The 61,251-nt window shown below is 50.8% G+C and overlaps 3 protein-coding genes across 3 annotated transcripts; 1 reads left to right on the top strand and 2 right to left on the bottom strand.

The window, feature by feature from the left end:
- Nucleotides 1–9,822: 9,822 nt before the first annotated feature.
- TMEM221 (transmembrane protein 221) lies at nt 9,823–15,759 on the bottom strand (the record flags this gene model as incomplete). The annotated part of the gene is made up of 3 exons (XM_079703017.1): nt 9,823–10,292; nt 13,096–13,181; nt 15,440–15,759. The coding sequence occupies 3 exons, from the start codon at nt 15,757–15,759 to the stop codon at nt 9,823–9,825; spliced, it is 876 nt and encodes a 291-aa protein (XP_079559143.1).
- Nucleotides 15,760–20,385: 4,626 nt separating this feature from the next.
- Nucleotides 20,386–24,862, bottom strand: NXNL1 (nucleoredoxin like 1; the record flags this gene model as incomplete). Its single annotated transcript, XM_079701516.1, has 4 exons — nt 24,169–24,862; nt 21,058–21,369; nt 20,669–20,772; nt 20,386–20,447 (listed from the first exon to the last, which is right to left on the bottom strand). The coding sequence occupies exons 1-4, from the start codon at nt 24,492–24,494 to the stop codon at nt 20,386–20,388; spliced, it is 804 nt and encodes a 267-aa protein (XP_079557642.1). The 5' UTR covers nt 24,495–24,862.
- Nucleotides 24,863–33,600: 8,738 nt separating this feature from the next.
- SLC27A1 (solute carrier family 27 member 1) lies at nt 33,601–61,006 on the top strand (the record flags this gene model as incomplete). Its single annotated transcript, XM_079701515.1, has 12 exons — nt 33,601–33,767; nt 48,300–48,694; nt 48,821–48,982; nt 49,078–49,147; nt 49,912–50,003; nt 50,081–50,190; nt 57,096–57,305; nt 58,460–58,586; nt 58,676–58,813; nt 58,886–59,050; nt 59,454–59,600; nt 60,849–61,006. The coding sequence occupies 12 exons, from the start codon at nt 33,601–33,603 to the stop codon at nt 61,004–61,006; spliced, it is 1,941 nt and encodes a 646-aa protein (XP_079557641.1).
- Nucleotides 61,007–61,251: the final 245 nt, after the last annotated feature.

Here is a 61,251-nt window from a genome sequence, read left to right as displayed (position 1 = left end):
CATTTCAAGACACCTTGTTTAATATACATGCTGCCAATTTGTTAACGGTGAACTCACGGCCACCAGCCCTAGAACTCACGTCTGAACAAAGCTCATCGGAGAGTATTTGCTCCCGGAGGCACATCCCAGCCTTCTTGCACCTGGGGACACTAGATAGCTCTTCAGCACTACACTTGGGGGCCTTTGCAAACAGCAAAAATCACCAATGAAAAAGCACAAAAATGCAAAATGGGCCACTGGCTAGACCTCACGAAGGATGCCTGTTTATAGTCAGAGCTGGAACAGGAAGGCAGAATATCGCCTTGTCCTACCACAGCTGGGAACATGCACCTCTGAGGACTCAGATTTTTTCCGGCACTGTGCGTGTCTACCAATAGCCACAAAAGCACTGTGAGTATCGATTTGGGGGTCACAGATTTGAGCCAGTAGGAGAATTGGCGAATACAGACTACACAAACTGTATTTGTGAAATGAACCACCCCAGGCTCACACTGTCTCTCCCGCGCATGTGCTTCCTTTTCTGCTTTCTCTTCCCCAGGTACGCATAGCGTCAGGGTGGCCCAGGTCAGGAACATTCCCCAGATCTCTGTAGCATAGGAAGGCTAAGGCTTATTTCTCATCCACATCACGTGCCCCTGGCAGGGCGGCAACAGGCTGCTGGTCGTAGTTGCAAGGAAACGCAGCCGAAGGGGTGGCCAGCATCCCTTCAAGACAGTGGGGATGGACTCAGAAGGGTCTCACGCTGTCACTTAAGTGCTGTGGCCTGGAAGTGCCTTGTCAAAGTTCTGCTCACAGCTCATTGGCCAGAAGGGGTCACACGGGGTCCCAAGGGGATGTGCCACCCACCCAGGCACTTGTGTCTAACGACACTGGCCTGGGGACCTGAAGGGGGAGATACTGCCCTGCACAGGGATCTGAGGGAAAAGAATCCCCTGCCTTGGGAGTCTGAGGGTGGAGACAGTGAACTATCCTGGAGGGGAGGGTAAGGGGAGACGGTACCCCCTCCCCCCACCGACTTCAGCTGCCTCGGAAAAACTAGGCCTCTGATGCTAAGATATCTCCCCGAATCTCTCCACTCTGGGCGCAGCCAGCACCTGCCAGGTCCCACCCAGGTTGCTCTGGCGCCGGCCATGGAATCCGATCCAGCTGGGAAGCAAAGACTATTTGTTCTCTCTGGTTGTGATCTTGGCCACCCTGAAACCAGCCCCAGATCACTTTCCAGGGCATCTGTGTGTGACCAGGGGCCCCCGGACGACCCATACTTGGGTCCGACTGGATCAACCATCATTGCCAGGTCACTGACTCTGCAAAATCCCAATCCTCTTGAGTGCAACAGGGCCTGGGAACAGCCTCACAAAGGGGCTGGAAAGTCCTGATGGAGCCTGTCCCCTTAGACCCCAACTCCTTTTTTTTTTTTTTTTAAACCCCACATTTGTTTATTTATTTTTTTGGCTGTCTTGGGTCTTCGTTTCTGTGCGAGGGCTTTCTCTAGTTGTGGCAAGCGGGGGCCACTCTTCATCGCGGTGCGCGGGCCTCTCACTGTCGTGGCCTCTCTTGTTGCGGAGCGCAGGCTCCAGATGCGTAGGCTCAGTAGTTGTGGCTCACGGGCCTAGTTGCTCCGCGGCATGTGGGATCTTCTCAGACCAGGGCTTGAACCCGTGTCCCCTGCATTAGCAGGCAGATTCTCAACCACTGCGCCACCAGGGAATCCCAGCCCCCAACCCCTGACTTGGGCCACATCAATCCTCACAGCTCCAACTAAGCTTACATCCTCTTGGGCTACAGGGAAGGGAGCCTTTAGCTGGCTCTGAGGCGCAGAGACCCGGGCATCACAGGGGCCTGGGGACTGAGAGGGACATTTCTGGGGAGACGTGGTCCCAGCTCCAATGCTCACTAGCTGGTGACCCTGAGCAGTGGCTTAACCTCTCTATTCCTCAGTTTGTCCATCTTTACAATGGGAATCTCAATGGTCCTCACCTCATTTGGTAGTTCTGAGGGAGAACGCTTGTGGGGCTGTGTCTCTCCGCTGCCTCTGCTGACTTGCAAAAACTCTTCCTGGCTCTCAAAGTTCTTCTCAGCTGGAAGGCTTCTGCAGCCCAAAGTTCATGCAGAGTGAACGGAAGATGCAAGTCCTAGTGGCTTCTACTAGTGGAATACCCCACACTTCTTGTATTCAAGTGTTCCAGAGCCCAGCTGTGGCCCCTACTGCTCTCTCCAGATCAGAGCAATGATCTGTGCCAGCCTTGAGCATCACCTTGGGCACCCTCCCACCCAAACCCCCAAAGCTGCTGGCTTCTACCCCATCATTCATTCTGCCTATTTTTTTGTTTGTTTGTTTTGGTTTTGTTTTTTTGCCATGCTGCTTGACTTGCGGGATCTTAGTTCCCCAACCAGAGATTGAACTTGGGCCACTGGCAGTGAAAGTGCTGAGTCCTAACCCCTGAACCACCAGGGAATTCCATTCTGCCTGTTCTTGAACTTGATCTAAGTGCAATGCCCAAACGAGTCCTCTTCTCTTCTGAGCCTGGCTAATTATTCACTATTGGGTCTGAGACATTCATCTGTGTTGCCTGAATCAGTAATTCCCTCTTGTTAATTGCTGAGTAGTATTCCATTGTATGGATGTACCACAGTCTGTTCATCTGTTGATGGACATTTGGATTGTCCCTAGTTCTTGGCCAGTGAAAGAAATTGCTCTGAGTACTCTTGTACATGTCTTTTGATGACTACACACTCTTTTTTTTGGATTCTTACTAGTTGTATATATTCTTTTTTAGAAACATCTTTATTGGAGTATAATTGCTTTACAATGGTGTGTTAGTTTCTGCTTTATAACAAAGTGAATCAGTTATACATATACATATATCCCCAAATCTCTTCCCTCTTGCATCTCCCTCCCTCCCACCCTCCCTATCCCACCCCTCTAGGTGGTCACAAAGCACCAAGCTGATCTCCCTGTGCTATGTGGCTGCTTCCCACTAGCTAGCTATTTTACATTTGGTAGCGTATATATGTCCATGCCACTCTCTCACTTTGCCCCAGCTTACCTTTCCCCTCCCCATATCCTCAAGTCCATTCTCTAGTAGGTCTGTGTATTTATTCCCATCTTGCCCCTAGGTTCTTCATGATCATTTTTTTTTAGATTCCATATATATGTGTTAGCATATGTTATTTGTTTTTCTCTTTCTGACTTAACTTCACTCTGTATGACAGACTCTAGGTCCATCCACCTCACTACAAATAACTCAGTTTCGTTTCTTTTTATGGCTGAGTAATATTCCATTATATATATGTGCCACATCTTCTTTATCCATTCATCTGTTGATGGACACTTAGGTTGTTTCCATGTCCTGGCTATTGTAAATAGAGCTGCAATGAACATTTTGGTACATGACTCTTTTTGAATTATGGTTTTCTCAAGGTGTATGCCCAGTAGTGGGATTGCTGGGTCGTATGGTAGTTCTATTTTTAGTTTTTTAAGGAACCTCCATACTGTTCTCCATAATGGCTGTACCAATTTACATTCCCACGAACAGTGCAAGAGGGTTCCCTTTTCTCCACACCCTCTCCAGCATTTATTGTTTGTAGATTTTTTGATGGTGGCCGTTCTGACCGGTGTGAGATGATATCTCATTGTAGTTTTGATTTGCATTTCTCTAATGATTAATGATGTTGAGCATTCTTTCATGTGTTTGTTGGCAATCTGTATATCTTCTTTGGAGAAATGTCTATTTAGGTCTTCTGCCCATTTTTGGATTGAGTTGTTTGTTTTTTTGATATTGAGCTGCATGAGCTGCTTATAAATTTTGGAGATTAATCCTTTGTCATTTGCTTCATTTGCAAATATTTTCTCCCATTCTGAGGGTTGTCTTTTCGTCTTGTTTATGGTTTCCTTTGCTGTGCAAAGGCTTTTAGGTTTCATTAGGTCCCATTTGTTTATTTTTGTTTTATTTCCATTTCTCTAGGAAGTGGGTCAAAAAGGATCTAGCCGTGATTTATGTCATAGAGTGTTCTGCCTATGTTTTCCTCCAAGAATTTGATAGTGTCTGGCCTTACATTTAGGTCTCTAATCCATTTTGAGTTTATTTTTGTGTATGGTGTTAGGGAGTGTTCTAATTTCATTCTTTTACATGTAGCTGCCCAGTTTTCCCAGCACCACTTATTGAAGAGTCTGTCTTTTCTCCACTGTATATTCTTGCCTCCTTTATCAAAGATAAGGTGACCATATGTGCGTGGGTTTATCTCTGGGCTTTCTATCCTGTTCCATTAATCTATATTTCTGTTTTTGTTCCAATACCATACTTTCTTGATTACTGTAGCTTTGTAGTATAGTCTGAAGTCAGGGAGCCTGATTGATGAATACACACTCATTCTTGTTGGGTAAATACACTGAGTGGAAATTCTAAGTGGTAAGGGAGGCCTATCTTCAGCTTAAGCAGATACAGCCAAGCAGACTTCTAAGACTGTTGCACCAATTTACCCTCCCACCCACAACAAATGAGAGTTCCAGTGGCTCCATGTCTTCACCAACACTTGGCATTGTCAGTTTTGTTAATTTTGGCCATTTGTCTCACCAGTTTGAATTTCTTATCTATCATGTACACTCTTGCCAGCTTAGAAATCTGAACTGAAAAAGCTGACCCATGCTGTATAGAAAACACCCCTTTCTCATCTTCCTTATCCACCTGCCCTTTTTATTTGTCATTGGGAAGAGCCCACAGAGAATTTACAAGACATTAAATAGTTTGTGAGATGGTTCCCTTTAGAACCTTTTGTCTTGGTATCCTGGTGTTCAGGCCTGTGTAATCCTCCACTTGAGGCCAGGCTGGATCTAGTGTAGACTCACCTCTAACCAATGGAGTACAGTAAGGGTGATGGGACTTCACTTCTGTGAGTAGGTTTAAAATACAAGACTTCCATCTTGTTGCAGACTCTCTTTTGTTGGCTACAATGATGCACACTGCCCTATAAAGAGGCCCACATGTCACGGAACTGAGGGCAGCCTCTGGCCAACAGCCAGCAAGGAACCAAGTACTTAAGTTCCACAGCTCATAGGGAATTGAATCCTGCCAACAACCACAAAGTGAACTTGAAAGCAGATCCTACCCTGGTTGAATCATTATTTTTTTTAATAAATTTATTTATTTATATTTGGCTGCATCGGGTCTTCATTGCTGCACGTGGGCTTTCTCTAGTTGTGGCGAGTGGGGGCTACTCTTCATTGCAGTGCGCAGGCTTCTCATTGCAGTGACTTCTCTTTGTTGTGGAGCACAGGCCCTAGAGCAGGCGGGCTTCAGTAGTTGTGGCACGCGGGCTCAGTAGTTGTGGCTCACAGGCTCTAGAGCACAGGTTCAGTGGTCGTGGGGCATGGGCTTAGTTGCTCCGCGGCATGTGGAACCTTCCCGGACCAGGGCTTGAACCCGTGTCCCCTGTACAGGCAGGTGGATTCTTAACCACTGCACCACCAGGGAAGCCCTTAAAGTGTTTTTAATAAAGTGTTCTCTGGGGGAAACGGGCCCCTTGTTTGCTCTGAGCAATCTCCCTCAAGGTGGCATCTGACCTTCTGTTCTAAATGTCACCAGCACAGAGGACCCCAACTCCATCTGCCACTTTCAAAAGATTTTACCTGCAGAAGTAAAGGAGGGAGACCAGTGGGTGTGATGAGGGGGCAACAGTGGTGACCCTTGTGTGAGTTAGGCAGGGTGTTTGCTCATGGTGGGCATTCAAAAACCAACAGCTCGGGCTTCCCTGGTGGCGCAGTGGTTGGGAGTCCGCCTGCTGGTGCGGGGGGCGTGGGTTCGTGCCCCGGTCCGGGAGGATCCCACATGCCGCGGAGCAGCTGGGCCCGTGAGCCATGGCCGCTGCGCCTGCGCGTCCGGAGCCTGTGCTCCACGGCAGGAGAGGCCACAGCAGTGAGAGGCCCGTGTACGGCAAAAAAACCAAACCAAAACAAACAAACAAAAACCAACAGCTCTTCTCAACCACAAATAGCACAGTTAAGTGCTTTCAATATCCCATTTATGCCTGCTGTTGCAAAAATGCCATGAAGCTGGAGCAGATGCTATCTGTGCCTCCCTCCCCTCCACAGCAAGTACCTGTGACCCTGCCTGGGGCCTCCTGTGACCAGAGGAGCGTGTCTAGCTGGTGCACAGGGAGGGCTAGAAGTGTGAGGGGTCAGTCCCTCTGGGAACAGCTCTCAGCTAATGCCTGATGGAAATAGGAGGATACATATCCCAGCCCCCTCGCCCCTGAGATGGGACCAACTGCCATGTGTGCTCTATGGTGTCTCCCTGGGGTGCCCAGGGGGATCGAGCCCCCGTTGCCCCTAGCGCCATCTGCTCATTGGCGCCCCCTGCAGCGTTCCGGGGCTTCTTGGGATCACTTCCCAGGTAAACCACATCTTGGCAATCATCTCAGCCTTTGATTCTGATGACCCCAAACCAAGGCAACATCTTTTTTATAATTAATTAATTAATTAGGTTGTGTCGGGTCTTAGTTGTGGCATGCGGGATCTTCATTGTGGTATACGGGATCTTTCGTTGCAGTGCACGGGCTCTTCGTTGCAACATGCGGGCTCAGTAGTTGTGGCACATGGGCTTAGCTGCCCCACGGCATATGGGATCTTAGTTCCCCGACCAGGGATCAAACCTGGGTCCCCTGCATTGGAAAGCACATTCTTAACCACTGGACCACGAGGGAAGTCCTCAAGGCAACATCTTTAACAGATGTGTCTACACCTCCAAATGTACCAGGATGCCGACAGCTACTTGTGTCGGTGAGGCCCATGGAGCTAACGGAGTCATTGATACTCTTTCCGATTTGGTCCTCACAGCTGTACTATGATGGGGTTGGGGGATTAGCCCTATTTTATAAAGAAAGAAGCTGAAGTTCAGGTCGCATGACTGCTCCCTGAGCCAGGTCTGTCCAAGCTGGCTCTTGGAACACAAAACCCTCATCAGGTGCCCAGGACAGGGAGCAACCAGAGCGTTTGGCTCCAGCCCTAGGACCAGCCTCTTCCCTGCTCGCCAGATTCTGATCAGAATACGAAGGTGCTCAGCACCCCATCCAGGGTGGTGTTGACAACAGGGCCAGGTTTCAGCAGGGACTGTGGGCAGCGCTTCCAGCCAGCCTCCCACGTAACCTTGCAGACTTTCCAGGGCTCCAGTTCTTGGTCCCAGGAGGATGCGCAGAGATCAGACTGGGATGAGGCTAGTGAGCACGTAGGGCCCACATTTAAGGAGGTGCTCACTTCAAACTTGGGGCCCACCTGCACGTAAAGGAACCTGAGAGTGAGTGCCTCCTTAAAGTTTCTTTTTTTTTTTAAGTTGAGGTGAAATTCACATAACATGAAATTCACCAGTAAAAAGTGTACAGTTCAGTGGCATTTAGTGCATGGATGATGTGCAACCATCACCTCTATCTAGTTCCAGAACATTTCCGTCACCCCAAAGGAAACCTCATCCCTATTAGCCATTACTCCCCATTCCCCCTCCCCCAGCCCCTGGCAACCACTAATCTACTTTATATCTCTATAGATTTGCCTGTTCTGGACATTTCATATAAATGGGATCATACACTATGTGGCCTTTGTGTCTGGCTTCTTTCAATCAGCATCATGTTTTCAGGGTTCATCCACGCTGTAGCATGCGTCAGAGCTTCCTTCCTTTTTATGGCTGAGTAATATTCTACTGTATGGATGGATCACTTTTTGTTTATTCATTCATCTATTGATGGACATTTGGGTTGTTTCCACCTTGTGGTGATTGTGACTAGCGCTGCTATGAATGCACGTGTACTATGAACGCACGTGTACAAGGATTTGTCTGAACCCTTGTTTTCAATTCTTTTGAGCCTCCTTAAATTTTGTATCCGCACCCTAGTCCTGGCCTTGAAAATTAGGCCTAGAGGTCTAGCTTCTAATTCTCCTGACCGGTCCACCAGGTACTCCTCGCACACAGCCAGCTTGGGTCCTTCCTCCTCAACTCTCTTGCCCACCCTCAGAGTCCCCAGGGCCTCCCCCGTTCCAGAGAGTTCTCAGAAACTGGAGTCTCCAGTGTTTCCCGGGCACTAGCTATGTCCTGGTGCCCTGCGTGACAGGGTTATAGGGTGCCAGCCATCACCACCACCGTGTGTTCTCACATAAGTGGCCTTGCTTTTCTGGCCTCAGTTTGCCCATCTGTGAGTGGGGTTGTCCTAAGGATTAACTAAAGCCGGAAGTGCCTGGTGTGTGTCTGCAGTACTAGGCATGGGACACGACATTCATTCTGACTTGATCCTCTTCAGATATTTTCATGCTCACCGAGAGCCTATGCTTCCTGGGCACCCCCTGTGACAGGTGCCATATGGGAGGAGGAGGTCTGTGCAGCCTCCCAGGGACTCAGGAAGGAGGTGATCCAAGCCAATGGGGCACCCAACTCTGTACCTGATCATCAGAATCCTTACCCAAGGTCAGGTTTGGGGACCAGCTTCCCTGCTGGGTGCTGCCACCTCTCTGCCCGTGGAGATGGGTCCTGGGGGACTTCAAGCCACTGTGTGGTTGAGCTTCCTCCACCCCTGAGTCCCTGTGTGGCCCAGGAAGGGACGGGTTGGGAGACTTCTGGGGACATCTGTCCATTTGGGGTTGGGGCAGGGACCAGGCCATCCCCACACCCTGTGAAATGTATATGCATGAAGATTTGTGGGGCATGGGCCCCAGACTTGGCTCTACAAGGGGCACACTCTCTGTCCCCTGACTCCTGCCCTTTCTAGCCCCACTCCTTTCACTCCATCCCTCATCCTGGGTCTGCACTTGGCCACGCAACATGTTTGGATATGGCTCAGATGACATGGAAATAGTGACATGGAGTTTATTTTCAGATTGTGCAGGACAGGGGTGGGGCCAGGGCCTCTGGAGACCCCCTGAGGCTCTGAGTTATCCACTCCAAGCCCTGTCAGTTCCAAGAGTCCCAGAAACTGGCCATCAACCCACCTTTTCCTGCTACCAGGCACCCCGAGTGACAGAAGCACAGGTTGACACGCCTTGAGGACCTGCTATGCACAGGCCCCAGGAATGGCTCACACGGAGTCTCACGAGAGCCTTAGGAAGAGGGACCGCTTCCATTCCCATTTTACAGACCAGGAAACTGAGACACAGAGCGGTGAAGCCCTCAGCCACAGGCCCACAGCCAGGAGTCTGGGTCCAGGCCTCCAGGTGCGTCCATGGCCCTGGGCTGCTCTGAGCTCCGCACACACAGGTTTCAAACGCTCACAGCCCGGAAGGAGTCGCAGAGTCTGAGACTTGCACTATCAGCAGCATGGGGGTTACAGGACCTGGGTTCGAATCCTGGCTCTGATGCTCAATACTGGCCGTGGGACCCTTGGTGAGTCACTGCCCCTCTCTGGGCCTCGGTTTCCTCATCTGTAAAATGGACGGAGATGTTTAGAGAAACGCTGCCTGAGCTCTCCCCTCCCCTCCTGCCTATACCAGAATCTTATTCATTCTGGGCAGCTACATTTCCTTGTCTCATCTGTATTGAAGTGTGGCCACATGACTCTGTTCTGGCCAATAGGGTATAAGCAGAAGTGTCCCAAGGCATCCCAGGAAAACTTCCAAAATCTCCTGAGAAGTCCTGGCCTCTGCCTTTCTCTCTGCGTGAGGAGGTAAAGGTTGGAGCCCTGGCAGCCATTTTGTGCCATGAGGCAACCTTGAGGTCACAAGTCAGGGATGCTGTGAACTGAGAGAGAAATCAAATTATACTGTTACCGTGGTTGAGCCTGGAGCTATCTCTACAAGAGTCCTCTTCCTGCTGCCTGACACTAGGTCTCTATCCTTGATCTTTGGGCTCACACCAGAGTGGAGTCCTTCCCCGAACCCCCTGGCCTGTGGCTCAGGATGCTGCGCATCTCATGCGTGACCTCTTCCCAGTGCCCCTCACTGGCAGACAGTGTCCGGTGCATGCGGAATGCAGGCAGGCTGCCCTCCCGGCCTCCCCCTATGGCTGCAGGTGCTGTGGCAGTAACCATGGATCTGAGGGAGTCCCCAGGTTTGGGGCAGGATGAGTAGGGGGTCCAGTGATGGGTACCCTGCTGGGGCTGAGCCCTGGGGCTGGCCTTGGAGACTTCAGCAGGGCAGACAGGGTCGTCTTCAAAGTGCGGTGGGGACAGCTCATGGAGGCCACGGCGGGTGGCCCGGGCAGCCCGGAGTAGAGTGTGGGTCAGCACCGCCACCAGGACCAGAGCACCCAAGCCAAGGATGGAGGCAGCTGTTGCACCCGTCTCGATCTCGAAGAGAAGCAGGGCGTAGATGGACAGTGCTGGGGAAGGAAACGACTCTTATTCAATGTTTGTTCTCCAACCCCTGGGAGAGCTCCCCCAAATGGAGAGCAGTTATAGAAAATTGTACATTATGATAGGCACATAGACTAACTCATCTAACCCTTTCACACCCGACAAATACATCATCATCACATCTGTTTTACTATAAAATGGTAAATTGTGTGTTATGTGTACTTTACCACGATTGAAACAGCTCAGATCTCAGGCTTTCTGAATCTCTGTGATTGACCTTGAGTGAATCACAGTCCCTCTCTGGCCTCAGTTTGCTGATCTGAACAACAAGACAGTTGGCGGAGACTTCCCTGGTGGTCCAGTGGGTAAGACTCCGCCCTCCCAATGCAGAGGACCTGGGTTGCACCCCTGGTCAGGGAACTAGATCCCACACGCATGCCACAACTAAGGAGCAGCAACTAAAAATCCCTCATGCCACAACTAAAAAGATCCCACATGCTGCAACTAAGACCTGGCGCAGCCAAAATAAATTAATTAATTTAAAAAAATCTTAAAAAACAAAAAAGACAGTTGGCGACCTGACCTTGAGGACCTGTACTGGTTCTCTGTTGCCCTGTCCGATGTCCAGTTGGCACCACCATTCTTTTTGGTGGGGACTGTCCTGTGCATTGTAGGACATTTAGCAGCTTCTATCCACCAGATACCAGTAGTATCCTCCCCCTGCCCTATCATGACAACCAAAAATGTCTCCAGATGTTGATTGCCAAATGTTCCCTCAGGGGCAGAATCAGCCCCCATTGAGAAGTGCTGGTCCAGTCCCTACCCCTACCCTGGTCACTGGTCTAGAAGGACTGACCCACTACTCTGGCATCAGTGACATGTATGGTCCTAGGCCAATCAGAGCACTGCTTCCCCTGATTATAGTGATTGGTGCATGGCTATCACATGACCCAAGCTCAGCCAGTCAGAGTCAGCCCTGGGACCTTTGCTTGGCCTATGAGGACAGGGTTATTTTCTAACTGCAGCCGTTAGGGAATTGGTAGGAGAGAAGCCCAGAGCTGATGGAGGACTTCTTGGCACTTTGTGGGCTGTTTTAATGCTTTCTCCAGCTCTGTACTCTTGCTTTTGAAGATGCCACAATGCATCATGTCTGATATATTAAGGCGAGGCCAAGGACTTTTTTTGCTTTAAACATTTTTAAAAAAATATTTTTATTTATGTATTTATTTGGCTGTGCTGGGTCTTAGTTGCAGCATGTGGGATCTAGTTCCCTGACCAGGGATTGAACCCAGGTCCCCTGCATTGGGAGCACAAAATCTTAGCCACTGGACCACCAGGGAAGTTCCTGCTCTAAACACTTTTGAAAGATCTTTATAACTATTATTTTGGCTCTGGTTAGCAATGAATGAATGATTGGCTGGACATGCTCAGGAATTCTTGCTGAGTGAGGTCACCTATCCTCAAAAAGAATCTAAATGGGAGCTGAACAAATCTTAATTTAATGCTTAATGAGGCTGACATAGTTACCTTTTTTTGCCCTTTGTGAGTTTTCTTGTATTTTAGAATAAGAATATTTTATTCTCCAAGTCTCCAACATTTTTGTTGGCTTATGTAAAGGCTTGAGGTCATAGGTATTGTGTTGAAAGCGCTTACAGAGACAGGCATCTTTCTCAGGGCATGGCAGGTGATGAGATGAAGTGAGAAGCATTTCTGAAGACCTCATGTGAGTGCCTGGGTCCAGCCACACCTGAGGCCAATAACCCCTGATCTTTTCAGATACACGAGTCACTCCATCCACTCTCCTTTTTAAAAAACCCACATCCCGAGCATTTTTGTTTGTTTGTTTGTTTTGTTTGTTTTTGGCCACGTGACACGTGGGATCTTAGTTCTTAGTTCCCTGACCAGGGATGAACCCACGCCCGCTGCAGTGGAAGCGCAGAGTCTTAACCATTGGATCGCCAGGGAAGTTCCACACTTAATAAAATCCAGAGCATTTTATGAAGTCAAACAAGAGTTATGCAGGGTTCACTGCACTGTACATACAAATTCCCACAATGAACCCTAGGCTCATATCTCATAAATATATCTTTTAAATATATCTTGTAAACTTCGGTTTCTCTATTGTGGTACTAAGGAAAATCAGTAATAGCAAATCCCTTGTTTTTCGTCAGCTGATTTTTTTTTCTTCCAGTGAAACAGGTTGCTTATAGGGCTGCCAAGGATCTATGTATGATTCAGCGCTGAGTCTCCAGAACCAGCAACATATTTTTCAAGATTAGAACAAAATACAAGATGTCAGGAGTCTCTTTAAGAAAGGTGATGATTTGATTCCTTTACCAGCATGTGTGGGTGAGAGAATGTTGATCAAAGAAAAGTTATAAGTCGGGGAAGGAAAGACAGTGCAGTGTGTCCTTCTGGCACTCAGGTTATTAGTTTTTACTCTGCTTCATGTTTTGGGATTTAAAATTGCATTTCTGGTTTATGAAGTGTATTTTTTTTCTTAAGCCCTTCTTGAGCTGCATTCAGATACTTGTGAGCAAAACAGCTTTTGCTAAGGCCAACCTGTGAAACACTATCTCCAGAAACCACCAAGGACTTGGAAACTTTTATTCAAAGCAAATGTAGAAAACTGATGAATCAGAAGTGTTCTGAAGACAACTGCCATTTATGGAATCCCCACTGGGATCAGATGCCAGCCATGGGCTAAAGTGTAAGAGCCAAGAGTGAAACAGGCAGGCTGCCTCTGGAGCTGACCCCAGTTGTGGGGCTATTACCCCTGGTCACCCCAACCCAGGGCCCTACACCCCATGTTCTATCCTGAGCACGTACCTGCTAAGTAGACGGAGACCCCACAACAGAAGAGGCCGAGGGCCACGTGTCTGAGGAGGCGGCAGTCATAGAGAAACCAGTCAGACCTGGCAGGGAGGGGGGCAGGAAGAAAATGGGCTCAGGAGGCAGAGCTGGTGGAATAAGGCTGGGGAGGAGAGGTAGGGAGAGTGGTCCAGTTTTGGGGAACTGGAGATCTATGTGAGGAACTAGCCATCCACTCATCTATCCCCCAACTCATTCATCCTTTACCATCCATCCATCCCCATCAATTATTCAACCATACAGCCATCCATCCATTTAACCATGCTTTGTTCATCCATCCACCCATTTATTCAAACATCCATCATTATCCATGCATCCATTTGTCATCTGCCATCCATCCATCCATCCATCTCCCACCCACCCATCCATCCATCGTCTATCTCCCAGTCACCATCCACCAACCATCTGTCCATTCATCCATCCAGTCACTATCCATTCCATTCCCCTCCCCCAAAACCCATCCATATACATCAGTCCATTCGAACATCCAACACTAATGAAGCAGCTATTGTGTACAGACACTTGCTAAACATCTGACCTCCATTATTTTACAGACCATAAGCTTATTTGGGGGTGAGAAAACTGAGGCTAACTTGTTATCAGTGACAACAGAAACAGATTCCCAAAAGCTGACATGGATTGAGGACTTAGTTTTGAGCCCAGCCCCTTGCTAAGTGCTTCCGCTGTGTGCATGCCCTTCTCCAGTCCTGTGAGATCAGGAAAAGGAAGCTCTGAGAGCTTCCATCATCACTCACCTCCCACCAATACCACGGAAATGGCCTCCTCCCTGGACTGCCTTCCAACTCCCCTCCTGACCCCTTTTCTGCACAGTGGCCACAGTGGGTTCTTTCAAACTTAAGTGGGTTCTTTCAAACTTAAGTCAGATCACATCCCTCCTGGCTCACAACTCTCTCAGTCAGAGTAAACCCAAGGTCTTCACCACAGCACAGGAAGCGCTATATAATCCAGTACCTCTTGGACTTCCTTGGTTGTCCAGTGATTAAGACTCCGTGCTTCCACTGCAGGGGGGGCAAGTTCAATCCCTGGTTGGGGAACTAAGAGCACACATGCCACAGGATGCAGAAAAAAAAAAAAAATCCAGTACCACTCACTTCCTGGCCCTCATCTTCCATATCTACCCTTCAGCCACACCAATCACCTCTATCACCTTCTAACACCCTAAACTCATTCCTGCTCCAGGGCCTTTGCACATGCTGTTCCCTCTGCCTGGATCACAGTCCCCCAGATCTTCTGCCTCCTTTCCTCCCTCAAGTCTCAACACAGACCTCCCCTGATGGTCCCATCTCATCCCCCACCCTGTCCTCCTGCACCACATCACCCCATTTTCATCCATTTCCGGCATTCATCACCATTTGACATTACTGATATGTTTTGTATCTTCATTATCTGTGTCCCCATGAAAGTGGGTCCAGGTCCACCTGGTTCCTGCTGGGTCACCAATACCCAATGCTCGGCTCAGCCCCCGGCAGGTGCCCAACACATATTTGTCAACTGACAGAACGCATGCTTTTCAGCACCCCTTGAACTCTTAGATGGAGGGTGCACAGTTCGGATGGGATCAAATGGTGGAATTTCCCGTCCGCTCAAATCCATGGAATCTTGGACAAGGATCCCAGCTCCCCTCCCCCAGCATCCTGGAAGGAAACACTCAGATATGGGACAGCCAAGTCCTTGGCTCAAGAAAGGTTCCTCACTCCACATGCACCCGCCGGCCGCCCTGTCCAGTGCCCATATCCCCGAGCTCAGGTGCCTGACAAGGAACCCCACCCAGGGCCAGGGCACATGTTCTGGCTCTACCAGATTCAAGTTCAAATCCAGCCCACCCCCTTCCAATCCTGGCAGCATAGAGAGAGCAAACTCTTTTTAACACACTGTTAAAAAGGGAGATAATAACAGCACCAGCCACCCAGGGGGGCTTCACTGTGCTAATCCACATTAAGTGGGGGGTACCTAGAGCTTAGGGTTCCATAAACGACAAACGCTATCAACACTGGGGCTAACTGACCCCAGGCCCTCTCTGAGCCTGTTTCCACATCTTTGAAAAGGGGGTCCCAGCTGTAGTTGTACCTGCTGTAAATTTTCAACAAATATAGGATGGAGCGAGGGATGGATGGAGAGAAGGAGAAAGAGATGGAGGGAGGGATGGAAGAAAGGAGGAAGGGAAAGATGGATGGAGGGAGTGAGGAAGGAAAGCTCTCCCCCAACCTGAGGCCCAGAGAAGGGCAGCGGCTCCCAAGGGCTTGTCCAGCCCCCAGCCGGGCAGAGGGGCCGGTCCTCCTACCTGCCGGGGCCCGGTCCCCGCGCCATCTCGGCGCCCAGGTGGCCGCAGAGCGCGGCGAGAAGCAGGCAGGTGAGACCCAGCACCAGGGCGAGCGCGGCGAGCGCGGCTGCCAGCGGCAGCAGCGCCCCGGCCGCGTCCTCCGGCAGCCCAGGGCCGGCGCCCAGCTCCGGGCCCACCCCGTCGATTCGCGGTCCTCGAAGTTCCGCGCGGCCCGCCTGCAGCTGGAACAGCAGCTGCGCGCCCAGCGCCGCCAGCACGGCCGCGGGGATGCCCAAAAGGATCATCGCGGCCAGCACCCGGCCGCCGTACGACCTGGCCATGGAGGGGTCCTGCGGGCCTATGGGACAATTGAGGAATCAAAGAGATTTTAGGGGGCAGGGGAGTTGAGGGGCGTCCGAGGGCCCTCGGCGGTCCAGAGGGGGCGGGGCAGCAGGGGGGGGTTCTGAATATTGTCGGGGCCGCAGAGGGCTCAGGATGCCAGTCGCGGTGAGGACGAGAAAGCTCTGGGAAAACTTGAGACAAAGTCTTTTCTTTCTCTGTGAGCGACAGCTCCTGGCCTCAGAGTTCTGGAGGGGCGTGGCCGGAGAGGGGAGGGGCGAAGAAGGGGCGGAGGCGGTCCCACGTGGGATAAGGGCGCAGTGGCGGGATCCAGAGAGCCTCACAGATCCATAAACTCATTCAAGTGCCCCATTTTCCCCTCCCGCTGCGCCAAGCACCTGTTTCATTGCTGTCTTTTAAGAAAGAAAAGAAACTTGAACGAATTTTTAAATAATTCGCTCTGATATGTGGTCTCTCCCCGCGGATTCGGCAATTGGCTGGAATGTCCCCTCTGCTCACCTTCTTTCAAGCCTTTTCAGAAACGTCAGCCACCTCAGAGAGGCCCTCCTGCACCCCCTCCCCAAGCAGCACACCTGTCCTTCGCTGCTAGCCTTTGTTCTTCCCACGGCACATTTTGGGGGATATTATTTATTTATTTTTAAGTTTTAAAAATTGAGGTGAAATTTACATGACATAAAATTAACCATTAGAGGGGCTTCCCTGGTGGCGCAGTGGTTGAGAGTCCACCTGCCGATGCAGGGGACACGGGTTCGTGCCCCGGTCCGGGAGGATCCCACATGCCGCGGAGCGGCTGGGCCCGTGAGTCATGGCCGCTGAGCCTGCGCGTCCGGAGCCTGTGCTCCGCAACGGGAGAGGCCACAACAGTGAGAGGCCCGCGTACCGCAAAAAAAAAAAAAAAAAAATTAACCATTAGAAGGTGGACAATTCAGTGGTATTTAGTACATACACAACATTGTGCAACCATCACCTCTATCTAGTTCTGGAATTTCCATTACCCCCCCTCCCCCATTAGCAGTCACTTCCCATTCCCCCCTCTCAGCCCATGGTAACCACAAATCAATCTACTTTCTGTCTCTATGGATTTGTCTTTTCTGGACATTTCATATAAAGAAAACCAGACAATATGTGGCCTTTTGTGTCTGGCTTCTTTCCCTGAGCATAAGGGTTTTAAGGCCCATCCATGTTGTAGCACGTGTCAGTGCTTCATTCCTTTTTTTTTTTTAACATCTTTATTAGAGTACAATTGCTTTACAGTGGTGTGTCAGTTTCTGCTTTATAACAAAGTGAATCAGTTATACATATACAAATGTCCCCTTCCCTCTTGCATCTCCCTCCCTCCCACCATCCCTATCCCACCCCTCTAGGTGGTCACAAAGCACCGAGCTGATCTCCCTGTGCTATGTGGCTGCTTCCCACTAGCTATCTATTTTATGTTTGGTAGTGTATATATGCCCATGCCTCATTCCTTTTTTATGGCTGAATAACATTCCATTGTATGGGTGGACCACATTTACTTTACTCATTCATCTGTTGATGGACATTTGGGTTGTTTCCACCTTTTGTCGATTGTGAATACTGCTGCTCTGAACATGCACATACAACGATTTGTTTGAGTCCTGTTTTCATTTCTTTTGGGTCTATACCTAGAGTGGAATGGCTGGGTTATATGGTAACTCTCTATTTAACTTATTGGAGAACTGCCTGTTTTCCACAGCGGTTGCACCATTTTACATTCCCACCAGTAGTGCACCAGGCTTCCAATTTCTTCATTTCCCTTCCAACACTTGTTATTTTCTGTTTTTTTTTTTAAATAACCATTCTACAGGGTGTGAATGGGTATCTCATTGCAATTTCGATTTGCATTTCCATAATAACCACTGAAGTAGGGTGTCTTTTCATGCCCTTGTTGACTATTTGTGTATCTTCTTTGGAGAAATGTCTCTTCATATCCTTCACTCATTTGGATTGTTTTCCTTCTTGCTTTCCTGTAGCACTTTACATCTCTGGCAGCGCACAATTTTCCCACTATGTGTGGCCCGGTAGTGGGGGAGGGGTGGCTGCTCCAGACCGCAGAATGTCTGCTTCAAGTGTCCACTGCTGTGTCCCCTTTGTGTCTGGGTCTGCACCTCGCACACAGTAGGCCCTTAATAAATGCTTGTTGCATGCATGAGTGAACGGATCGCTTTGTACTCCTGCTCTGTAATTCTTGCAAAGTTTGAAATATCAAAACTGAAAATGGTTTCAAAGTTAACACATTCCTGATAGATCCAGAATATAAGAGTGAATGAGGTCGACATGGCCTCCTGCAAGCAGGGCTCTGTCTTAATGCATTTGGGCCTGAAAGACAGCATAGTCATCACCTAGGCTTTACAGATGAGGAAACTGAGACACAGAGAGGTTAAGTAACTCCCTAGGTCACACAGCAAACACAGACAGCCTGGCTCCCACCCACTGCTTTATATTGCTTCACAGAAATGTTATAGATCCCACTGGTTTTGAATTTCCAGGTCTCTTCTCTAATTTGGGGAGCCATTTTTTTTCAGGTTTCAAAATTTTGGGGTCTTCTGGGAAAAGTCTGTGGGCCTTGAGCCCTCAGCCCAGTGCCTGATGGGTAAAATGACCCTAGGGGAGAGAACAGGGTGACCCTTCAGCAACAGATGGCCTCTTCCTTTTCCGTGTGGCTTTCGGTAAATCCCTTAACCTCTCTGGGCCTCCTCATCTATAACAGGAATCAGTTTATTCATTCATTTATTCACCAGGCTTTGGCCCAACACACCCAGCCTTTTTCATCATCGCCAAAGTTGAGTGAATTTTCCATGTTTTACAGGTAAGAAAAAGTCTCACATTGGGATAGCTGGGGCTCAGTGATTTGTTTGGAACAGAGTCCTTGCTCTGTTCTGGTTGTTGGGGATATACAGATGTAAGATAGTGGCATTTATTCATTCGACAAACATTGATGGGGACCCGTGCCCCCCTGGCTCTGGGGACCCAGTGGTGACAAAGGCAGGTCCAGCTTGCCCTTCTGGGGAGGAAGTGAAAACACACACTAAACCAGCCAAATAAAGGGACAATTCCATGCAATGGCCAAAGGTCATTACAGCCCTCTCTTAGACTTCACAATTATTTGATGGAGGCTGGGGGGGTAGTGTCACAGATACCACGACCTGACACCCCCTTTGAATATGGGGGTGATTCTCTGGTTTGGGGGTGTCTGGCTTCAGTTTGGAAATTTAACCTGTAAGTTGGCAACACTCTGTAGGTGACACTCTGAGAGTGATCTTGTCTGCCTTGGCCAGACGCCAAGCTGTCCCTTCCTCACCTTAGCTGTGACAAGCAGGAGTAGAGATGGGGATGGGAGGTTTGATCCCTATCTACCAGGAGGGAGACTCAGAGACGGCCAGTGACCTGCCCACATCACACAGCCCGACAGGACAGGGAGCGGACTTCCCTACCTCACTGCCCAGGGGGCAAAACCTGGCCACTCTCATTCCGTGTTGGCTGAAATAATAGTAAAGATATTGATGGGTTGTGTGTCCTGTGGTTTGCTCTCGGGAAGGATGTTTTTTAACTTCTTTTAAAGGCTGTCGGTGAGCCAGCGACCTAAGAATTTAAGAGCCATTATCACACAGGGTTTAACACAACCATTTCACAGACAGGCCTAATTAAGGTCCATGAAGGGCAAGATGTGTCTGGAACCAGAGCAGGTGGCATCACCGACCTGAGCCTCAATTTCCTCACCTGGAGATTGCGGGTTAGGGGTGAGCAAGAAATGAGGCACTTGTCCAGTCCCTAGGCCTCTAGGGCTTCCCAAATCCCGGAGTCGCACCGCCCTCCTAGCACACCCTTTCCGGAGACTGGGAACAGGTGTGGACTGCACCTCATTTGCATGTTTGGCCCCGCCCCGAGGACGCGCCTCCCCATCTCGCCGCCAGGCGGCGCCAGAGGCAAAATGAAGAGGTTCGTGCGCGGAGCGAGCTCCGGCTCTGGGTCCTTGGCTGACCTGCCAGGTAGGACCTTGCCTTATTGTCATTTTCCAGAGGAAAGAAAGGAGGCTTAGAAAGGGGAGGTGACTGTCCTACAGCCGGGAAAGGGCTCCAGACTAGAGTTTTTGATTTCTATATTCTGCTGTCTCCCTCGTGAATCCTCAGGGTTCACCAGGGACAGGGAGTCTCTGAGCCCTCGCTGAAGGTCCTGGACCCAGCGCACACGGCACCAAATATTGAACTGCATCCCGTGCAAATCTGTTGTTAAAGGGTTGCTGTCGTTTTGCGCATGAAGCATGTGAACAACGCCATTTAGTGCACGGTGGGCCGAGCGTTCTCAGCACCATCATTTGATTTTAGTTTGCATTTTCCCATTTTGGAACTTGTAACCACCCCTCGTCCCCAAGCCTTAAAAATATTTCTAGAGGCCCTTGAAAAGCTCTCCCTGCTTCACCACCCCGGCCGGAAGGCTCAGACATGCCGCTGGAGAACCAAGACAGGTCCTGGGTCTGCCAGGTCCTGGGGGGGGGGGGGTAGGGAGGCCTCACACAGAAACCTCCGTCATCGGCCCTGCGCTAGGTCTCACCCTCCACCTGTGGCGGGGGTGGGGGCGTCCGAACTACCTCAGGTCCCGCGCTGCTTCTCCCCCGCCATCTCATTACACAGCCCCTCGCCCTCGATCAATCCTGAGGGTGTGGAGAGTGGGCCGCAAAAAGACCCTTCCTGCTCCCCACTTCTCGGCCTTTACTCTGCATCCGGGGAGCTCAGAGCAGCTCCACCCTCACCGCCCCTCTGCTCTTCGGGCTGGGCTCAGAATACAGGCCGCCTCCCCAGCCCGCGGCTCCGGCCTGACGCTACGTCCCCTCCCTCCTCCTGGCCTGAACTCTGAATGGTCCCCTCACCTCACCCCGCCCCCACTTCCCGACCCGCTGGGGCTCATCAGAGATTCTGCTTGCTCTAACCGTCAGCCTTCCACCATGGGGCCTCAGAACAGCCCCCCGGTCCCGCCCACTACCGGGAGGTGGTGGGGGTGGGATGAGGGCTTATCACAGACTCGCCCCTGCCTGTCTGTTCTCTCCTACCGGAGGGTTCAGAGCAGACCCCACCCCCTAGCCCCACCCACCCCGGGAGGGGGGAAGGACTCCTCATAGACCCGCCCCTGTCTGTTCTCTCCCACCAAAGGGATCAGAACAGCTCGCTTCCGCCCCGGCCCCGCCCCCGCCCTCCTCTTGGGGGTTTCATCATGGAACCCCCAGTCCGGTCCACCCCTCCAGGGGTCAGAACAGCCCCACTGACCCGCCCTCGGCCCCGCCCTCCTGCCCGGGGCCGCCCCCTCTACCCAGGCCTCGTAAGCCCCGCGCAGCCGGGTCCACTCGGTACTTGCGGCGGCGCAGTGGTTCGGTGAGGCTCCGTGGCGCGGGGTCTTCCAGGTCCTCTGGCAGTAGGAAGCTGCGGTCCAGCACCTCAGCCGCCTCTTGCCAGTTGGCGAAGCAGGCAGGGCCCAGGCGCCGGATCTCGTCGGCCGCGTCGAGCGTGAGCACATCTCCATTCGGCTTGAGCACCACGACCGCCGGCAGGCGCTCCACGGAGAACCGGCGCCCGAGGTCCCTGCGGGGCGGGCAGGTCAGTCCGGTCGGACCCTCATCCTTGACCCTATGCGGAGGAGCCCCACATCCCTTCTCCCAGTACTTACTGAGCGCCTTCTGTGTGCACTGTCCCATGCCGGCCTCTGGGGATGCCCTGGAACCAGAACAGGCCAGGCCACACTGGCCTCCGGGCTTTGGCTCCAACACCCCAGACATGCTCCCACCACAGGGCCTTTGCACTGGCCATGTCCTCTGCCTGGAGCACTCTCCCCAGACATCTGCGGATTAAGACCCTGTATGCTGCAGACACCTAAGCTTAAATCTCAACGCCTCTCTTTCTCTCTGCTGATGTGCGGCTCTCAGCATCCAACACACTGCATAGTTTATTTCTCCTGTTTGTCATTTTCTCCCACAATAGAAAGTAGCTTCACTAGGACACGGATTTCTGTCCTATTCACGAGTGTCCCCAGTGCCTGAAACAGTGCCGGGCACAGAGTAGATGCTCAGGAAATGTGTGTGGGATGAATGAATAAACACTGACAGATTTCATAAAGAGATACTAAACTGAGTAAAGGACTTATGGTCAGAGAGGAGCTCTCTAAGGAGGTGACCCTGGAGCTGAAATCTGCAGGAAGAGGAAGGGGAGAACTGGGGAAAGTTTTCCCATGCAGAGTGCACAGCTGGTGCAAAAGCCTGAAGGTCAGAGGGAGATTGGAGTGCAGCATTGATCATAAAGGCCCTGCAGGGCCATGGTAAGGAGTTTTTGATTTTGTTTTCTGTATGAGAGACAGCCAGTGAAAAGCCATCCACAGGAGACCCCTAGACCAAATCTCCCATCTAGGCTAAAACCCCACACAGTCATCATGAAGTCAAGTAGGCTACCAGACTGGGCCCATCACCCATGATTCTTAACTTCCACCCACGGGGTTCTTGGGTGGCCCTTTTCCAGGCCTCCTTACAGAGACACATAGTACTGATACTTGCAAAATCCCACAGGAGTAAGTTGCCAGACTTAGCAACTAGAAATACAGGACACCCTGTGTGAATGAATTTGAACTTCATGTAAACAACAAATAATTTTTTATAAGTATGTTCCTGCATTACGTGGGACATAGTTATACTCAAAAATTCTTCATTGTTACATGAAATTTATATTCAACTGGGTGTCCTGTATCTTATCTGGCGACCCTGTGTGTGGGAGGGGTAGGGGGTGGGGACTCGCTCACTCTGTCTGGATACTTGCCTGGGTGAAGGTTTTGTTGAGAGGACCCTGCCTCAAACAAGGTCAGTGTTTGGCTATGATGCCCTTACAGCTGGCATTTCTTCCCCCAGGGGAGGGAAATGTTCACCATTTGGGGAAAAGACCCTCCTCAGCTGCAGAAGGCTGTGGGAGTGAGCAAGTGTGCCAACTCTGATAATGTTGGGTGGGGATGAAGGTCTCCATGACCAGAAACTTCTAAGTTTTGTAACAAAATTGATGACATCAGTAAAATGTCACAAAGTCTGCAACTCACTTTGAAATGGTTCAGCACAAACTCCACGTGCATGGAGATAAAGCAAATGGCAAAAATGCCCAAGGGTTTCATTGTGTGCTCCTTCCAACTTTTTGGTATCTTTGAAATTTTTCTTTTTTTTTTCCTTTGGCCATGTCACACGGCTTGCAGGAAACTTTTCATAGTAAAAACATTGGGGCTTAAAAAGAATGAGGGACTTCCCTGGTGGCGCAGTGGTTAAGAATCCGCCTACCAATGCAGGGGACACGGGTTCAAGCCCTGGTCTGAGGAGATCCCATATGCCGCAGAGCAACAAAGCCCGTGTGCCACGACTACTGAGCCTGCGCTCTAGAGCCCGTGAGCCACAACTACTGAGCCTGCATGCCACAACTACTGAAGCCCACACACCTAGAGCCCGTGCTCCAACACAAGAGAAGCCACCGCAATGAGAAGCCCGGGCACTAAAACGAAGAGTAGCCCCCTGCTCGCCGCAGCTAGAGAAAACCTGCGCACAGCCACAAAAACCCAACACAGCCAAAAATAAGGAAATAAAATATAAATAAATTTATAAAATAAATAAATAAAAAGAATGAAAGTCTCACTGTTGAAAAGGGGAAAGTTTGCAAATAGCCACAAACGATCACACAGTTTATTGGGCAGCTCCTTGGACAGCTTGAGCTCAACCATCTCTCTCTCTCAGCTCCAGTGCCCTCCATGGCTCCCAGCTACTCTGAGGATCACATCCACACTCATTAGGTGGCATTTGGGGCGCTGCTCCACAAGCTGCCTTCTTACTCCTGGTATTACTGTTCCCTGAATTGGCTGTTCTTTCTCTAAAATCCTCCGAGCCTTTGTCTGGGTTATGTCCTCTGCCTGGAAACCCTTCCCTTTCCTCACTCTTTACCCTCCTATCCTCCTTGTCCTTGGTGTGTGTGGGGGGGTGTCTCTCTTTAAAGCCATTTCCTCTGGGAAGCATCCCCTGACCCCCAAATCTCAGCAAGGTCTCCCCATGATATTTTCACATGACATCCTCCCTTTGTCCTTGGGAACTACTGCAGTTCTTTATTATGTATTTATCTGAGTGTTTGAGTCTTTGTTTCACGTTTGTGCTCCCCCCTTCCCAGGTTGTAAACTCCCCAGGGAGCTGGATGGAAATGGGCATATGTACCCTTCCCCTGCCCCTCCCCCCAGTTCTCTGTTCTGATTGGCCCACAGAGGGTGCTCATCAACTTCAGATGGAACAGATAGGTCAGTAAACAAATACTTCACTTTCAGCAGAAAGAGCCCCTCCTCCAGGAAGCCCTCCCTGACCTCTCCTCTCACCTCACCTCCTCAGGTCATCCTCGAAGGGCAAGAAGAGCCACTTCTTGGGCATGTCCCTGAGGAACAGGTCCTGCTGCTCCTCTGTCGAGTCCTGGGACACGTACACCAGGGCCAGCTGGGCTGCCCGCAACACGTAGAACTCATCCGTGAGCCGCACAAAGAAGTCCCTGAGGATGGGTGCAAAGGCCTGGCACTTCGGGCACGAGCCTGCACCAAAGAACAGCAGCACCAGTCGGTTTTCCAGCCGGCGGCTGAGCTCAGCCTCCGTGTCCAGCTCATCCTGGTCACTGTTGTTTCGGATCAGGACACGGCCAGAGAACAGGCAGGCCATGGCAACCCTGTCTGGGTGCTGGAGACAGGGCGCAAGGACCTTGTGTGACCCCGAGCCTGCTGGCTGGCTGCTGTCCCAGGATTAGGAATTTTTAGGAGGCCAGTTTAGAACCTCACTAATCTGCCTAACCTCGACCTGATTCTTTGCTGCCTCTGAGGGCAGGGGGCCAGCTGCTCATGGGCCTGTCTCAGCAGACAGCTGCTAAGGCATTAAAAACACAGACTGACATACTGGTGTGAAAATATTTTGTTAAATTGTGATGTAAAAAGATACGTGCTTCTTCATGAATGTATTCGGTAATCCTAAGTCACAGGGCCCGACTAATTAATAGCTGTGATTTCTAAGTCGAGATGAGCATAAATGATATTTCAAGGTGTCTGCCTGCCATGGCCAGGATGTCCTGTGAAATTATCTTTGATTTACACTGGTGACAAAGTCACAGAGCTGGCCAATATCTGCCCTTTTTTTTTTTTTTTTTTTTTTGCGGTACGCAGGCCTCTCACTGTTGTGACCTCTCCCGTTGCGGAGCACAGGCTCCGGACGCGCAGGCTCAGCGGCCATGGCTCACGGGCCCAGCCGCTCCGCGGCATGTGGGATCCTCCCTGACCGGGGCACGAACCCGTGTCCCCTGCATCGGCAGGCGGACTCTCAACCACTGCGCCACCAGGGAAGCCCCCAATATCTGCTTTGATAGGACATGAGAAAACATGCTAAATTCCAGTTAGAAATTAATAAGAATAAACTTTTTTTTCTTCCCTTTGCCCTCCTGAATTCTGTCTGAACAGCCCACCTTAAGATTCCATGGTGAGTAAGGGTGAAAATCATGGTCACAATATTTTACAGCCCTCTCCCACCAAGCGCTGGGAACTAGTTCTCCTCTCCTTGAAGCCAGGTCGGCTCCTAACTTGCTTTGACTGATAGAATGTGGTGGAAGGTGTGAGTTCACAGGATAAGCCTTATTCTCACCTCCCACTTTCACTTTTTTGGAATGTGGCCTCCAGACGCCCCATGTAAGGAAGCTGATCTAGCCCAGAGGTTGGCAAACTTTTTATGTAAAGGGCCAGGGAGTAAATATTTTTGATATTTTAGGCCATAGAGTCTCTGCTACAACTTTGAATTCTCTTATTGTGCAAAAGCATCTCTAGACAATATGTAAATTAATTTATGTGTCTGGGCTCCAATAAAACTCTGTGTACAGACACTGAAATTGGAATTTCATAGGATTTTCATATGTCGTGAGACATCAATCTTTCGATTTTGTTTTCAACCGTTTAAAAATGTAAAAACCATTCTTAGCCCACAGTGTGCAGGATTTGGCCTGCGACCTGTTCTAGCCTATTGGTTGAGAGGCCACATGGAAGAGAGCTAGATGCCCAGCCAACAGCTAGCACCAACTGCCACACGTGTGATCTTCCAGCCCAGCCACTGACAGAATGTAGCACAGTGACTGTGCCAGGTGAGACCAGCAGAGGGACCGCCCAGGTGTTACTGACCAGGGTTCTTGGCCTCCTTAATCAACAGAAATTGATCAGAGGCCAGACAAGAAGTTCAGGCAAGGCTTTACTGGGGCCCTGCTGCAGGCCCCTACTTGCAGAACAAGTAACAGTTTCCCTGGCTGGCTTGCTTGCTGAAGTGGGGGCGAGCTGGTTCCTTATACGGGGTGAGGGGAGGGGTGTGTCCAGGGGTTGGGCCGGAGGGGCGGCTTTGGTGGTATGCCCACCCCTCTGGTGGTGGTGTGTGCAGGGGGCATGCTCAGTACCCTGCTTTTGCTCCCAGGTCTTCAGAAGTGGCAGTTGGGGTTTTTTGGTCTTTTTGTATCTTGTCCATAGTTTGCCCCAACTGTGCGTGCAAGCAGTTCTTTTTAGTCCCTTATAGTTTCTTTGTACTAATATTTTGTTGCTTGAGGAGACTTTTGTCCAGGTGCAAGCACTGCAGCAAAGCGTCCCAGGTCCCAGGTCCCAGCCTGTCTCACAGGCAACCCATGGGATCCTGAGAAATAGTTGATTAGCCTTGTATGAAGCCACTCAGTTTGGGGTGATTTGTTATACAGCAATAGGTAACCAGAACACCAGGTCTTGAGGACTTTTCTGGACCTAGGGAGATGTGAGAGACGGAAAGAAACTTAGTATTAGCTTTAAACAATAAAAAAGAAAACCACAAAATCCTCATTCTCAGGAGTTTAACCTACCTTGTCAAGGCTTTGTGAGTGGGCCCATCCCTGATGGGTCCACCTTTCATTCTGATAGGGAGAGAGTAAGATACTTACACAGCTAGAAATCCCACTAGGGGAAGATAGATAGAGAGGGACTTCAGGAGATCACTGTAAACCAGACACCAACCAGGAAATGCCCAGGTCATCTGTCAGCTAAACAATCAGAACATTTTGAAACTAAACACTTACTTAGGCCACTACCACAGAAAAAATGGATACAAGACCTGCATTTGGCTTTGTGAGGTCTGTAAGATAACCTGCCCTGTAAAACTGCATTCCTGCACGTAGCTTACAGAGGAATATGGGGGAAAGGTGAAAGAAACTGGGGGAAAGGTGAAAGAAACTAGGGGAAAGGTGACATTATACTGAAACCTGAGATGAACTAGCATATCTTAGTATATGTTACCACCTTTTTACTAATATATTGGGTTGGCCAAAAAGTTCGTTCTGGTTTTTCTGTAAGAGGCTATGGAAAGATCCGAACGAAATTTTTGGCCAACCCAATACATATGATTTAAGTAGCGCCATGACAGTCCCAGTTAGACCATACAAGCTTAAAGAAGGAGCTAATGAGGTAAGCCTTGACATCTACCCAAGAATGAGGAAGAAGGGGATCTTCTTCCCTACCTACTTTTTCTTTGATTATGAAAATGTAGCCACTTTTGTTCTCAGGACAGCAGAGCTCTCTTGCCTGCCTGCTTGTATCCTTCACAAGAGTCCTATACTATTAAATCCACTTCTTGGCACCTCCCTGGTGGTACGGAGTGTAAGACTCCGCACTCCCAATGCAGGGGGCCTGGGTTCGATCCCTGGTCGGGGAACTAGATCCCACATGGATGCCGCAACTAAGAAGTCCGCGTGCTGCAACTAAGAAGCCGGCATGCCGCGCAACTAAGAAGTTCTCATGCCGCAGCTAAGACTGGCGCAGCCCCCCAGAAAACCACCCCACTTCTTACCTATCATTTTGCCTCTCGTTGAATTCTCTCTGCACCAAGACACAAGAACTTCAGTAAGCCCTGAGGCCAGGCGTGAAGTTTCAGCTGGGAGATTGTGGGTTCAAGTCCCATCTGCCAGAGACTGTGGGTTGGAGTCCCATCTGAGGTGTGCGGTTTCAATTCCGTTTAATATTTCCTGGTTAGATTTTCCTCTCTCTGCCAGAACCATGGGAAGTCCCAACTTACTGTGAATTCAAGAGATTACTGAAAGCAAAATTATCTCAACAATGGAGAACTCTTCTAAGATGTTTACAAGGTACGAAAATAAAAGGAAACCTCACAAAAATGGAGTTGGGAGGCCAGAGGGGGAGCTCTCATGTAGTATTACTTAAGGTCAATTATAGGAAGAACTGTCAATTACAGGCTCCAACAGAAGAATCATCAATAGTAAGGAATCACCAATTACAGGCACCAGAAGAAAGGATGTACATCGCATCTCCTACAGAAAATCAACTACCCCAGGAACTCAGCCAATGAGAAACTCTCATCACCCTGAACACTCACTTTTCTCCAGTGGATTTTCCTTCCAAACAATGCCTCTCAGCTTCCTCCTTTTTCCTTTTAAGTAATTTTTTTTATTTTAATTTTTATTTATTTTTGGCTGCGTTGGGTCTTCGTTGCTGTGTGCGGGCTTTATCTAGTTGCGGCGAGTGGGGGCTACTCTTCATTGCGTTGGGTGGGCTTCTCTTGTTGTGGAGCACAGGCTCTAGGCACACGGGCTCAGTAGCTGTGGCTCGTGGGCTCTAGAGCGCAGGCTCAGTAGTTGTGGCACATGGGCTTCGTTGCTCCATGGCATGTGGGATATTCCCGGACCAGGGCTCGAACCCATGTCCCCTGCATTGGCAGGTGGATTCTTAACCACTGCGCCACCAGGGAAGCCCCCCTCCTTTTTCTTTATAAAATAATGTTCCTCTCCTTTTTGTTGTCATTGTTGTTGTTGGACTTGTCTATGGGTTTCGCTGTAGGTTGCTTGTCCTGAATTGTAATTCCATGCTGTTTCCCCATAAACCCATCTTTGCTGGTAAAATAACTTTTATTTTTCAGGTCAACATAGGTGCCAGGCTTGTGTGCTCAGAACAGCCCTACAAGGCCTGTATGGTTTTACTCCCTTTTGCAGGTGAAGCACAGAGCCTGGGAGAAATCACCCAGCAAATGACGTCTGTCAGGCTGCAGAGTCCATTCCAACTTAACTGGGCCTTTCAACTATCCCAGAATTTCCAAACTGTAGCCCCCTTGCAGTTGGAGCCAGGTCATTCTCTGTGGTGTGGGGCTGTCCTGGACATTGCAGGACGTTTAGCAGCATCCCTAGCCTCTACTCACTAGATGCCATAACACCCCTATCCCCACCACACCCAGTCTCACGTTGTAACAATTAAAAATGTCTCCAGGTGTCACCAAGTGTCCAAAGGAGCAGGATTGCCCCCTAGTTGAGAATCACCGCTCTAACTGGTTACCCTGCTTATATTGGGTTGACTGGTGGCCCCTAAAGAGATATATCCAAGCCCTAACCCCCAGAACCTGTGACTGTGACCTTATTTGGAAAAGAGTCTTTGCAGATGTAATTAAATTAAGGATCTCAAGATGAGATCATCCTGGATTATCTAGGTAGGTCCTAAATCCAATGACAAGTGTCCTTATAAGAGGCAGAAGAGGAGAGGACACAGACACACAGGGAGAAGGCCATGTGAAGATAGAGGCAGAGATAGGAGTGATATGGCCAGAAGTCAAGGAATGCCTGGAGCCACCAGAAGTTGGAAGAGGCAGGGAAGGGTCCCTGGAACTTTTAGAGGGTATGAGGCTGTTGACACTTTGATTTCTGACTCCTGGCTTCAGGAAGAACTGGGAGACAATACATTTCTGTTGTTTTAAGCTACTCAGTTTGTGGTACTTTGTTATGGCAGCCCCAATAAACTAATACCCCTACTGTAGTGGGCACTTGAATTTGGCGCAGAGAAACGGCTCCCTCCCACACGGTGCTCATGTTCTTCTGATAGTGCAATTCCCATGCTTTGATCTTCCGGTTATTTTATTTCAACGTGTGCTTCATTTCTCTTGCTCTTCCAGAAAGTTCCAAGAACTCCCTTTGCTGTGGCCTGCAGACCCATGTGGTCAGCCGGGGAAGGGAGATACCCATCATTCTGTGCCCCCCACCTACTGTGTGCCTGCTTACCCTACAGACCAGAAGCCCCTTGTGAGCCTTTTTGCACAGCGCGAGCGCGGGGGAGGTGGGTGTTACCACCCAGAGGGCGACCAGTGTGCTGAGGGGAGAGGTGACCTGCCCAAGGCCACCCAACTGGAGAGACTCAGAGCCTGCTTTGGCCCTGAAAGCTGAGTTCTGTCCCCCTGTCCAGGCCTCAGTTTCCCCTCCTGTGAAACAGGGATAGGACCGTTCCTTAACCAGTCATCTGGAATCCCTGGGGACAGTTACGTTTTTGGAATTGGGAATTTTTCAGATCTTAGGAAGGTAACAGGGCGAAAGCTGCCATGTGTTGTGTGATGTCCCTGGGGGGTATGGGGAAGCCCCTATGTAAAGGGATAAATAAAGGATAAACAGGGGTAAAAAGGGATCATTGATCACTGAAAACAGCCAAGGTCAGTGCCGGGGAAGTGGTCCCTCCGCTGGAGTACTGGCACTACCTTAAGAAAGAGTTGGGTTTGCAGAGCCTTTTTGGGGATTTGGGGATTGCTAACTGAGGAGAAGAGTATCTCTGTGCGCGGCATTTGGGATCTTAGTTCCCCGACCAGGGATGGAACCAGTGCCCCCTACAGTGGAAACACAGAGTCTTAACCACTGGACCACCAGGGAAGTCCCACGTGTACTTTTTTTTTTTGCATTACGCGGGCCTCTCACTGCTGTGGCCTCTCCCGTTGCGGAGCACAGGCTCCGGACGCCCAGGCTCAGCAGCCATGGCTCACGGGCTCAGCCACTCCGCGGCATGTGGGATCTTCCCGGAGCGGGGCACGAACCCGCGTCTCCTGCATCGGCAGGCGGACTCTCAACCACTGCGCCACCAGGGAAGACCCCACGTGTACTATTTCGTCAGGGCTCAGTAAACTTGGTCAGATGGAGGGAGGAAGAGAGAGAAGAAAGGGGGAAGGGGAGGAAGGGAGGGGAAGAAGAAAGAGGAAGAAGGGAGGAGGAGGGAAGGCAGGAGAATGGAGGAAGAAGGGGAAGAGGAGTAGTGGGGAGGAGGAAAGGGGGGAAGGGGAAGGAGGAGTGGGTGGAGGAGGGGAAGAAGGTGAGCAAAGGGGAAGTGGAGGAAGGCTAAGGGGGGGCCTTGAAGAGGGGAAGGAGAAGGGGGAGGGGGAGAGAGGGAGGAAGGGGGGAAGTAGGGGGAATCAGGGCAAGATGGAGAAGAGGAAGGAGAAGTTTAAGGAAGAGTGAAAGGGGAGGAAGAGGGTGAGGAAGGGGAGCAAGCTCTCTGCCCACATTTGTGAATGAATGAATCTCCAGCTAGAGTGACAGTTCCAGGCCTCAGTTTCTTTACCTGTAAAATGGGGTGATCACAATAGTGCTACCTGGCAGGATAAGAGTGCTACTGTAGTTACTGGGCATTCCTGACTCCACTGACCCCCGGTTGAGAAAGTAGGGGACCAGTGACTGGCTCTGGGCCTGTCCTCCGGATCTGCCTCCTCGTCTCCATTTTACCCACCCTAGGTGGCCCGCAGGGACCAATGGCAGCATGCGTGTGGGATGTGTGTGTGTGTGTGTGTGTGTGTGTGTGTGTGTGTGTGTGTAGGGGAGCGCCTGCCCGGTCCTGTCCTCTAAATGGTGCTGGAAGCAGGCCCTGGCCGCCTCCCAAGGAGAGTGCTGAGAAGGTCGGCCAAGCTGTGCAGAAAACAAGCAGGGTGGGGTGCGCAGAGGGGCAGAGGAAAGGGGAGCTTGGAGAGAAGGAGCCAAAGCAGAAGCCCACATGGGCACAACGCAGTCAGAGCAGGTCCCAGGAGTCTGCAGAAGCAGAAGCCCCGGAGGGGAGTCCTCTGTCTTGTACTCACTGTCGCTGCCCACCTACTGCCTGAGCTCTGGTAACCCTCGACAGAGCAGCCAAAGCCTGAGGGTCTGTGAGCGGCTCCAGGTCAGCCAGGGAACAGGGTGGTGGGCAGCGAGGCCAGCACTGGCCCGCACCTGATCAAGGGGAGGGCTTTAGGGTCTCTAGGTGAGTATTTAGGACCTTGGGATGCAAATAAGGGACTCTGTGGAGTTCCTGTGGAAGGGTAGGGAACTGGTGTGTGAATTTTGCCCTCCCTGGGCTGCTGCGGTGAGACTTAACTGACAAGATTTCGGGATATGGATTTGCGATTAGTTGGGTCCTTGGAATGTATCTTTTTTTAAAAAATTTTATTTATTTATATTTTTTATTTTTGGCTGCGTTCGGTCTCCGTTGCTAAGCGCGGGCTTTCCCTAGTTGCTGGGAGCCACTCCTTGCTGTGGTGCGTGGGCTTCTCATTGCGGTGGCTTCTCTTGCTGAGGAGCACGGGCTCTAGGCACACAGGCCTCAGTAGTTTTGTCACGTGGGCTCAGCAGCCGTGGCTCGCGGGCTCCAAAGCGCAGGCTCAGTAGTTGTGGCGCAGGAGCTCAGCAGCTCCGCGGCATGTGGGATCTTCCCGGACCAGGGCTCGAACCCGTGTCGACTGAACTGGCAGGCAGATACTTAACCACTGTGCCACCAGGGAAGTCCATTGGAATATATCTTTAAGACTGAGGTAGGGGTTGGATATTCTGGGGCCCCTAGGCTGTGAGTTTAGTACTCCCCAGGTCCCTGGAGGCCGAAGAGGCTTTGGGGATTGGATTTAGAATAAGCTGGGGCAAGAACCCAGTACAGGTAGGCCCTGAATGTGAACTGAGAGTTGCTAGTCCCCCGGGGTAGGAATTCTGGTTTCCATCTAGGGCTTGAGCCGGGAGCGCCCGTGAGCCAAGCCTCTTGGCTGAGGGACGCACGTGTTTCCTAATCGCCGGCAGGGATAGGACTGGGGAGCTGGGAGGCTAGCGAAGTTTGGTTGTCATGGAGACAGCCGCCTTCCTCGCCAGGCGTTCTAGCCCCTGGGTCTCGTTGGCCGTCGTCACTCTGGCCAGGGTGGCCTCTCTATGGTCGTGGCCTCCGAAAGTGGGCGGGCGTCGGTTCTGCGGCTGTGCGGCAGAGCGGTTCTAAGCCAGACAGGTCGGAAGAGAGCCGGCCTGGGAGGGCAGGTGGGGCGGGGCCTAGGGTGCTAGGAGTGAGGCGGAGGGTGGTGACTGGGCCAAAGCCTGAGGGCGGGGCCGGTGAACGGGGTGGAACTTGGGCCTGGGAATACGGGCTAGGCCCAGGACTGGGGGCGGGGCTTGAGCTACTCTGGGCCCGGCCCAGAGTGGGTGCGGCGTGTGTTTGTGTACGGGGCCATAGGCCTAACCTAGGGGCAGAACCTGGTCCAGGGCGGGCGGGGCTGCGGAATGGGGCTTGTGCTTACGGGCGGGGCCGGAGACCTAACCTGGGGGCGGGGTCAATCGAGTGGAGGTGGGGCGGATAGAGGTGGGACCTGGAGGAAAGCCCAGGACCTTGGTGGGGCCAAGGTGGACTCTAGGCTTGGGGGCCAAGTCGTTAGGATGGAGCTTGGGTCCAGCGAACAGCTGCGAAGTCGAGGCATGGGGGTGGGGCTTGCCAGTGACTGACGGAATGGAAGAGCTGTGTCTGGGGGCGTGGAGATACACTAATGATTGGCAGAAAAGCCTGGGCCGGGCTAGGAGCAAGGAGGCCTGTGCCCACTTTGGGATGGGGCGGAGCCTGTCTGAGACGTGCCCAATCCCAGGTATGGGGGGGGCCGGCTCCAAGCGGGAGCGGAGCGCGACATCTGGGCGGGGTTGGGTTGGCCGTGGGGCGGGGCCCGGGCGGGCCGTGGCATCAGAACTCTCCGCCTCCTCAGGATGCGGGCTCCAGGTGCGGGTTCGGCCTCCGTGGCCTCACTGATGCTGCTGTGGTTGTTCGGACTGCCGTGGACCTGGAGCACAGCGGTGGCGCTCGGCGTGTACGTAGGCGGTGGCGGCTGGCGTTTCCTGCGCATCGTCTGCAAAACCGCGAGGCGGGACCTCTTGTGAGTGCAGCCCGGGCCTGATACAAGGGCTGGGGTCGGGGGCGGGCTGAGCGCCCAGGGGGGCGAACAGAGGGGGCTGAAAGGGCAGCGTGGGGGACCTTCAGGGCTTGGGTGGGGGGAGGTTTTGGAGACTGGGGGCGGGGTTTGGGTGAGGGCGGGGCTAGGGGCGGGGCTGGGACCTGAAAAGAGTGGGTTGGGGGACTCTGAGGGCACCAGCAGGGCACATCTAGAGGGATTCCCTGGAGGGAGATGAGTAGATTTCAATGTCCTTGAGCCTGCGTGGGTGACCTCAGGGCTCTGGACGGCAACTTGGGGGTACTAGGGCAGCGAGTAGGACTTCCAGAGAGCTGAGGCTGATTGGGAGGCCTGCGTGTTTGGGGGGGGTCTCTATGGGGCTTTGGTGACTGTGGGAGGGCTCTGGGGCGTCTTCAGGGACTCCGGTAGGTCCCTAGGAGTTCTCAGGGGGACTTTCTCAGGGAGAATGAAAGGGCTTCCTGGGGCATGTGTAAAGGGCTTTTAGAGCCTTTGAAGGGTGTTTGTCTCCTCAGGGCCATTTATAGGTCTCTCTGTGGTCGGGGTGCTCTTTGAGAGTTTGAGGTCTGTGCGTGACTTTGGGGGTTGTTCAGAGTCTGTGGAGAGGTTGCTGTGTATTCCAAGATTTGCTTAGGGGTCTCTGGTGACTGAGAATCTCTGGGGAGGGGATTCTGGTGGTGTTTGCAGGCATCCTTGGAAGGTCTCTGGGGTATCTCTAGGGGCTTGCTCAGAAAAGCTGTTGGGAGTCCTCCTGGGGTGAAATAAGTGCTTCTGGGCATTACCACCGGAGCAAATCTCAGGAACAGCCTCCATGTGGAAGTCCCTGAGCACTTGCTATGGGTCTGCCAGTCTTGGTGCCCATGGTGAGGTGGGAGGACTAACCCATTGTAAGGGTGAAGAAACTGAGGCTCTGTGAGCAGCAGGGATGGTGTGCAGCTGGAAAAACTTCCACTGCAAATTGACTGGTTCTGAACCTTCTAGAACCTGACCTTTCTTTTCCATGCCCTGGCCCCTGCCCCTGCCCTTGGTTTTCTGACATGCAGATTGGACTGTGCTCTCTGTTCAGACAACCTCCACAACCTCCATCCTCTGCAGTAGAAAAGACTCAGCCTCCAGCTGGGTACTTGAGGTCCTGACAATCTATTCCCTGCCCACTTGCCACTCCCCACCTCTCCATAGGTTCATCTGGGCCCCAGATCAACTTGCCTTGTCAGGCTCAGGCTGCTTTCCTCTGTCTGGAATACACTGGCCCTCCTTTTGCCTGGCAACGCCTTATGATGTTGCCTCCCTCAGGGGACCCTTTGCTGAATTTTCCTGCTCAGCACCCTCCCATGGCTCCTTGTTGCTCTTAGAATCTAGACCACATGAGGTTTCTGACCATGTTCCCAACCTCCTGTCCTTTCCTTTGTCACTCTTCCATCTACACTGGCCTCCTTGCTGTTCCTAAACACACTCGTATTTATTCCAGCCCCAGGGCCTTTGCATTTGCTGTACCCTCTGCCCAGATCACTCTTCCCCTGCTCTTCATTTTCATCATGCCATGGCTTAAATGTCACCTTGTCAGACAGCTCTCCCCTGACCCTATGTCTCTGTAGACCCTCCCACCTTGTTGCTCTCTGGCAGAATGGCCAAGATTTACACAGGGCTTCCTCTGTGTGAGGCACTATGCTAAGCATGACTTCTTCAAGTCCTCCCAACCACCCTGAGAGATGGGTACTCTCTTGTCCCATCTTACAGATGAGCAAACTGAGGCACAGCGTAGTTTTGTCACTTGCCCAAGGTCACACAGCTGGCCAGTAGTGGGGGCAGGATTTGAACCCAGGCAGTGTGGCTCCAGAGCTTGACTTGTAACTACTAGCAGCATCAGTCACTTGTAATTATCACATGTCTGCTTTCTTGCCTTTTAATTTTGGGGTCTCTTTCCCCCCACTAAACTGTGGGCCCTGTTGGGGGGCCAGCACAGATGGAGACTGTGTTGGACCTTGTGCTCCTGTGGCCCTGGTCTCCCGTCAGGGCAGCACAGAACAGGAGCGCAGGATATATTTTTTGGATGGCAGGTCTTCACTCCTTCCTTGGGCTCCATGGGGCAGGGGATATCTGTGACCAGCTCTGTCTCCCCTGGGACAGGACAGAGGCTGGGTCCACTCTGAGTCCCCAGCACAGAGCTTGACACACTTTCTGTAGGAGGCAGCCTGGAAGATGGCCCCACCTCCCAGTCTTCCCACCTTTGTATGATCCCTTCCCTTTGAGTGTGGGCTGGACCTAGTGACTCACTTCTAATGAAAAGAATACAACAAAAGCAATGGGATATTACTTCTGAGATTAGGTAATAAAAAAGACTGTGACTTCCATCTTGGGTGCTCTCTCATGGGTCACTCCCTCTGGAGAAAGCCAGCTGTCATGTAAGGCAGCTCTGTGGAGAGTCTCACATGAGTGAACTTGGAAATGGATTCTCTCCCAGTGAAACCTTGAGATGATCACAGCCCCTGCTGACACCTTGATTACAGCCTCACAAGACACCCTGAGCCAGAACCACCCAGCTAAGCTGCTCCTGGATTTGTGACCCACAGAAACTGTGAGATAAGCAATGTTTGCTCTTTTCAGCTAGTAATTTTAGCTGCAATTTTGTTACACAGCAAGAGCTAACTAATGCAGCTTATATAACACCCACCCACCTCTGTACCAGGTTTTGTTCTAGTGTTCTCACAGTCCTGTAAGGAAGGAATGCTTACTAATCCCATTTTGTGGTTGGTGAACCAAAGCACCAAGAGGGGAGTCACTTGCCGAAGAACACAGAGCTGAGGAGTGGCAGGACTCCAGAGTATGTGTTCTTAGCTGCTGTGTTGTGCTGGGGTCGTGGTGCAGACTGGCTGCATTTAGAACCTAGGTTCAGAAATATTTAAGCACCCTGCCTCAGTTCTTCTAACTCATCTTCTGTTTTCCACATGAAATCTGATCACATTCATCTGTGTTTATTTCTTCCTGCCCCGGTGCCCTAGAGCTCAGGGTGAAAGCAGGAAGGGGCAGAAGGAGCAGAGGGGCAAGAAAAGGCCTCAGGAAGGGCCCAGAGGTGGACAGTGGCCTCTTTGTCCCCAGGGTGGGGGTGGCTTGTGCTGCTGCCAGGCAGGGTGACCCAGGCATGTGGCTGGAGCCCAGTGCCGAAGTCCACTGCCCGCTCGTGTGGGTGTGCTCCAGAGAGGCTGGGGGCGAGGGCGGGAGGGACAGGCCGTGAAGACTGGGCCCCACTGTGACTGCTTGAATAACCTGAGCACGAGCCACTGCAGCCTCAGTCGAGTTTCTTTGCTGTGCTGTCTGTGGACAGGGAGCACCCCTGTGGGAGCTGCTTCCTGTGCTTGCTACCCTTGCTGATGGCCCTCTCCCCATGGCTGTAACACTAGTACCCCTCATGGGGTTCTTGGGGTGCTCTATTGAAGCTCTTAGAGGAGAGCTGGGCACATAGTAGGCACTCAGACTTGTTGGTGCTGATTGCCTTCACCCAGCAGTGGGTACCTCAGAGGTTAGGTGCTTGGTGGCTAGAGCCAGAGTGTCTAGCTGTGGCCCTCACTCTGCGCCTTGCTAGCCCATGAAACATCACCCTCTGAGTCTTAGTTCCTTCATCTCTAAGAGTACACCTTGTGCATCCTCTCTTCTTTAAGAACACATGAATTGAGCACCTGTTGTGTGCAGCACGGGCACTTGGTCTGTCACGTGATACATGGTGAACGTTTGGGGCAAGCCTGAAGAGGAACAGAGGGACCCTGCCAGGGGGCCTGGTCTGGGTTGTTCTGTCCTCTACTTGCTGTGTGACCTTGGGTGTGTAATTCACCTCCCTGAGCTCCCAGCTCATCCACCATCTGACATGGGGATTTTAGAACCCTACTTTGGAGGGTGGCTATAAGGTTAGCTCAGTAAATGCTGAGGCTGCTCACCGTAGCAACTCTATTTATTCGTTGAATGGTTGAGATATCAGGATCTGACCAGGGAGGTGGATGTATAAACAGCTAACTTTTAACATTTTACATTTTCAGTTATTTTTTTTGTAACAGTTAATACATAACACAGGTACAAAATTCAAATGTTAGAGAGAGGTTTGCTGTGAATGCTGCCCTCTCTCCACTGCCCCCAGCCGTGCAGTTCCCCTCCTCAGAGGCATCTTGTGTCTCTTTCCCAAGAAATATATGTAAACCTTTTCTTGTTCTTGGTGCTCACAAATGGCCACACATTCTCCATCATATTCCTCACCTCCTGCTTTCTTTCTTCTCTCCACTTTCACTTGAAATTTTTGCTTTTATTAAAGTCATGCAGGCTTTGAGATGAAAGACTCTAGCCTTCTACCTCAAGTGGCAGCTGCCAGCCCCATCCTCTACCCACATTTTCCCTTCCCTTCCAGGAGTGATTCTTACCTCTCCTTTGAATCTTTTGGACTTCACCTCCATGTCTCTAAATGGCTTATGTGACAAATCTGCATTTTTTCACTTTGAGACTTGATCTGTCATCTCACTCCATGGAAGATGAGGATTTGGCATCCCTTTATCCCCCTGTCCTCACTCTCTTCCTGTCCCTGTGCATGGTGTACACATACCCACCCTCATACATACACAGACACACATGTTCTTCCATCCCTTCATTGTCCCAGTATTATTACAGTTGATTCTCATTATTTGTGGTAGTTTTCTTCTTCTTCTTTTTTTTTTGGAAATGCTGCAAGGCTTGGGGGACCTTAGTTCCCCCACCAGAGATTGAACCCGCACCTTCAGCAGTGAAAGCACGGAGTCCTAACCACTGGACCACCAGGGAGTTCCCTGTGATAGTTTTGTTCTACAAAGTTGCTGAGAACATTGAATTAGCAAATACTGAACCATGTATTAGCAAACTGAACCATTAGCAAACCACTGAACCCTGTGATCACATTTTCATCAACCAGTCAATACATAATCTTGTTTTGTGTGTATTCTGCTTAAAGACACATCATTTAATATATATTGTTGATTCATTACTATTGAACTCACTGCCAGCAACATTGTAACTCATGCCTGAACAAAACTTATCTAATATGTGTATCTTCTCCATAAGGCACATCACAGCCTTCTTGTACTTAGGAACACTCGACAGCATTTCAGCATCATGCCTGGGGCCCATTTTAAACAGCAAAATCAACAACAAAAAGCACAAAAACACCAAAAAATGTGGCATTAAATAGACTGCCAAAAGGATGCTTGTTTATGATATGAGTTAAACAACTTTATGTGTTTTTGTCTGGAGTTATTGATTGCCTTTGTATTGGTTAGTTTTCTATGTATTTATCTCTACTTCAAAGCCAAACTCCACAACATCTGTCTCTCTCTCCTCTAATATTTATAGCATCAGATGGGCTTTCAGTTTCACCTTTTTGGAGAAGTCTCTCTTTTAGCCTCCAGTCTGTCCAGGCTGTTCTAGTTGCTCTCTCTACCTGGTGGGCAGCCATCACACCAGGCTTGTTCCTACCCATCTTCCTGAGGATTAGCATCACTTCTATCTTGGGTTGGATACCCTGTTTCCTGGGTCCCTGATAGTCCTCTTCCTTGGTTTACTTCTTTAATTAGTTGGAACACATCTTCATTAGCTTTGAGAGAAATCATGTATAGAAATTTAATTTTTTGAGACCCTCCATGTATGAAAATATCTTTATTTCCACACTCACACTTGACTGATGGTCTGGGTATAGACTTCTAGGTTGGATATTATTTTCCTTCAAAATTGAAGGCATTTCTTATTTCCTTCTCACATCATGGTTATTGTTGAGAAGACTAAAACTCTCTGATTCCTGATCCTTTGCAGTGCTTTTTTTTTTTTTCCTTCTGGAAGCTTGTGGGATCTTTTCAAGATGGTGGGTAATTTCCATCCATTGTATGATCTGTTGGTGGGTTTCAGGTCAAGGAAGTTTTCTTGATGTTATCATTGGTGATTTCCTCACCTTTATTTCCTTTGTTCTTCTTCAAACTCCTATTATTGAGTGCCTGGAACAATGTCTAGCTTGATAACATTTATTGAATGAATATGATGTTGGATCTTCTGGACTGGTTCTATAATTTTCATATCTTTTTTTTTCTTAACATCTTTATTGGAGTATAATTGCTTTACAATAAAGTGTTAGTTTCTGCTTTATAACAAAGTGAATCAGCTATCTTCTTATCTTTTTTATTTTCCATCTCTGTCGTTTTATCCTACTTTCTATGATATTTCTTCAAATATATCTTTCAGTCCTTCTATTAATGTTTAACTTATGCCTTCATATTTAAATTTTTTTATTATGATTATTCTTTGTTCCAATTAATAGACTATTTTAATTGATTTTTTAATTATGTTTTTTCTTTTTTATATAGACTTCATTTTTTATTATCAGTTTTAGATTTACAGAAATTAAGCAGAAAGTACAGAGAGTTCCCATATACCCCCTTACTGTCCCCTACAGTTTCCCCTGTTTTTAATATCTCTTATTAGTGTAGTACGCTTGTTACAATTGATAAGTCATTGTTGATACATGATTATTAACTAAGCCCCATATTTTTCATTAGGGTTCATGTGTATGTTGTACATTCTTTGTGCCCTCACATTTAAATTTTCCAGGATCTTTTTTTTTTCATTCCCTGAAAGCTTTTATATAGCATCCTATTCTTGTTTCATGGATGCAATATATCTTCATACATTTTCAAGGATATTAATGACTTTATTAGTTTTTTTCTCTTTGCACAATCTCTTTTTCCTCAAAGATTTTCTTCTTTGTTTATTTTAGTCTCCATCATCCCTATTAGAGGAAATCCCCAGGAGTCTGGTAGTCCTTGGCTGTAAAGCCAATTAGAAGCTCTCAGCATGGATGTGTGTATGGGGTTAGGGGGTCTTGTCAACTGAGCTTCATGATGGGGTCACCTGGCCAGGTGGTGCTTTGGGGGAAGTCCAGTGCTGTGTCTTTGGGTCTTTCCTCCAGGCCTGGGCACAGGCCCCACCAGCAGCATCCCAGGAACACAGCGGGGAAGAGGGCTGGAGGCTTGGCATCTGGCAAGTAAACATTCACTTAACACCCATTTGCAGGGAGGTGCCCCACCCAGAAACCCTCCTGTGGATGGACTTTCAATCTTCTCCTGGGTGGCCACTTTTTTTTTTTATTTCAATTGAGATACTGACATATAACACTCTGTTAGTTTCAGGTGGGCAACATAATGATTTGCTATTTGCATAAAGGTTTCTCCTGCTACACGAAAATAGAGCATTCCTCTGAGACCTTTCATAAACCTAAATGGTGTAAAGGGAAGAAACAATTACCTTAGGGTGCATCTTGCTAACGGGTGCACAAAATAAATTGAGATAAAGTTCAGATGCTCACAGACACAGTTCAAAGCTATGGCAGCTTGATGCTGGGATGGTGAGTGTAGTTCCCAGGGAAGGAGCTTGGCAGTGCCTCTCTCACTGCTTCGGGTACGTGCTGCCCCTATAACAGCTCCCTGCAGAACAAACACCGAACACTATTTTTACTTTTTGCCTTTCATTGTAAAAGCGAAAATCCTCTTTGGATTTCTTTCGGTTAGCAAAAACAGGTACTAATTTTGGTCTTTCGCAAAAGAGAAGCGGCATTAAAAAAAAAAATAAGAGAAGCGGCATTAAAGTGAATTTTTGAAAAGTAGGGGATACTGGTATATTGTGAAATGATCACCACTGTAAGTCTAGTTAACATCCATCACCATACATAGTTACAAAATTTTTTTTCTTGTGAGGAGAACTTTTAAGATCTACTCTCTTAGCAACTTTCAAATATGCAATGAGGTGTTATTGGCTGTAGTCACCATGTTGTACATTACATCCTCATGACATTTATTTCACAGAGGGGGCTTCTTAAACAGATTTCCATCAATCCTCCACTGCAGCCCAGGATTCTGCTTTCCGCCTCCTCCTGGGGCCTCCACCTCTCATGTGCTGCTGCCCAGCTTCCCAAAGTGGGGTGATTTGGTCTCCACTTCCATTTTCCCAGTCCTTGTGAGTTCACACTTCAGTCCTTTTACTAGCCGTTTTGGGGGGCACTGTGAACAGTCAGTGTCTGAGTGCTCAATCTGCCATCTTTGTCACACGGTCAGCAGTAACTTTTCCCATTTACCTTTAGGGTCCTTCCTCATCCCTTGCATTGGGGGCGCCATTCTTGTGCGCAGCCTTCTGTTGTAAGCTTCAGCTCGAACCGTTGTTCATCTGACCCCTCGCTTACTGCAGGATGTTTGGATTCTTTCCCATCTTTTGCTCACTGGAAGCTACAAATGAATAATGCGCCGTCATTTCCCCAGTGTGACTTTAGTGTGTCAAAATCAGTATACCAGTTGGTGGAGCGATTCAGAGTCATGAAGAGACATTCCCGACCTTGGGCCGTCTCCTCCTACTCTCTGCTTCACTCACTCCTCTCCTCCCGCTGGCCTTTGCTCTCTTTTAAACCTGCCAATCTCCTTCCTGCCTCCAGGTCTTTGTACTCGTGGTGCCCTCCACCTGGAATACTTCCCCTCGAGCTTTACCCATGGCTGGCTCCTTCTCATCCTTCAAAGTTCAGTGCAAATGTTGCTTCCTCAGACAAGGCTCCCCTGCCCCGTGGGTGAAGTCTGTCCTGGTCATGCTCGATCACATCATCCTGTTGCTTTTTTCTTAGGAAACGTATAAAACTGTCATTGTTTTTGTTTGCTTTCTCCTTGATTATTGACTGTAAACCCATAGCAGCAGGGATCACGCCTACCTTGGTCACCTGTGTGTCCCCATTCCTGTCATGATGTCCAGCATATGGTGGTACTTTGTGGAGGTGTGCTGCACTTGTGGACCACCTCCTCTGGGGAGGTGTTCTCCGTGAGGAGGCTTCAGCTGCAAGTAGTGGGAATCCCAACTAGAAGTGGCATCAACAGTAAAGCACATTTATAGCCATGTGCAATGGGGTATTGGGACAGGAGGTAGCTTCAGGCTGATCAATTTGTGTTCAGCATCTTGTCATTGGCCCAAGTTCCTTCTGCCTTTCTGCTCTGGCATCCTTGCTTCAAAGACTTGGCATCTCCAGTTAGTTACCCTCATGGTCTCATATTGGCTGCTGTGGCTCCAGCCATCACATGCTGATAGAAGAAAGTGAACATGGGACTACCAGGCCCCATGTTGCAGGGGGTGTGAAAGGGGCTATTATGATGGCGGGAGGTCTATGAGTTGGGCAGTGTTAGAGTTAGAGCCAGATTTCCAGAGCTTTGAACACTGAGCAGAAGACAGTCTTATGTTCCCAGGGAAGTGTTCTGAGCAGGGAAGCAGCACAGCCAGGCTGGCCTGCATGGAGGAAGAGGGTGGCTTGGTGAGGAGGGTTTGGGGCAGCCAGGCAGGAAATGCACTTGTTCCCAGACAGTGGGAATGGAGACACACCCCCTCTGCCCCCTTGAATGGGGCACTGGGGTGAGAGCGGTAAGGAAGATAGACAAAGGCTGGAGATGAAGCAGAGTGTGTTAGTTTCTTGTGGCTGTCATAACAATGTAGCACAAACTGGGGGACTTAAAACAACAGAAATTTATTCTGCCATAGTTGTAGAGGCCTGAAGTCTGAAATCAAGGTGTGGGCAGGGTTGGTTCCTTCTGGAGGCTCCGAGGGAGAATCTGTTCCATGCCTCTCTCCTAGCTTCTGGTGGCTTCCAGCAATCCTTGGCAGTTCCTTGGCTTGTGGTTGCATCACTCAGTCCAATCTCTGCCTCCGTCTTCAGATGGCCTTCTTCTCTATGTCTGTGTCTCCTCTTCTGTCTCTTAGAAGGACACTTGTCATTGGATTTAGGGCCCATCCTAAATCCAGGATGATCTCATCTGAAGATCCTCAACTTAATTACATCTGCAAAAACCCTTTTTCCACATAAGGGCTCATTCACAAGTTTGGAGGATCAGGACTTGGATGTATCTTTTTGGGGCCACCATTCACCCCACTACACAGAGAATGGGGCCTGGCCCAGGGTGGAGGCGGGAGACCACGGGGAGGTGACTACACTGTTTCAGGCTTGTGACGGTGGGGTCTTGGCCGTGCTTGTGAGATAACTGGATTCCAGCTAGTCTGCATTGGAGAAAGTCATTTGTTCTACCCATCCTTGAGGACCTCCTGTGCCCCACACCCTGTCTGGGCTTCGGGGGTGCCATGGTCACCATGACACGCCATGAATGCACTAGATGGTGCTTTTCCTGTCCTATGGAGCCCACAGCCTAATGAGGGAGAAGGATGCTTGAGAAGGAAATGAGGAAATAATTTAAACATCAGAAAGTGACAAGAAGAATACAGCACGTTGGGGAGAGGCAAGGATAGCGCAAGACTACTGCAGACAGGGCGGTAGGTGTGGGGCACCCAGCACAGGTGGTCAGATGAGAAGGAGCCAACCGTGCAAAGACCTGGGGGACGGAAGAGTGCTCCAGGCAGAGGGAACAGCAGGTGCAAAGCCCAGAGGCAGGACCCGATCCTCCTGGGCAGAGTAACGATGAATCCCTCTTTTTCTATCCTTCTTCTTGGTTGGGCACTTAATACATTTGACAGGTATTAGGCCGAGAATTGCACTGTTCCCCCATTTACAGATGCACTGCTGTTCTGGGCCCTGCTTCCTCTTTGTAAATAGGACAATGGCAATACCTACACTTTGCTGAGCTGGAGAACACTTGGAGCTTGTTATGTTCAGTCTCCTGATATTCCAAGTAAGGAAACTGAGGCCCAGAGAGGGCAGGGTCTGCCCAGGTGCCATAGCTGGTAAGCGGTGGAGTGGGATCTGAACCAAAGCCATTGACGCCAGGGCACTTTTTCTTTCCTCTGGGCTCTGCTGGGGCTCACAGCTCCGGAACAGACACTTGAGGAATCAGTGTTTGCACAAGGCCCTCAGATCATGTCCTGCCTCCTCCCCTGGACCATTACTCCCAGGGGACTTCCTGGGCTAGGCCCCACTCTTGGAACTTGCTTGTTCCTTTTTCTTCCTTACAGGGTAGGTATGAGTCAAGTTGCTGGGCAGATAAAATGCTAATTCAATTCTGTTTTCTTACTGACAGTGCATACCTCCCTGGGGAGAGGATAGCAACAGAGTTTATTGAGAATGTAGGACACGCCAGGCCCTGTCCTTAGAAGTCTCCATCCATCTCTTTTATCCCCTAATGACCTGGAAGGCATGGGATCTTATTGTCCCCATTAACCAGGAGGCCCAGAGAGGGATGTACCCACCCGTGCCCGCTGTATGAGTGTCCTGGGGCTGCCGTAACAAATTACCACAATCTTGGTAGCTTAAAACAAAAGGAGTTTGTTGTCTCAAAGTTCTGGAGACCAGAAGCCCAAAATCAGCCTCTGGGGGTTCCAGGCGTCCTTGGCTTGGCTTGTGGCTGCATCACTCCAGTCCCTGCGTCTGTCTCCTCAGAGCCTCTCCCTTGTGTCTCTGTTTTCTCTTCTTTTTTTTCTTTTTACTTTTTGGCTGTACTGCGTAGCATGTGGGATCTTAGTTCCCCGACCAGGGATTGAACCCACGACCCCTGCAGTGGAAGTTCAGCGTCTTAACCATTGGACCGCCAGGGAAGTCCCTCTCTCTTCTTGTAGAGATACCTGTTATTGGATTTAGGGCCCACCTAGGCAATCAGGTTGACCTCATCTCATACGTAACCTTAATTATGTCTGCAAAGGCCCTGTTTCCAAATAAGGTCATAGTCTGAGGTTCTGGGTGTACATGAATTTTTGGAGACACTCTTCAACAACTGCAGTCACACAGGCAGAAGAGACTGGGCTGCATTTGAGCCAGCCTGTGGGACACCAGCATCGTCCTTACATTCTAGGCCCTGTTTCTAGTGCTGGGACTACAGCCCTGGACACAATAGACAGATAGACAGGGTGCCTGCTCTCATGGAAAAACACAAGAATTCAGGAAACCCAGAAAGGAAGATGGCGGTTTTAGATTGTGATGATCACTTTGAAGGAATAAAACGATGGTGGTGGGGGTGTGTGGGTGCTGGGAATGTATCAGTTACCTATGGCTGTGTAACAAATTACCTCTGAAACTAGGGGCTTAAAAAATGATCATTATCATCTCCTATGTCTAGGCTTCCTTACAGCTCAGTGCTGGGTTCCCAGGGCCAGTGTCCTAAGAGAGAGGGAAAGCGAGAGGGCATGAGGGCTCCTGCGTGCTGGGAAGAAGGTGTGCTGTCTTTGTGCCCTGGGCTCAGAAGTCACATAGCGTCACTTCTGCTACATTCTCTTCCTTAGAAGCAAGCCCCTCAGTCTGCCTCCACTCAAGCGGATGGGAAATAGAACCCACCTTTCGAAGGGAGGACTGTCAAAGGATTTGCAGGGATATTTTAAAATAGTCTTACTGATCCAAGCTGGGCAGGGCTGGGAGGACCCCTCTGAGCAGGTGTCATTGGAGCTGAGAGGTGAAGGATGAGAAGGAGCCGAGATGAGGGGCCTGGGGCAGAGTATTCCAGGCAGTGGGAGCTGGGCAAAGGCCCTGGGGCAGGAACCTCTGCCCTGCTGAAGATCAGGGAAGGAGGCAAGAGCAGGCTGGGGCAATGGAGGGTGATGAGGTGGCCAGATGCATGGGGCTGGGCCGTGCTGGGCCTCACAGGCCACAGGGAAGGCACTTGATCGAAAAAACAGTGGGAGCCTTTGGAGGGTTAAAACATTATTTAAAAAATTTTTTTTTGATTTTTGATTTTTAAAAACTTTTTTTAAAATTTAGGGAATTCCCTGGGCAGTCCAGTAGTTAGGACTCCACACTTCCACTGCAGGGGGCCCATTCCAATCCCTGGTCAGGGAGTTAAGATCCTGCAAGCTGCACGGTGCAGCCAAAAGAATTAAAAAATTAAAAAGTTTTAAATTAAAAATTTTAATTTTTAAAATAAAAATTTTTATTTAAAAAATTTTTAAATTAAAAATTAAATTTTTATTTAAATTTTTTTATTTTTAAAATTTATTTTTTTATTTTATTTTTTAAAAATCTGTGTTAAAAACATTTTACTATGGAAAATTTCAAGCTTACAGAAGTAGAGAGAATAATGTAATAAACCCACGTGCCCATCCCCCAGCTTCCGTGATCTTCATATGATTGTTTTCTCATCTCCACCCACTTCCTCCTCTGTCTGAATCTCAGTGGCACATCTTTCTATCTGTTAGTTTTCCAGGGTGTACATCTGGAAGGTAAGGACTCCTGTTTTTAACCTTGCCACAGACAGTCTTCATGAGTTTAATTCATTCATTCATTTTTATTGTAGTAAAATGCATATAATATAAAATTTACCATTAGCGACATTGAGTACATTCACAGTGTTGTGCAACCATCAGCTCTATCTAGCTCCAGAACATTTCCATCACCCCAGAAGGAAACCCTGTCCCCATTAGCAGTTACTCCCCATTCTCCCTCTCCCAGCTCCTAGTAACCACCAATCTGCTCTGTCTTCATGGGTTGTTTTTGAGATGTAATTTACATATAATAAAATGCACCCGTTCTAAGTTCATTTAGGATTTGGGGAACCACACCCCGGTAACCTTCCTGGGGGTGGAGTGAGGACCACCTGTCTCAGTCAGGGCAGAGCAAGCTGCTGTAACAAACAGGTCCCCACTTGACAGTGGCTTAACCCAGCACAAAGTTACCTCTCAGAGTCAGGTGGCAGGACAGGGAGCCAGGTAAAGCCAGAAGACCACTTGTTTCTTGAGCTCCTGCACTGAGAAATTCTAGCTTTCTTGGTTCTGTGATCTAAAGACATTTCTGTTTGCTTAAAACAACACAAACAAGTTCATGTCTCACTCATCTGACAGCCTGGCATCATCAGTGATGGCTACTCATCTCCACAGGGTCATTCAGGAACCTGGCTCCTTCTACTGGGGTTCTATATTCCCCTGGGGCCTCTGATCCCCTTGTCTCTACTAGCAGGTGAAGACAGAGGAACAAGACACCTGCCATCAGGGCCTCTCGCTAGCCTGTCTTCTGGCCTCACCTGGGGCAGAGGCACCTCCTCCCCTGTGTGGGGGCACATGTGCTGGATGGCTCAGCCATCTGTGCCTAGTGCCATTGAGTAACTTGGGAGTGGAACAGCCCCCCAAGCTCAGGGGGTGGACCCCAGGGCCCGGTTGAGGCAGGCAGGGCATGAGGAGTCCAAGCTGGAGGCAGTGGGGGGTCAGCATGGGGCACTCAGGCTGCCCCAGGAGAGAAAAAGGATAGGACTGGGCCTGGCTCCCTCGGTCACCAAGCAAGCTGTGGCGGAGGAGGACAGGGTGACTCTGATTTACACTGCATGGCCTGGCCAGCTGTGAGAATCCGCCTACTTCTGGGCTGACTGGTAAATGGCCCTTTGCCCTTAGTTTCTCCAAGAGACCCAGCAACCCAAGGGTTCTTATTGAACACTTGCCACCCTTGGGAATACAGGGACCTTTTCCTCTGCTTTCTCCACGTGGGGATGCTGAGGCTTGGGGTGGTCTCCTGGAAGCTGGGCAGGACACTCAGTGACACCGTCCCCTCGTCCCCCCTCCCAGCGGCCTCTTCGTGCTGATACGTGTGCGCCTGGAGCTGCGATGGCACCAGCGCGCCCGCCACACCATCCCACAGATCTTCCAGGAGGTGGTACGGCGGCAGCCTGAGCACCTGGCGCTGGTGGACGCGGGCAGCGGCGTGTGCTGGACCTTCGCGCAGCTGGACGCCTACTCCAATGCTGTGGCCAACCTATTCTGCCATCTGGGCTACACGCCAGGCGACGTGGTGGCCATCTTCCTGGAGGGCCGGCCTGAGTTTGTGGGGCTGTGGCTGGGTCTGGCCAAGGCGGGCATGGAGGCCGCATTGCTCAATGTTAACCTGCGGCGGGAACCCCTGGTCTTCTGCCTGGGCACCTCGGGTGCCAAGGCCCTGGTCTTCGGACGGGAGCTGGCAGCGGGTGAGGCCGGGTGTGGGCAGCATCTCGGTGGGGGCCTGGGGCCGCCCAGGGCAGGGAGATGGTGCTTCCCCGGCCCTGGGAGGGGACCTGCCCATCCTTGACCATGACATATGTTTTGGGCCGCAGTGGTGGCCGAGGTGAGTGGACAGCTGGGCAAGAGCCTGGTCAAGTTCTGTTCTGGAGACTTGGGGCCCGAGGGTGTCTTGCCGGACACCCAGCTCCTGGACCCGCTGCTGAAGGAGGCCTCCACAGCCCCCCTAGCTCAGCCCCCTGGCAAGGGCATGGATGGTGAGTCCAGGTGGGATCCCCCCTGCCGATGCCCACCCAGTCCCCTCGTCCCCCTCACGCCAGCCTCCGGTCCCCAACACCCACATCTCTCTTAGATCGACTCTTCTACATCTACACGTCAGGGACCACGGGGCTGCCCAAGGCTGCCATCGTCGTACACAGCAGGTGAGGGGCCCGTGGGCATTGCCCCCAGCGCAGGAGAGCCACTCCAGGTCCTCTCTACGGCCTGATCCCCCCGACCCCCAGCTCCTGTTGGGGTCTTGTGGGCATCTTGATACCAACTGGGTAAAACCCACAGCCCATCTCAGGACACCGTGCTGCCCTCTGCCCCTCCTCAGTCTCCTCCTGTCCCCACTCCTGCCCCCAACAGCCCCCTTCTCATCTGTGACCATAGTAAGGTTTAAAATCCTAAATCAGACCTCCTCTGTGCCAGACCTCCCTGTACCCTCCTTGGCCCTCAGAATAAAAGCCATATTCGTGTTGTGCAGCACCCGCCACTTCTCTGATGTCATTTTCCTCCTCTCCACCTCTCGCTCGCTCCCTCCTCGACCCCTCACACTTCCTCAAACCTGCCAGACTCCTTCTGGCCTCAGGACCTTTGCATATGCTCTGCGCTTCACCTGGGTGCCCTTCCCTAGCTCACCCTACAGCTCCTTCTTGCCGGGCCTTAGCTCATGTGTCACCTCCCCAGGCAGGTTACCCCACCCTCCCTGGCTTTGTCCCCTTCAGCCTCTCTCTGTCCCTTTGCTCTATCATATCCCTCGTGGCAGCAAGCACCATTTTCTTTATTTGTTGCATGTTCCTCTCCTGCCAGCCTATAAGGCCCCTATGAGCTGGTATGGCTCTGCCTCAGTATGCAGCTCGCTCCCCCGACTCCATGCTTTTTTCGGGGGTGTGGGTCCCAGCCCCTGCACTCCCTGCCCCTGCAGGTACTACCGCATAGCGGCATTTACCCACCACTCCTACAGCATTCAGGCGGCAGATGTGCTCTACGACTGTCTGCCCCTGTACCACTCGGCAGGTACCACAACCACAGGGAAGCTCGGGTGGGGGAGGGGCGGGGGATTGGGGACCCCTCATCGAGTCCACTCTCTGCAGGGAACATCGTTGGCGTGGGTCAGTGTCTCATCTACGGGCTGACTGTGGTCCTCCGCAAGAAGTTTTCAGCCAGCCGCTTCTGGGATGACTGCGTGAAGTACAACTGCACGGTCAGGCCCCGCCCCCTCTCACACCTCCAGCCCTCCGCCCACCCTTCCAAGTATATGGCTCTGAATGGCTACCTCCCAGGGACTCGGTGGGGCTGGGAGTGGGTAGTCAGTGCTTCTGTGCTCAAGGCCCAGACCGAGGCTAAACCTTCAACATGTAAACTCATTGGAACCTCACAGCTGCTTGGGAGTGGGCAAAGGCCTCATACCCATTTTGCAGGTGGAGAAACTGAGGCTTTTAATGCATCTGGGATTGGACACAGACTGCCTGAGATCCTTAAGGTGCTGCCTTCCCTACTCCCTGTGCCCCTAAGGTCTTCCCTGCTGGTGGCTGCAGGGAAATGGGTGCAGTCACCGCGCTGCGCTGGTTAAGGCCACAAAGCCCAGGGCTTCCTGGTGGGATAAGCATGAAGCAGAGGTGGAGGGCATCCACTGTCCTGCAGAACAGGTAGGGGTTAAGACAAATCCCTTCCTCTCCTCTCCCCTCCACAATGAGAGGAGAGCAGGCCGAGGATTTCAGTGCTGTGATGGGGGTGGAAATACAGGTGCCTAGTACCTTCCTCCAGGTGGAAGAAGGAGTGAGGAGGGGAGGGAAGGGGGTGTGTCCAGGGACTGGCAAATTGGCAGGTGCTGACCCCACCTTGAACAGGTGGGGCCCAGAGACATTCAGCCACTTGCCCAGATCACACAGCTGGACAGGGTGGGGGCTCTGGGCCGGGCATCCTAGGGGATTCCTCGGGGCGATGACTCTGCCCTGCTGTGCTTTTGAGGATTTTATGTTCTGCTTGGGGTGGTGGGGGGTGGTCTGGGGAAAACTGCTAATCTGAATCTTGAAATAGAAGACAGTCTGTTTATTAACTTAACTCTTGAGAGTTGCAAATATACATAAATGTGGACAGAAAAGTTTAGGGGATTCCCAGGTATCCATCACTCGGCTCCAGAGGACATCAGATACCCTGTCCTACCCCCTCCACTCCCCCAGCACATCCCTCCTTCTGTGTTGTTGTGAAGCAGCCCCAGATAGCAGCGTGTTTCCTGCATAGATATGTCAGTAAAACTTCTGAAAGATGAGGATTGGTCTTTTTTTTTTTTCAATTGAGGTGAAATTCACATAAGATTAGCTTTTTTTTGGTTTTCAATTTTTGAACTATTTAGTTTTATTTATTTATTTATTTATTTATTGGCCACGCCTCACAGCATGCGGAATCTTAGTTCCCCAACCAGGGATGGAACCCGTGCCCCCTGCAGTGGAAGGGCGGAGTCTTAACCACTGGATCGCCAGGGAAGTCCCCAAGATTAGCTGTTTTGAAGTGGATACTTCAGTGGCATTTAGTCCATTTACAGTGTTGTACAGTGACCACCTCTATGTAGTTCCAGAACATTTCCATCACCCCCAAAAGGACATGCTGTCCCCACTGGCAGTCATTCCCTATTCCCCTTCCCCCAGCCCCTGGCAACCATGAATCTGCTTTCTGTCTCTATGGGTTTGCCTGTTCTGGACATTTCTTATAAACGGGATATCTGTGTGGACTTTTGTGTCTGGTGAGGGCTGTTTTTAAAACAAAAGATTTGGGACTTCCCTGGTGGAGCATTGGTTAAGAATCCGCCTGCCAATGCAGAGGACTTGGGTTCGATCCCTGGTCCGGGAAGATCCCACATGCCACGGGGCAACTAAGCCCGTGCACCACAACTACTGAGCCTGCGCTCTAGAGCCCGGGAGCCACAGCTACTGAACCTGCGTGCCACAACTACTGAAGCCCGCGCGCCTAGAGCCCGTGCTCCACAACAAGAGAAGCCACCGCAATGAGGAGCCCGTGCACTGCAACAAAGAGTAGCCCCCGCTCACCACAACTAGAGACAACCCCCACACAGCAATGAAGACCCAACACAGCCAAAAATAAATAAATAAATAAATAAAAAAGAAATGAAACAAAAGATTTGAAAGCAGGGTCTCAAAGAGATATTTGTACACCCATGTTCATAGCAGATTATTCACAATAAATAAAACATGGAAGCAATCCAAGTGTTCATCAACAGAATGAATGGATAAGCAAAATGTGGTTCATCCCTACAGTGGATTATTATTCAGCCTTAAAAAGGAAGGAAGTTCTGACACAGGCTACAACATGGATGACCATTGAGGACATTATGCCGAATGAAATAAGCCAATCACAAAGAGACAAATACTGCATGATTCCACTTATATTAGGTACTCACAGTAGCCAAAATCATGGACAGAAAGTAGGATGTAGTTGCCAAGGCCAGGGGAGGGGGGAATGGGGAGTTTGTGTTTACTGGGTATAGAGTTTCAGATTTACAAGGTAAAAATATTTTTGTGGGGGAATTCCCTGGCTTTCCAGTGGTTAGGACCCAGCACTCTCACTGCTGAGGGACCGGGTTCTATCCCTGGTGAGGGAACTAAAATCTCAGAAGTCGCGTGGTGTGGCCAAAAAAAAAAAAAAAAAAAAAATTTATGGGGATGGATAGTGGTGATGGCTGCTCAACAATGTGAATGTATTTAATACACTGAACTGTACACTTAAAAATGGCTAAGATGGAAAAGAAATGGCTAAGATGGTAAATTTTATATTGTGTGTATTTTACCCCAATAAAAGAAAGAGTAAAAAAGAAGGAAAAAACTCCACAAACATATAACCTCAGTATCATTATCACAGCCAAAAAGTGCCAGTGATTTCTCAGTTATCAGGAATCCGGACAATGGCCTGATCCCCAGTGTTTTACCATGTCAAAATATGGGTTTTTTTTTGTTTCTGTATTTTTTTTAAAAATCAGTTTTTAGGTAAGACCCACACATTGCAACTAGTTGATGTTTCTTATAAGAATCCTTTTATCTGTAGGTGCCCCTTGTCTCTCCCTCATTCTCTTCCCACCCCTCCTTGTAATTTATTTATTGAAGAAATGAAGTTTGGCCTGTAGTGTTTTCCCAGTCTGGGTATTGCTGGGAGGTCCTTTGACATGCTTCTCTCTCCCTGGCACTTCCTGTACCTTGGGAGTAGGGTCAGGCATAGTGGGGGTTTTTGTTGTTTTGTTTTTTTAACTACTTTTTAAAATTGACATATAGTTAATTTATACAATGTTGTGTTAGTTTCAGGTATACAGCAAAATGATTCAGTTATATATATATAAACATTATATATATATATATTCTTTTTCAGATTATTTTCCATTTTCCATTATAGATTATTACAAGATATTGAATATAGTTCCCTGTGCTATACAGTAGGTCCTGTTGTTTATTTTATATATAGTAGTATATATATGTTAATCCCAGACTCCTAATTTATCTCTCCCACCCATCCCCTTTGGTAACCTTAAGTTTGTTTTCTATGTCTGTGAGTCTATTTCTGTTTCATAAACAAGTTCATTTCTGTCATTTTAAAAGATTCCACATAGATGTGATATCATATGATACTTGTCTTTCTCTGTTTGACTTACTTCATTTTATATGATAATCTCTAGGTCGGTCCATGTTGCTGTAAATGGCATTATTTCATCCTTTTTTATGGCTGAGTAATATTCCATTGTATGTATATGTACCACATCTTCTTTATCCATTCCTCTGTCAGTGGACATTTAGGTTGCTTCCATGTTTTGGCTACTGTAAATAGTGCTGCTATGAACATTGGGGTGCATGTATCTTTTCAAGTTAAGAATTTTGTCCAGATATATGCCCAGGAGTTGGATTGCAGGATCATATGGTAACTCTATTTTTAGTTTTTTGAGGAATCTCTATACTGTTCTCCATAGTGGAAGCACAGCATCTCTCAACCACAGCAGTGTGGGTATTTGGAGCTGCATCTTTCTCTGTGATGAGGGCTGTCCTGTGCACTGTAGGTTATTTAACAGCATTTCTGGCCTAAAATCACTGGATGCCACTAGCACCCCACCTCCCAACTGTGATAATTAAAAACGTTTCCAGACATTGTCAGGTGTCTTGACTGTGGTTGAGAACCACTGATCTAGATAATTCATCACTTCAAGTTCTACTTTTTTGGCAAGGGTTCCCTGTGGGTGATGTCATGTCCTCCACCAGGAGGCCTGTGGTGTCTGGCTGTCCCTCTCTTTGTCTTTTTTTTTTTTTTTTTTTTTTTTTTTTGCGGTACGCGGGCCTCTCACTGTTGTGGCCTCTCCCGTTGCGGAGCACAGGCTCCGGACGCGCAGGCTCAGCGGCCATGGCTCACGGGCCCAGCCGCTCCGCGGCATACGGGATCCTCCCAGACCGGGGCACGAACCCGTATCCCCTGCATCGGCAGGCGGACTCCCAACCACTGCGCCACCAGGGAGGCCCCCTCTCTTTGTCTTTGACGTGCCGTGTTGCATCAGGCTTTGTTCACTGTCGCTGGGCCCCTGAAATTCCATTCTGTTTCCTTGAAGGGGTATTTCTGTGACCAAGAGAAGGCACTGAGGGGCTCTTTAAGGAGTAGAGGATGGAATCCTCAAAGGTCAAGTTTAACAAGGATGCCAAAAAGACTTAGGAGTGTGCGTTTGGGTTTAGAAATCCCATCTCATGGCTGGCTGTAGGATGGGGGAAACTGCGTGGCTGTTTTATTTGCAGCAGTGGGCATGGCCCAGATCAACTGCCCAGCCATCCTCATGGGAGGCAGCAGGCTGTAATCTAGAACTCCCCTTTTTTAGCGCATAAAGCAGATGGGTAGGCGATAGGTAAGTCAACCCATCATCCATCCATGGGTGTATAGTTCCTGTGTCTCCCCATACCCACTTGGGTGTGTACATTTGGTGTACGAGGTCACCCTGACTCGGGAGTTGTAGTGGGGGTCCCAGCTTGACAATTCACTGCCAGCTTCTGTCCAGGTGCTGCCCTGCAGGCAGGAGGTCTCGGCTGGGGCACCTGGTGTCTGCCTCTCTGAGCTAACCTGAGTTGTCTTCCCTTCAGCCCTGGGTCTGTCCGAGGGTCCAGGCCAGAGTAAAGATCAGCTGTTTGGCTCTCAGTACGTAGATGTGGCCTCAGGGCCACAGGGTCATTGAAACCTTCAGCTGCCTCAACTGTGGCCGTGTTGTCCCTTCCCCAGCCTGGTTTCTGAAGAGGACAGCTACGAGCTGCTCAGAGTGTGGCTGCGTCTACCTGTGATGGTCTGGAGGGCAGCTATGTATTTAGGCAGGACTTTGTCAGTTGACAGGTAAAACCAAAACCCTAAACCCAGCCCTAACCTAAATTCTGGCTTTCTTGAGGAAAGGGATTTGTTAGCTTATGGAACCGAGGAGGCCACATGGTGGACAGCTTCAGGCACACCTTGATCAAGGAGGGTCTCTCTCTCTCTCTCTCTCTCTCTCTCTCTCTCTCTCTCTCTGTTTCTTGTTTTCCTCTTCCTCTTGTTTTCTTCTTTCCTTAGTGGGTGGCTTCCTCCCCACCCTGTTTCTCCAGGATTGTTCTCCACAGTTCTAGTCGAGAAAGAGCCTGTCTTCCCACCAGTCCATTAAACGTCTCAGGGCTGATTCTCATTGGCTTAGCTGTGGTCACATGCTTATCCTTGAACCAATCAGTGTCTGGGGATGGACTGGACTGATTGGCCAGGCTGTATGACTTGTTCTATCCTGGAGATGGGGTGGGCTGGGCCACATCCAAAGCACATGAGGGAGCCTGGGGGTAGAGGGAGAGAAACCATCATGGGCTCTGATCTTGCCTTGCCTGGGGCTTGCTTCCTGGTCAGCAGCTGGTGATCTTGGGCCACTTGTGTCCCCTCTCTGGGTCTCAGTGCCTTCCTCTCCAACATGGAGGATTAAACAGATGAGCTCTCTGCTTGGCTGGTAGTGAGTGCTCAGTGCACTTGTATTTATCAGATACTTATTAAGTCCTGCTCAAGGAATACCTCTCAGTCACGGTGACATTTGAGCCGAGACCTGAGGACCCAGGTGCATCTGGGGGAAGAGTGTTCTAGGCAGAGGGCACAGTATGTGCAAAGGCCCTGAGGAGGAGACCCACGTGGCAGAGCCGAGTGAGCATAGGAGTTAGAATGAGAGGGGGCAGTGAGGGCGGCAGGGCCAGATGGAATTGATCACAGGTCGAATTTTGTACTTCATCTAGTGAGTACTTTGAAGCTGTACTGATTGCCATGGTGGTTAATTCTGAACATGTAACTGCTTCATTGAGACTCTGGAGCCAGGATGCCCAGATACATATCAAATTTTACCACATTATCAGCCTTGGTGGTTACTTACTGTCTGTGAACCTCAGTTTCTCCATCTGTAAAATGGGGAGGGCATCATTAAGAAGCCGTCCTGGAGATGAGGACTCAAGGGCACCTGGGGTATCTGGGACTTGACCCCAGGGGGTGGAGCCACAAGACAGGGAGAGAAGGAGCCCTGGGGGCAGTGCGGGGGGGGGCAGTGAGTAGGTGACTCCATGGGCAGCTGGGTCTGTCCGAGGGTCCAGGCCCGGGGCTGGGTCCCTGCTGTGACTTCAGGGAGGCAGCAAAGAGCATGCACCTGAGAGTGGTCCCACCCCAGGATCAGGATTGTGGGCACCCTGAGCTCAGATGGTTGGGGCTCTGGGGGACAGTGTAGAGCACATCGCCTCTGGGCTGAGGGTTGCCCTGTGGAGTGTCAACGCCACGGCCCACCTTCCTGCCTGCGTGCACCACACGTGGTGTCCCCAGAAAGCAGCAGAGGGGATAGAGGGACCGCTGGAGGGGCATGGGGGACGCGATGCATCCACTCGGATGGAAGGCGTGTTGGGGATTGAGGGAATGGATAGGCCTGGTCTGTTTCCTTGCTATTATCATCTTTAAGGCCGTTTTGTTCCTAGCGCCCAGGTTGGAGTGGGGGAGGTCGCTGGGTCTGGGGGTCTCTGGCCCGCGGCAGCCTCCGCCCCCAGCTGGCTCCTCTCTGCTCCAGCGCAGGCGCCCACTGCTCGCTTCCCACCCACCTAGGTGGTCCAGTACATTGGGGAGATCTGCCGCTACCTGCTGAAACAGCCGGTGAGCGAGGCAGAAGGGCGGCACAGCGTGCGCTTGGCGGTGGGCAACGGGCTGCGGCCAGCCATCTGGGAGGAGTTCACGGAGCGCTTCGGCGTGCGCCAGGTCGGCGAGTTCTACGGAGCCACCGAGTGCAACTGCAGCATCGCCAACATGGACGGGAAGGTGGGCGCAGGCGGGGCGGCCCGGGCAGGTCTCGGGGTTCAGGGATCGATGCTACCTATGCCTCGCCGGCCCCGTGTCCCCAAAGAACAGCCTGGATTGTGGTGGGCAGCCCGGCCAGGGCACTCGGCTGCTTTCTTCTGGCTTGCCCAGTCATGTGACTGTCACCCCTGAGTTCAAATTCACAGTGTGACTGCGTTGCCCTGGGCAAGCGCCTCAGCCTTTCTGAGCCTCAATTTGTAGCAGTGGAGGTGGCAGGGGAGAGCAGGGCTCTGGGGGATCCAGGGCCAGAAATGGGGTGCTGATCTCCTCATACTGGGCAAGTCACTCAGACTCCTTGGGTCTTCGTTTCCTTATCTGTAAATGGGGTTAACAACTTACTAGGTTTGTCCTAATCACCCAACAACATGAGCTCAGCACAGCACCCCTTCCCTGTGCAGTAGGCACTCTGCAAACAGATGCTTTTATGATCAACAATTATTATCTCCACTCTGCCCTCTCAGGACCCTCCTTTTCTCCCTTATTAAGCCCTTCCCATCCAAAGTCAGGAACAGAAAATGAGAAGAATAATACATCGCCCTAGGGGGTAGGGGTTCTTTCTGTCTCTCGCTGCTGGGTCCCCAGCACCTGAGGACAAGGCGCAGTCCCCACCACGCACATCTGTTGAATGGACAGCCCCAGAGCACACTCTGGCCGTACCAGCAGAGGTTGCCGCTCTAACAAATACACCCAACCGTGTGCAGCGGCAGAAACCCATTAGACAGGCCTTTCTGCTCATAGAACTGAGCCAGGCAGGGTGACATGCAGTGGGCAGCGGGCAGAAGCTCTGCCAGTGTCCCTACATGGCTTCAGGATCACTTTGGCCATCCACTTCCTGCCAGCCTGGAAAGTTTTAAGGACCAGGAAGTGGCGGCCGGTTGGCAGGTCTCCTCACATGACTGCAAGGGAGGCTGGGAAGGTGGGAGAGGGGGCATGATTCCTGGCAGGATGCTGCACTTAACACCCCCCTCTTTCAGATCATCCAAGGTCACAGAGTTGGGTGACACTAGGAGTGCTAATTCCAGGCCCTGGGGCAGGAGAGGCAAGGTGTATGTGTATGGGGGGAGGATACCGTGTCACCCCGGGGCTCCTCGTTGACTCGGCTGGCCGCATCCCAGGTCGGCTCCTGTGGCTTCAACAGCCGCATCCTGCCCAATGTGTACCCCATCCGACTGGTGAAGGTCAATGAGGACACCATGGAACTACTGCGGGATGCCCAGGGCCTCTGCATCCCATGCCAGGCCGGTGAGCAGGGTCCTGCCTAGTCCCCCGGGGAGCTGGGGCCCCCCACCTCCTGCCCGCCCAGCACAGCCTGAGCGCTGCCTCCTCCCCAGGGGAGCCCGGCCTCCTCGTGGGCCAGATCAACCAGCAGGACCCGCTGCGTCGCTTCGATGGCTACATCAGCGAGAGTGCCACGAGCAGGAAGATCACCCACAGTGTCTTCCGCAAGGGTGACAGCGCCTACCTCTCAGGTGTGCAGACCCTGGGGGATGGCTGTAGGGATGGCAGGTTGCCATCTTACCTCCCCCTCTCCTCTCTGCCAGGTGACGTGCTGGTGATGGATGAGCTGGGCTATATGTACTTCCGGGACCGCAGCGGGGACACCTTCCGCTGGCGTGGGGAGAACGTCTCCACCACTGAGGTGGAGGGCGTGCTGAGTCGCCTGCTGGGCCAGACAGATGTGGCCGTGTACGGGGTGGCCGTGCCAGGCAAGCTGGGGGCTCTGGGGGTGGTTCTAGGGTCCTGGGAGCAGCCCCAGAGGAGCCCAGCCAGGAGGAGCTTGGAGGTACAGGTACCCTTGTAGGCAGGACCTAAAGCAGTGCACAACCTGGACAACTGCACCCGACAGGGTGGCGGCCTGGATCTGGAATCTCTCCTCATGCCTGATGTTGAGCCTCAGTTTCCTCATCCAGAAAATGGGCTCATGAAATCAGCCGTGGCTCAGGGCTGCAGGGAGTGCAGCAGGAGCTCCATAAAATGTTTGTTGCTTTGGTGAGCATTATTCCAGGTGGAAGGGACTGGAGATCAGAAGCCAGGGGCCACCATTGGAGGGTGGATCTGGTCCCATGGAGGGGGGAAGGGTGGTGGTCTCAGCCAAACCTCTGTCTCCAGGGGTGGAGGGCAAAGCAGGCATGGCAGCCATTGCGGACCCCCACGGCCAGCTGAGCCCCAATGCCCTGTACCAGGAGCTGCAGAAGGTGCTGGCGCCCTACGCACGGCCCATCTTCCTGCGCCTCCTGCCCCAGGTGGACACCACAGGTGCGTCCCCCTGTCTCTTCGTGTATCCATCTGTCTGTTAGTTCCTCAGTCATTTACTTATTTGTCCTAGTTCAGTCCCTGTGCCAGGTCCGACGTAATGGTTCATGGCCAGCCTGCACTGTGGGCTAAGCCCTTTTCTTGTTTTATTTACATACTTATTTCTTTCCATTTCTCACTCCCACTCCCACTGGGTATCCTGCAGTGTTTGGTGCATTTCTTCATATTCAGCATTTTTTCTGATGACTAGGAAATTTGAGCAAATCATCTCACACCTCTGAGGTTTCCTCTGCTGTAAATCACCCTTCTTCGTATCTTTGACCCGTCTTTGTGCTGCCTCATCTTTCTTTGTGATTTATGGGAATTTCCCGTAATAGTCTAGATGTTAATTCCTTAGCGGTTTCAGACCTTCTAAATCTCTTCTGTTTTGGAATCTGTTAACTCTGTCCATGGTGCCCTTTATTGAAAAGAAGCCTCTAATTTTGATACAAACTTAAACACCACCACCACTACCACCTCTGCTTTTTCAGTTTTGTGGTTTGTGCTTTTGGAAGGCAGCAATGCTCACCACTCTGCCACCAAGGCACACATGTTTGTGCTTTTGAAGTTTCATTTGAAAAGAAAAAAAACCTTCCCAACTCTAGAGCACACAGGGATTCTCCCTCCATTTTTTTCTACCAACCCTAACCCTGTCTTTCACAAAACCCTTCTTTAATAGTCTACCTCAGGGAGTACAAACTTTTCCTTAAAGTCCCAGATAGTAAATATTTTCAGTTGCGGGCCACAGCCTCTGCAGCAATAATTCAGCTTTGCAGCTGTAGGGCAAAAGCAACAGTAAACAGTGTGTACATGAATGGGCGTGGCCCACCTCCTATGGTGGGCCAAATCTGGCCCATGGGGTGGGCCATGGGCCTATAAGTTGCTGACCCCTGACCTACTGTGTGACAGAGCCAGCCCTGTCGCCTTCTTGGTCTTGTGGGGGGGGGGTCGGCACGTGACCAGGCAGGGGGTACACAGAGTTTCAGGCCATGATGAGGGTGGTCAGGGAGGCCTCTCTGGAGGAGAGGGCATGAAGCTGAGATCCAAAGGCCAGGGGGGAGTCAGGCAGGCAAAATGGAGAAGAATGTTCCTAGCAGAGGCCTCTTCAGAGGCCTGGAGGTGCAGGACAGGATGGCGAGTTGAGGGGGGGGATTCCTGGAAAACCCCTGCCGAATCCCCACCCCACCCCCACTTCCACCCCCATCCCCACAGGCACCTTCAAGATTCAGAAGACGAGGCTGCAGCACGAAGGCTTCGACCCACGCCAGACCTCAGACCGGCTCTTCTTCCTGGACCTGAAGCAGGGCCACTACCTGCCTCTGGATCAGGGTGTCTACACCCGCATCTGTTCGGGCGTCTTCTCCCTCTGACGCTCTTTCTCGGCCCACCAGAGACTTTGCACCAGGCCCAGCAAGCGAGGGGGGCTTGAGCCAGACAGCCCTGCCCTGTCCTGGGGGCAGAGAAACTGGATCCCGGGAGGAGCCTGTATGTCCCGCCTTCACCCTCCTCCTCTCCCCCTCTGGTTGCCCCCTGCCTGTCCTCCACTCCTGTGTCTGTGTGTGTGTCTGTCTCTGCTCCCTGCTTCTCAGCCTCCCTGCTGTCCCTGACTGCCCTC

Source organism: Hyperoodon ampullatus (genome assembly GCF_949752795.1).
Source record: "Hyperoodon ampullatus genome assembly, chromosome: 4".
Lineage (NCBI taxonomy): Eukaryota > Metazoa > Chordata > Mammalia > Artiodactyla > Ziphiidae > Hyperoodon > Hyperoodon ampullatus.
This window is presented reverse-complemented; position numbering and strand designations above follow the sequence as displayed.